A 72,089-nucleotide genomic window follows, 5' to 3' on the forward strand; every position below is an offset into this window, starting at 1 on the left:
ATAACTGATTAAATTAATAAAACAATTTCGCAATTGAATCGATTAAGTTAATCGTACGAGCATTGTTTTCATATCGACTGATGTAATATTCATAATAATGGATTTGTATAAGTTATGTTGATAAAACATTGGGTGTGTATCAAGAATTCTACCGCGTATTTAGACGCTTTTCTATAAGTCTAATGTAAGCTTATAAAGCAATTCTATTAGCGGAAATGGTTACAGGAAGAAAGACAGCTGCTGTTATTTGTTGACACTTTAGACCTAAGCTACTTGTTTCCTGTCACGTGTTGATGATATATTTTATTACATAAGTATATTTTGTTTAGAAAAATTAAACTTAATCCCAAACAAGTATATTTATATTCTAAACGATAATTTAAAAAGTTGTTTTATAAAAGAATTAAGCTTAGAGCGATAATGTCTACCTTGTATTTTATATTACCAATTGAAACTATAAAACAGTAAATCTGCATATTATTGTACAAAGAGTAAAGAAAAAATTATTCATCAAATATAGTAAAAATGTCTTCAGAGAAAATGAAAAATGTATTTGTGAAGAAAACTTTTACAAAAAAATCTGCCTGTTTATGCAAACACTAAATTATTCTGCGTAAGATATATATCATATATGTATATTTGGTACCTTCTAAAATATTACAATTCACATTCAAATTTTTATACAACTTTAATATATAATCTGCATCATCTGATCATTTATCAATGAAAGTCACGTAATTTTAACTGGTTGCACGAATACGGTTGCAAATTCTTGCTCGTGAGAAATTTTCCATCTTATAAGAATCAACAATACAAGAATTTTTAATTCAAGTTTAGGATTTAAAAGAAATATATGAACTTTTAAGAATAAAAACATATAAAAAGAAATTGCACTGAAAAACTTCTTTTTAATTATAAAATTGCTATTTCTAGATGCTCGATATAACGAACGATATCCTAGAAGACACAATTCATAATTCTATGTTGATTCGAATTAATTTTGAAATTCTAGAATTTTTGGATAAAGGCCAGTGTGATATTGATTTAACGTCGGAGAAATTATTTAAAAATTAAATTTTCTTAATATTAAAATGTTTTATAATACGGATAAATAAATTTGATAGGCTACATTAATCATTATTTTAAATTATTTTACAGTATTTAAATTTATAATACATATCAAACTGAAAGTCTAGATTTCCAAATATTTTAGGAGCTAACCTTGATAAATATTTGTATTTAAAATACATCATATGGGTTAATAATCAACAATGATAATAAAATTCTGCTACAAAGAAAAATAAAAACTATAAACTTTTTCAGATTTTTCAATCACTTATTGCTACGGTCAATATATTAAAATATCAAATAAATCACTATCATTCTTTATTCAACAGACTATTCAGTAAATCAACAGAACACAATAGCTAGACCAATACTATTCATATCAGAAACTCCCGTAGCGAAGTAAGAGTATACAATAATAAATAAAAACTTACGTACAAAATATTCATATTTGCTATTTACAATATATTAAATACGTTTATTAGCACATTATACATTGTAAGAATTTTTAATTATTATTATTTTTTAAAAGTTGTAGATTATCCTCAATGATGTAATTTTAATCATTTAATATCTTACTCGTTGATTACGATAACAAATTAATTCATTATTTGAAAATTACACCAATTAAATTTAGAATAAATTTATTTAAAAGTTATAGTCAACATGTTGCCAAATATAATCTATAGTTCTTGAATAACAAACAGCGTTCATATTATGCCATTTATATATAAGTTAATAATATATGTATTAATAGATTCAACTTATAGAAAATTACGTAGCTTAAAAATTTATATGTAGACTTGATTAATAAAATCTCAGTTTATAGAATATATTTATATCTGAAATAAAATAATTTAAAAAATAATAGACACATTATTTAAATTTCGTATTGATTACAATGCATTTAAATGTTTTTAAGTTAAAATTTTTGATAAGCTTTTTTTCTGTTATTAAACTTTAAGTTTAAAAATCTGTATTCCAAAAGTAAATAAATAAATAATGTTCACTGTAAATAGAAAAAAAAAATCAAAGCAATATTTATAAAAAGAAAAATATAAGTTTATATATATGTATAAATGGAAAATTCCAGTTACTCTGGAGGAATAAATCGAAGATTATTGAATGCTTTCGATTAATCGACAACTCTTTACGGTTAAATCTTGGGAAATTTGAGAAGTTTCTTAAAGCGTAGTGGTATCAAACTACAATGCCAATCATTGATTTTCTTGCTTTTAACCTTTCCAAGGTCGAAGAGAGGTATACGCCCATACCATTTTACCACGTGATCGGGGTTACTATCCTATTGACCAATCGATTGTCGCGAATGAAATGATGCAATATACATCACGTGATGCAAAGGTCGAATGAAAAGAAAGAAAGGTTTGTTACATAATTCTTTTAAAAACCTGTTTGTTCGAATGGTCCTTAAGATTTGTAAAATACTTCAAAAATTCAAACTTTCAAGGATGTAGGAATTTTTTTTTATACTGATTATAAAACAAAAATTATTTTCCTGCATTTTTATGAGATAAAAATATCTTGGATAGATCATTATAAATGACCTATTCGTAAATTTCCAAATGACATTTGTATCTGAAAAACTACACACAAAAATCGCTTTAATTAATGAAATTTACATGACATTTAGTAAGAGTTAATCATTAACCTACTTCATTAAAATAAAAGTGAATTCAAAAGAATAAACATTTCAAATGACATTCGTTATTCAATCGATTAGAATGTACAAGAATTTTAATTACAATTTGTAGGATCTATCGCTCTTGGAATACGTAGACCTATTATGTATAACAATATAGATGTTATTAGCCAGCACTTTATTATTATATATTGAGTAATTAATGTAATCGTAATCATTTTAGAAACCTTAGAATTATAATTTTCGATTAAATATCTGCTGAAGTTAGTGCAAAATGATTTTGGTCTACACTGATTATAATTCTCTATTATATGTATATATTGTGTGTATGTATATAATAAATATTGATATTATAATGGGAAACAATTGTTAATAATTCATAACTTAATAAAGGATGATTTTGATTTTTTGTTATTCTTATAAAATATTTAATTGAAGTTTCGCATTCAAACAATGTAAGTTTAAGTGATTTTTTTTCATTATCATGATAATTTGTATTCTTCATTAGTACAATATACTAATATATATTTCAGTAACTTGCATATACCATTTATGTAAGTTAATAAGATATGTATTAATACATTCAAGTAATGCTAATACCTCTCTTCAGTTGTAGCTATCAAAAACTTTAACTGAATACAATTAGAGATTAAAAATACGTAAATACTTGAAAGTGTTGTATTAAAATTGAAATAGTTTCTATTTTCGTAAATAATATTCTTCAGTTAAATTTAATTTATGAAAATGTAATAATTATATAATAAAATTGTAAAGAATAATTAGCTCTAAATGGCAAAAAAAAAGTTATTAATTTTTTCACGACTTTGCTATAACTTTTGTAAAAATTTATTAGCAAAAACAAATTATTTTTAAATACCTCAATCTAATTGGCTATTTAATGATTTAAATTAAAAACTTTTAAAATAATGAAAATTTAATTATTTAAACTACTAACTAGATTATTACTTCTAAAATTTCTAACAATTTCTTTCATATTACTTTAAAATTTTTCCTAATTTTTTTTTCTTTGAAACTATTAAAAGTTGTTATAAAATTATTTCAATTAAATTCGTTTAAAATCTCAATTTAAATAAATTCATATTTAAAGAATCACCCTATATAATTTTATTATACTGTTTATGTCGTTTCATAAATTAAATTTTATTGGAAAATATTATTTCTAAAAAGAATAACTTTGCTGTTTTAATAAGCACTTTGAAGCAAATGTATACTTTTTATGTATAAATATACTTAACACAGAAACCAAATATTCACAGTTCTATTATTTATAAGATATAACTGAAGGTCTGTTAGCCATGTTGCTCAAACTTTATATTGTATATTACCATTGAATTTGTAAAACAATTATTCTAATAAAACACAATTAAACTTATACTGTTTGAAAGTAAATTCTTAATTTCATATTTTACAGTTGTAATGAAAATATTTTGAAACCGTATTTCTTTTACAAAACGATAAAAGGATGCTTGCAATTTATTCACCAGATAATTGATGATAATTATTTTGAACTAAACAAAATTTTAAATTTACAAGTGTAATTATACCTGATATAAACTAACATACATCAAATTAAATTTTAGTTCGAACTATTATATACATTTTATTGATTAATTCGATGATTTCGAGCCCTTTCGAAACTACATTATAGTTAATTAGATGTTTATAAACCTTGGAAGTCGCACCCTGCCGTTCAGAAACGTTACCTTAACCTACTATAAGTCATTTTATGCTTTTATTTAATGGAAATAAGTACATCTAGTTAGTGACATACATAAAAACAAATACCGACTAAGACTTAAAAATAGACCATCTAAGGAACTTCTATTATAAATTCCCTTAATTACTTTATTATTAATATTTTTAATTTAAAAATTTATTTAAAACAATTCATATCGGACGTTTCTGAGTGACATTCGAACTCAATTTATAAAGTGATAATTATGTGATGGTTAACAACCGATAATGTTTTAGACAAAGGAGGTTCATGAACTGTATATATAGTATCTACTATACATATACAGTAACGCCATAACTACTAAATTGCAGTTTTTTTAACAATAAAAAGTAATTTATAAATTTTTTATAATGCAATTTATTTTCATAAAGAATTGTAAATATTAAATATTGTCTAGTTTGTGTTTACTTAAAATTTAATAGAAAAAAATAAATGTACAGAGGATTAAGGGTTAAAATGTAAATTAATATAATAGAATTCAATGCTGTGTTTTTCTATAATAATATTTTATCAGTTAACAATGATGCAATATAATACTGATGCATGAATTTAAATAGGTAATAATAATAATCACAAGCTAAACAAATTTTTAAATTGTAAAAATAATTTAAAACTACAGTATAAAGAAACAATGCCGTTGGCAAACACAGAATATTGTACAAATATATAATAAAATATTTATTTTTCATTTAATTAGATATAATTTTTCGTAGAAAAACAACTAGCATTTACAAATACATATTATATGTAAGAAATTTTTCAACTTAAAAATAAAGATTTATCAGAATATTCATACGATAGTTTCCTATTTAACTTTAATTTTACTGTTTAACAAAATAAATTTTTTTTTATAAAATTACATTTTTTTTTGTATGCGTAGATAAATATATTTATGTACAAAGAATATAAAACAATCTATGAAGTAATTTTTATAAATGTTCTCATTATAACAATTATAACAATTTGTTCGTTGTTATAAATTTAAAATTTATACCCAAAGAAACAAACGTTTTTAGAAAGAATATTAAAAGAAATTATATATCACTGATATGAAAAACAGATTATTTAAATAATTCAAAGCCTAACTTTGACTAAATAAAACTATATATATATATATATATATATATATACAGCCTATATACACATACATATAAAATAAATCAAAAAATAAATTACAATCCAGAACTTAAATTATGGACATACATATAGTTTATAATTTAATTTTTGTATTGCAATTTATTTTTAAAGTTAAATAAAATTAAAGTAAATATACTGTTTAAAATCTAATTTTTTTAAAGTATAAGATTTTGACTTTAAAATTTATTGGATATTAATGATTTTTCTTTTATTATAAATAATATATTTACAAAGAATTCCATTTAAAATTTTACTTAAAAATATAATGGTTTAATTTATATTTTAAATTATATTTTATATAAATTAAGTCAATATATTTTCAAGTAAAATTTTAATAATTATTTAATAGTTAATAAAAATAAGTTTTAATAATAACTTCTTACTAATATAAATAGTTAATTAATTTATCATATAGTATAATTGATGTATTTTAAAATTAATTAATAACTAATAATTTCTGTAAAGTACTGAAATTATATTTTTAAAAGAATATGTTTTACGTAGTTTCTATCTGTAAAATAAATGTACTGAACTTTGAAAATCGTCATAAATTGGCAACTTACTTTCTTGAGTTGTATCGTTTTCTAAACTGTCTGGTAGAAATAAATATTGGAACCAGTACAATTTTTTAAATACAGAAGCTCAAGTACAGTTAAACTAATAAACCTTCTAAATATATTATTTGGTAAACTTAAAAACTCCAATATTTCTCACATTTTATTAATTTATATTTCGATCTCAATACATCATCACAGTTTTATATTAAATATTAAAAGATAAATAGTAAAAGAAATAACCATGATTTTACATAATATTATATAAAGTAAATTAATTTTTGATTTATTTAAGCTTGATGTATATATATTTTAAGTATTTATTTAATCAAAGTTAAGTTTTCGAATTGTTTTAAATAATTATTTATATCAACATTAATTTTTAAAATGTCTTTTATAAGTTTTGCTTCTTCAGTGTTATAAATTTTTAATTTATAACAATGTTTAAGTTGTTACAATAAGAAAATTTATAGAGATTATTTCATAGATCATTGTATTTCATAACATTATTGATAGCTTGATTTTATTAATCAAAATATTATTAATTTTCATTTATTTGCACTAAAATTATTAGTTAATTTTCTACATGTATGGTTAACATTTCTCAATAAATATGGTATTTATTATTCATACTTTCTTATTCACCCTATCTGCTTAGTACCCTACGGTATCTTCTCTTTTCTTTCTTATCCTTTTACACATCCTCTTATTATCTTCCTTTCCTCAACCCTCAAGTAGGCTCTATCCCCTAATAATAATATATTTAATTTAGAATAGGCATTGCTGTTCTTTATAACATTGCAATTTCACTACGTTCTGTTTAGCAAGTGTTAAATTTTTATGACATCTTAACACATAGTAAGTGTACAGTCGGATGTATCTAAACTCACACCTTTGGGACTAAAATTTTTGAAGTATGACTTTAGAAAAAGTGAGAGTAGAAAGAAACGAAAATATTTTAATTCAAATACAATTAGTAATAATTAAATAACATTCAATAAATATTAAATTAAAGAAAAATAAATTTAATTAAAAAAAAACAAATTAAACAGAAGCTGTTTACTGCAAAAACTTCTTACAGAGGCTTGCTTTAAAGAGCAAATGCGATTATTTTGAATTATGTCTTTGATTTTATATAAAAATAACACTTGCTGATGAAATAATTAATCTTTCTTGAGATTTAATTTCCTCAAAATTATAAACATCTTCATGATAGTAACTTGAAATTTTTTCAGACAAGTTTTGTATTTCCTCATGATTATTTTTTTATAAAAATAGATGATAATTTTCCATACATGTTGCTTAAAACTATGAAGACATAAGAGAAAATGCTATGTTTTTGAACATTCAACTTTTTGGCAAGTTCTTTTCTCTTCTCAATGATCATCAAGCCACTAATTGCTATCAAAGTTTCATGTTCCTGAAACAATTCAAGCTATTGATAATCTGATTATTGAAATGCACGCTGTTTGTTTCTTTCAAATTTGCTTATTTTTGAATCATCAATAGATTGCTTCAAAATTTTGTATATTGTGGAACGAGAGATATAAGTGCGAGATTAAATTCTTTTGTTGCAAATGCTGCAAATTCTTCATGATTGAGATGCGGTTCAGATATATCTATCTGCTAAAGTAATCTTGTTTAGTCATAATATAACAATATAGCTTCTTACCTTTTCTTTCCCATATCTGAACTACGCCAGCGTAGTAATATATTAGCTATAAAGACTGTTTTATAATCAAAATAAGCTTAAAATTTATTTATAGTCACACTAAAACAATATTTATGGTCTTAAAAACGAAACAAAAGTAATATATATGACGTTGACTGGTGGCACCAAGTGTGACTTAATATAACATGGTATAAAATAGGAGATTAACAAATGACTGTAGACTTTCAGTGGTATGATAAAATTATAGTACTGAAAAGTTTTAAATGAATCCTATACAAATCAATAATACTTTTTATATTCAAACTTGAATCAACCAATTTGAGTGGCTTAATAGAGGATGTAACATTAGATAAATTTAACTCTACTGTATATTTCAATTAAAGAACGAAAACAAACTTAAATTATAGTTTAATTACTCTATTAAGTTATTTGTGTGTAGAAAATGTAACTGTAAAATTTATATTTAATATTAAGTTTTAATCTCCAAATAAATAGTGATACAAATAAAATATACGTCTTGTATTACCTCAGATCAAATCTGATTTTAATTAAACATGTTAGGAAAAATATATAACGAAAATCAATAGAAGTCGATCCCCATTTGTTATCGAATAAACTATAGAAAAATTTAAAGCTATAATGCTTAAATTTTTAGTTTTTACATAGATAAAAGATATAATTTAAAGATTAGTTATGAAAATTTTAGCGCTGTGGGAATAAAATGAATGTTTAAAAATTTTATACATAAACTTATCGATAAGGGCTTACTTCTAATAAAAAAATAAACCACATATAGATAGCCTATACGTTTCTTTATCATAAATTTGTTCGTGGGCTCAGTTAAATCACATGATTAAGAATTCATTAATTCAAAAATTTAGCCTGCGATGTAATGCTTACTAAAAATTCAATGTATGTATTTACTGAATGTTTTTTCTTAATATAAATTTATGTAGAGTTTAAATTAGTGTTTTTTTATTATAAAAATTGGAATATTCTATTTATTTTTATTTTTTAAATTTATATAGAAAAAATTAAAATATCTCTCGTTTCCTTTGTTGATGTTCATTTTTTAAAATAGTTTATTTTATTTTTTAAAAGAATAAATTAATATTTTACTTTTATATAATTTAGAAAATAAATAGACTTAAATGTAAAATCAATTTCACTCTAATGATTATTATTTTTTGTATTATAAGGAAACAAAGAAAATAAACGTGTCCATGTTTTATCGGAACTAGAAATGAATAGGGCCTTTATAAAAAGAAAAATCGTTATAAATTAGAAATTTAGCAGATGTGATTTTAAATCTAAACAAATAGTCCAGTTAAAAAGAAAAAAAAACGAATAAAATAAGTAAGCCATATTTTAACTGAATCTGTTGAATAAGGCCTTACTTATCAAACCCTTAACTGTATAATAAGTACCAGGCGTCTCTATAAATAATTTATATCAAAGGTATGTTGAAAACTGCTATTTAAATTCGGTTGGTTGATGAAATAGCTTCAGGAAGTCTCTGCTTTTTCTCTTCTAATAAAGAATTAAATTGAATTCTTTTTCAATAAAAAATAATACCCCAATATATTTTTTAAATATTGTATATGACCGTGTACAACTGTGTTAAATGCTGTAATTAATTATAAATCATTTATATAATAGTGTTATATATATAACCATAATATAACATTAAATAAAATGAATGGAATTTTAAATATGAACGTAATGCCATTTTTTATTTACTATTTATTTTGTTTTAAATTAAGTTTACACAGCAATTTATATTGACTGTGATTACAGCAATATAAATTAGAAAAATTACATTTAAATTGGAACTGAAATATTTCAGTCAGAATTTAATTGTGACAATACAATAAAAAAAATTTTTAAATCGAATATATTTAAAATATTTTAATATTTTTTCTTAATCTATAATGGGCTTAAAATAAACTATTCCCTTTACTTATAACAAAAATATTGTATCAAGCTATTTTATTATCTTATCTGAAATTTAAATTTGTAATAAATATTAAATTTATTATTAATGTTTTCTTAAAGACTAAGCGATATCTGTAAATAAATAAACAAAATTGATTGTTAAAAATTAAATTATTTTACATAAATTCTTTGCATTATTCATTATAAATAAAATTTATATTATTTTTCGCTCTAAATATATGCAAATGACGATTTCCGTCATTGCTCAGAACGTTTAAAATATTTATAAATTTTTGATAAATTAGTAAAATATATTGTTTTACTTCAGGATTCGGTTTCGACATGAATATAAAGAAACAATTTATAATAAATTATTTATGTCTCTAATAATTAGACATTTATTGATATTGTAATTTTATTTTGAATGTTTTAATATCGTTCGCCTTAATCTCGTCATAATTATATTAATTAGTCTCCTTATCTTTTTCTCAATTATAATAATTCATATATTGATGTATTAAGTGTGTTAGCTACATCCTAACTTCTAATTTCTAAAGCACTTTAAAAAATTAATAAAAGTGGAACTGGAATGTTAATAACTTAAAAGTTTACAAAAACCAAACAATTACAAAAAAAAAGATACTGATGAGAAAAATGTTGTTTAATTAATGTGTGATATAAATAACGTGCAAAAAAATAATGCTTAACAAACAGTGTTCAAAAAGTATGAAAGTTTTTATTCATATTGTATCTTAATTAAAAGAATTTTGAGATTAAAAATTAAATAATTATTTCAAGAGGCAAATTTGTTTTTCAGTACAACACTTATTTAAAATTTAAAAAATAAAACAAAATTATAAAAAGGGTCACGTTATAATCGTTATAGAAACAGGCAAATAACGCGTGTGACAATTTATGATAAAAATACAAAAACAAAAACTTTTTGAAGAATTGTTATTCTATTAAAATTGTAAACAAAAATAGTACGTACAATTATTTAATAGTTTATTTTATTTCAAGAAATGATATATTAAGTAATTCATGAAGAAAAAATTTCATAATTCAGCAAAAACCTGTAGTAAACTTATTAAATAATTGCAAGTGACCCGCTGTCTGATCTCTTCTTTTACAGTCTGAGTGTTTATGAGAAAAGTCCAATGTTATCAATTAAAGGATAAAAACATAATCAATAGTTATCAAATGTTCCTTTATGAAGCTCAATTTCTGTTTTCGTCTGAAAATGATAAACAGTTGGTGTTGTTTGACTTACGAATGTCATCGCAAAACAAGTTTAATATCGGTAGGTAACTTACGCAGAAACATTACATTATTGACTATAAAATATCAAAAAAATAAGGTGTTGACCGAAACAAAGTCGTGTCGGTCACCATAGTAACAAGGAAATGTTTAAGAGACAAATACAATATTTAGTCTGTATTTAACATAGGTTATCGCTGATGGATATCAAGTAATAAAGCGTGTTGGCCTAACTCATTTTAATGCATTTTTCGGAAAAAAAACTGCTTATATATTTTAGTTTTTGATCATAAGTCCCTGAATAGTTTTTAAAAGTTAAAGTAAGTAGAATTCAAAATGTATGGTCTTACAAAACTTTCAGCAATTTTTTCCCTTGGGTAAGTTCAGAGAGGAAAGACTCTAAACAACTTTTAAAGGCCAGAATAATATAGAATTTCTTAAAATGAAATGTGCCAACTTATTTCAAACATATTTTAAATAAAAATCTAATAAATACCGTATACACAAATTTTTAACGTGTAAAAATTATACGGTACTGTATTTATTTAATCAGTTACAAGTTCAAGTTTAAATGTAAGAACATTTAAATTTGATTTATATTTACATTTTTTAAACTAAAATTATATAGCTTTTATGTTTAAATTGAAAAGTTCTTCTAACTTTAAGAATTCAGTAGTAAAGAAAGAGTAATGTAATTCCGTAATATTGATGACCGATAATCAAAGTGTTGATTCAGAATCTCGATTGTGATGAAAGATATCTTGCTGTTAAGGTTTTTTTCATTCAATAGTAATAACAATCTGCTTTCAAATATATTTATTCGAGTAAGAAATTATAAAAATAATAATAAAACAAATTTATATCAGTTCATGACATTTATTTTTAAATTTTCATCATTTTAACTGAACTTTTGTACTTTGATTTTTACAGAATGTACTCTGAGTTCGGGGTACTTTAATGACAAAAAATAATTTTTGTTTTTATATATTTAATGATAATCTTATAAGTTTTATAGGGAAGCAAATATATATATATATACTAAAATATAGCATATATATTTTCTGAGAATATTCTTCTTTATTTTTAATAATTAAGAAATGGAATAAAAATTCCAAACATTTCAAAGATCATTTTTCAACTATTGTTAATTATTTGTGATTTTAAATCATAAATATTAATATAATAACAATAAGAGAATGCATGATTTAATTTAAAATTTAAAATATTTAATAAATAAAATTCTATCCCATTTGAAAATTGCAAATTTTATTATAAAAATAAATTATAAATTTAATTGAATTTAAATTATGACGCATTTATATAATTAAAATCAAATTAAATTTAATTAAAAGCTTTACTGACAGACTAATTTAATAAATTAAAATATAAAAATTTTTCTTTAACGTAATTTTTATTTTTAATAAATTAATATCAGAATTAAGAAACTTCCATGGAAGAGAACTTTTCCTTTATTGGTTCAATATGAACTTTAATTTATTGAACTTAGTAAACTGAGATTATTTTTAAGATAAATTTTTTTTTACCTTCTTTTTTTGTATAGGAAAATTTCTTTTGTATTGTATTTACATGCTAATAAATTAATCATATTCTGTAAGTTTTTAACTTAAATTTGCTGCAAAAATATTTCTTTGTGGTATATATTTCTTGCAAATTTATTTAGTTTTAATATAATAATAACTCAGGACATTATAATACGTTTTCATTAATTTTATTTTGAATCAAATTAAATAATGAATTTTTTCTATTTATCGTCATAAACAGATGATTAAATTTTAAACTGTGAAATTTTGAAGGTTTTTTAAAATAAATTATTAATTAATATTAAAAAATAAATTTGGAAATAAGAATTAGTTATAATGACTTACAATAACATTGCATAATGATCAACAGAGTGTAGATGTTTGTAAACCATAACCTTCATAGATAAAACCATGTTGCAAAATTTATAAATGTATAGGGTCTATTTAAAACCAGACATATTGTTTTGACTTTTTTATCGTTTAGATAAGAATTTTTTATAAACAAGGTGTTATTTTTAAAATTTAGTAAAAAAGAATTAACTCAACTCCTCCTGACTGGAACTTTCCATTAATGAAAAGATATTAACAATGATGTTTAAATTATTTTAAAAATGAATATTTAAATGAAAAATTATCATTTAAATAATAATAAATAAAATTTAAATATCTAAATTTGTTTTAGAAACAAAGTTTTTTATGTAAAGAATATAATATAATTTGATAATTAATTTTTAAGTATTTTGATTAGAAAATAACACGATCAAATAATTTTTAAAGCTTTTTTTTATAATTATGAATCATGTTTTAAGTTTTCTATATTTTATGATTTTAATTATTTTTACTCAAATATAAAAAAGTAAATTTTTTTTAAAAAGTTTACCTAAAAATTATTCAACAAACTATTGTTCATTGTTGTCTGTTAATGCAACGAGTTCCCGCAATAGTTTAGTCTACCTGAAGTGGTATGTTAATGATAACTGACAGCTTCTAGGAAAATTAATTTGATTTTATATCTTTATCAATCTATTGTTAACTTGTATCTCCGTAATATTTTTCAGAAGTGACATGAATGTTCTTTAAATAAAAAATGCTACAAATATCTCCAATTGGTGAATATACAAACTTGTTTTTACATAAAATGAAAATCAAAATAAGCATATAATTTACATTACACAATGTTCTAGAGAAGAGTTAAAGTTTTGTTTGCTTTTTAGTCTGTCGAAATTTTCTAGAAAGTTAAATGGTTATAAAATATTAGTTTATTATTATTTTATATTAATTTGCATATTTTAAAGTAAACGTTGGCAATAGACTAATAATTTTACAATAAATAGAAGTGAATAAAACTTATTTTCCTATGAATATTTATTCATTATTTAATGAATTATAAATTAAAGAACTTATTAACATTGCTTTTAAAAAGTATGCATAATTAAGTTAAACTGTATTAGTACAGGTTCATTCATTAGGCTTTCAGTTAATTAGATGGTTAATATCTCTCAACAAGTTACTTTAACTGAATAAAGTCAATATATAAAATGAATAATGTTTTTGAATAAAGGTAATTTATAATTATAATGTTCTTTTAAGTTAAATTATTTATCTATTATTATACAAATTACTTCTAATTAAATTCTGTAAGCTTATTTTACCGTTTGTTTTAACAGAACAATATTATTTTAACTTTTGTTTAACTAATAAATACTTTCTTAAAGATTGTTTTTTTTTTTTTTTTTAATTTTAAAAGCTATATTTACAGTTTTATATACAGTCGAACCTCCAATAACGGCCACCTCTAAACAGAGGTCACTTTTTATATTTTCGTTACTGGCCTTTGTTTAGAGGTTTTACTGTATTAATTTTGAAAATAGATATTTTTAAATAGTATCGGTTATATTATATACCGTTATGTAAGCTGGCGTTTGATTGGAATTTTATTTATCTACAAAATATTCCATGAATAACTTATTTTTATTTTTAGTATTTTTTTTCTTTTTTTACTTTAAATCATAACAGAGCAAAGTTTAGTAAATGGAGTACTCAAAACAAAACAAAAAAAAATAATAATAATAAAAAAATGTATTCAGAATTTATTTAATGGACATTTTCTATTATTTTCAATATTATAAATTCATAACTGCGCTTAATATTTTGAGTTTGTAATATAGCAGAATAGTTATCAATTTTATTTGTAATAATGCAGTGAATACTTATTTCTGTATTTTTAAAAAATACAGAAATAAGTATTCGTAAAAATGAACGTATTAAATCTACGTATTTCTACCGATAATTTATTATCAAAATAAATAAATATAAAATGTCACAATAATACTTGTTTGGGGAAATTTATTATTAGATTTTTCTGCATATTTTCAATTTGAAGAAAACAACGATAAAATGTTCTTTCCTTTTAAAAGAATTTGATGAAATATGCTTATTTATAAATTATATAGGCTAACGGATATATCCTTTTAAATATTCAAAAATATTGATTTGTTGGTTAATATAATTATATTGTGATATTGTGATTTAACTTGATCACAGGCTCTACATATAGTTAATTAAAATGACTTTGTTTTAGGACTTACATCATTTTTATCAGATTTTAGAAGCGATTTCTGTATTTTATGTTTACATTACGAGTATGTACACTTTTTAAGAACAAGTGGAATGAATTAAAGGTAATGAAATAATTAGGATTTATATTGATTATAACAAGAAAGAAAATTACAACTTGATATTTAAGCAGGGGTGGATCTAGGATTTTCGGGGCCTAGGGCTTATTTGAAGTCCAATGGGGCCCATTTTTTGTTAGATTAAGAATCTTTAAATTGGAGTTTAAAATTTATTTTTAATAACATCAAAATCAGAGTTATATATTTATTTATGAAATGGTGTTCAATGACAATGGTTATATAAAAAAACATAAGAAATAAAGAAATATTTATATTGATTAATTACGTTACATTGATTACAATAAAACATAATACTATAAATTATCATTATTATTATATTATTAATATTAACTATTTTTCACTATACGATAAGTGCTTATTGTTAATGAAAAAGTATTAAAAATTTATGATGATAATTTAATTTTTGTGAGCCCGTGGCTTAAACCCTATTAGTTTCTATGTAGATCCGTCCGTGTATTTAAGGATACAAAATTCTTTACGTCATAATAAGAAAAAATATCTAGTTGATAAATTGAGAAAATTAGATTTTCGATTATCAGTTAATATTTGTAAACATTTAATTTTAATTTATAAAGAAAATAAATGGTAAGAAAAATTTTTAGCCTTAACTTTTATAAGTATATTGAACCAGTATCAAATGTTTATTAATATTTAAACAATACAATTTTCGAAATTAAAATCGATCAGTATGTTTCGAATAAAAGAATTAGAATAAGTTTCCTGGAGATTCCCGAATGGTTCGGTATTAACCCATTAAGGGTCTATGATCGCTAAAACTTTGATAATATAAAAAAATTTATTTAAAAAATATTAAAATTTTACATTTTTTTTTCTTTTTGCTCTCAAATAAATTTAGAAAGATGCCTTTTAAAATTATGTAGAAGGGCAACAGCCCTGTTACATAATATTGAAGTGAATCGTTAGAAAAAATTTTTTCTTGAAAGGAATAGATACATGAAAAAGGTTGGGATGCTGTGTTATACGATTAATGTTATTTATTTTGTTAACTACTTATTTAATGCGAAGAAAAAAAAGTAAAAGTAATTTATTCTTCAAATGTCAATTGTTATACTTTTTAATTAATTATATGGAAATTAAATTATGTGTGTGTTAAAATTTCTTATTTTCTTAAGGTTCTTTCATTGTTATTATATAAAACATTTTCTTTTCTTTCTTTTTAATTGTAATTTTCGTAAAATTCTAAATCAAGAATATAACTTTTGAGTAGAAGAGATCATCACAATTTTCAGCAACAAAATCCAATTATTTTTGTCTTTATTGCTTGGATTTTTATCAAAATTTTACGTTTTATTTTCTTGTATTAAAACTATTTACATAATTAGTAATTTTAATTCATAATTTAATCAAAAACAATATTTTTGAAATAAGATTTTTTAATTTAATTCGTGTTTATTATTTTTAAGCTCATGATATTATTGTTAACTGATTATTTTTGTACATCCATCCGCTCTAAAATATCTCTTCCTGGATTTGTTTTGTTGTAGTAAGGATTTTTTAGACCTAATTAACGTTATCATCTTAATATAAAAACAAAAATTCGATGTAAGCTTCTAAAATATTAAGTACTTTTAGCATGTTTTATAAGTTTCTTTCTAATATTTTCTAAAATTTCATTGTTTTTATCTAATTTCATTACCGATGTTATCTCTTGACGTTTTATTAATTCAGTAGTTATTCTACTTAATTAAACTCTTCTATTTATAACAAGGTTATGTCAGAGATTTATTTTAAAATAATATAATAACTATGGTGTCAAGAAGTAGAAAAATTTATCTTTTTTTTGAAGGATTGACATCTTACATTCATTGATAAGAAAGATGGCTTAACTGTTGCTGGCAGTTAAGAAGATGGAAAAAAAGATAGGGGGTCAAAGCCAAAAAGCTATTGAAGAAGACTGACCTACTAATCCTAAGAAACTGGTGAGGGAACAGATGGCCACTCTAAGATATTAGAGTAAAAATAAATAAAAATGAAGATTGAACTAATAGAAAATTGAATTTAAGATAAATGAAGACAAAATTCTTCGAATTAATTTAAAAATTCATAAAGATCCAAATTTTTTCCATAACTTTTAAGTTCTTTTAACGGTTTAGAGATATTTATTAATAATTTTTTTTATATTTTTTTATTATTTCTAGATTTTTATTTCAGATTGTTATTACAGTACTTATCTTTGCATGAAAGACTGAAGAGTAGAAAATTTGATATTAGGACTACATAATAAATTTATTTTACTTCGATTCAAGATTTCAGCTTAGAAATTACTGTTGACAGATTAAAATTCAGAAATGAAAAATATAATAGCATATAAAAATTGAGATTTGACACAAAAATATCAAGAAAAATCTTATTATACCGTCGACGTATATGCTGAATATTTGTATCTTCTAAATTCAAATATTAAATTCGTACGTTATTAACTCATGAAAGTAAAACGTTTTACATTAACGAATGCTTTACTCGAAATCCAGTTATAATAAATTGATATGGTAATAAAGAATTCAGAATTAAAAAAATTCATTTAATGTGATTGACTAGATTAATAAATTTTATTACGAACAACTAAGATCATTATGTAGATAAAATGTATTAAGACATGAATTAAAAAAATCAATGGACTAAGAGACTTATAATAAAGACATAGATTTATTTGAATATCAGATTAAAGATCTGCAGCATATTCACTGTTTAAAAGAATACTTTTCTTGTAATAATACGATAACGGTAAAATTCTCTAATATTATTTATAAACATTAAACAGAATTTTCTAAAAACAATAAATAAATCAATTAATAGATGCCAATATTTTATTTTTTTAAATCTTTTGTTCTAATTTAATATTTGATTATAAATATAATTCGACGTATTTGATATAAAAAATATTTTGATCCATTTCAATTTTATTCCATACGACTGTGTACTTCGCTCTAATATTCTTGAATATTGATATTTAAAATATTATTTAACATTTTGAAATGTAAGAAAGAATGAAACAGACAAACAATTCACGTCAAAAAATCGATTCTGTAATTTATTTCATTTTTGACACTTAGTGTGCACAACATAGTCTGATCAAGACAATGTGGGCTTAGCAGGTACTGTATTTTTATCGAAACTTTTTTACATGTGTATTTCTGTTGTCAGGTCACGGAATATAATCCCAATATAACAGGAGAATTTCTATAAAGAAAGACAGAAAGCAAAGCGAATCCCCGTTCTTTCTCTTTCTACAAAAAACGTGCTTAGCAATATAGGTTTCCTCTTCGAGTTTTAACACAGAAAAACTCTCCATCATCACAGGTACTTTTTTAATATACGTTGATATAAATCTCTCACTACATTATTAAACACTATTTTCTATTCTAAATCCCTGATGGCAAGATCACTTATCCATTATTTTGATATTTATACATACATACATATATATATATTTACATGTATATATATGTATACATATATGATTTTATTATATATTTCTTAAAAATCTATTTAAAATCTTTCCCGTGACAAAATTTGATTTGCAAAAACATCACCACATAATATCACTGCCAATAGGAATCACATGTATCGATAATTTCATCGGAACATTTATCAATCCGTGCCAATAACATATTTAACTTATATTACCCAAAACTAATCAGAAGATTATCTAAATGTCATGTGATTAAGCCTTCTCTCCAAGAACTTAACTAGGCCTACTAGCAAACCTTTACGAATACCAACAGGGCAGTACGGAAACAATTTCAAATTACAACTTTTTCTTTAACTCATAAAGGCAATAAACCAACGCATTCATGACTCTCGCGCGTTTTTAGTATTCTTTATGATAGATAGATCAGAGGCGTATGTATCTTTTTCAGAATGTAGGCACAAAAATCAAATTACAAGCAATATTCTTTCTCGGAAAACAACAATGTAATATCGAACACGAACAACAGTTTTTCTTGAATCACAACACCACGTGACATTATTGAAGCACGTGACAAATACAGTATCTTAACTGATTCATGATGAGCTCATTGTATTTTAAATGACGAATAAAGGAAGTTTTTGGTGAATCATGTAAAATATGGCAACCCAGTTTATATGTACTAATATAGTTGTTATATAGATATATATATCTTATTATATATATATATTTATATATTTCTTTATATAATAATTAATTTTGGGTGTGCTGATGAAGGCGAGCATCGTCTTTAATGATGATGCTATTCTTATGTAACAAGTGAATAAACGTCTTTAGAGATCTTCGAGAGCATTTAATTTCAAGTTTCTTCGATATATTTACACCAATAATGAAACTTGTGATCTAGATTATTTCGATTTGATGGGGCACCACAATCATAAAGCCAAATTGGCTCATTATGAAGTGGATAATGCGAAAGCGAATCGCATAGTGGCACACATGAATAACAAGAGAGTAATTTGAAACACGGAGAAAAATTAAAGATGGATCTAAATTATGTAATCTAATGAACCCAAGGACGGTTTGATGCTGTTAAAGTTGTGGGTGGCATGGATGAGTTCATGGGATCGAAATTGAAATCCAGGTTCCATCAACACTTAATTCGTGATGTATAACTTGGTCCACGTCACAGTCTAGATCTTGCAAATTATCAAAGTTCAAATCCAGGTCATTGGGCAATGGGTTATTGAGCGATAAAAGATGACCCATCACTTGATTGGCTGTACTGCTGAGAGATGTAGATAAGGATGTGTTTGACTGACTTCCTATATTCTGCGCTTCTTTATGACTCAAACTTTGCTGCCTCATTATTGTTCCCGCAGTTTGTGATTCTAAACAAGCTCTTTGTTGAAGAGAAGTAAATGAAGACGGTAAAGGTCTTGCCTGGGGAGGTCGATTATAGGCACTAGTTAATTCCAGATTATGATTTGGAGAGTTGGCACCTTGAAGATTTGTCAAGGTATACGAATTGTCTAAAAGTGGCTGGGGGAACTTTGTTGCCTTTCGAAGAGGCGTTGTGCCCAATGTGAAAGCGTGGCACTATCTGTGGCAGAAGATTGAAATGACCTGTATTCTTGTCCATTTCCATTATTCCTATAATGAGATCCAAATGGCACCATGTTGCTGTAACCGGTACCGACAATGGGTTGAGGTACGACGGGGGATAATTGACCAGTAGGACTAGTTTTGATCTGCCCACAGTCTGGAGGAATAAAAGTCGGATCACTAGTTGTGCCTATTTTCATACTTTCTTCCAGACTGTTTACCAATTGTTCTGTACCGTAATGATCCATGGCACCCGCTGGTCCGTAGACAGACCCGGTATTATTACAATCAGAATTCCAATTAATGGGTGATAATGGAGGTACTTGGCTGTCGTGCATGTCAGTTTCTACAGCCGGGATGGGCGAGAGACGTCCACAAGAGCTAGCATTGGATGAAGCTCTAGGTCGGAAGTCGGGACTCAACTGGAAATTATGATGAATGGGAGATTCGGGAAACATATCTAAACCTTCTGATACTGAAGAACTCGGACTCGGCGTGGCATCCAATCCATTTCGAAGAGCTTCAACCTTCTTTTTAACCCGTCCACGTTTCTTTTCGTACTTTTGTGTTTCCATGCTGGTGGCACGCCTTCTCGCCGCTTTTCCAGGTTTCGCTTCAGGATTGATAAGCCACCAAGAACTCTTCCCAGTCCCTTCGTTTTGTACTCTCATAAATCGGCTATGAAGAGATAAATTATGCCGGATCGAATTCTGCAAAGAAAAAAGAAGCCAGAATTATCATCAATATTCTGAATAAAAAAATATCTTAACTCTAGAGAGAATATCAAGGAACTTTCAATTCATTTGGCCAGATGTCAAGTTGGCGTCTGGGATACTACGTCGTCTAGATCATTCATTGCTCTTTTACAGAGTATATTAAGACAGTCAAGTATTGAATTCCTTTTGATCAATGAAGCTCAATAAAACTACATTTATAATATACCGATGACCTTTAACCTTAAAAAAATGAGGGTCAACGAAAACACTTTAAAAGTCAAGCATACAAAACTCGAATGGGTCAACTGAAATGTTCGAGATAAGACAATTTTTTACATTACCGCTAAACTGCCATTGAAAATATTGGCAGTAGATTAAACAATATACACGAGGAAAGTATTACTTATATGAAATTTAAATACATTTTATAAATTAATTTATATAATATCTGCAATAAATAAATAATGAGGCATCTATAATGAAATCAAAGTGAGCAGAGCAGAATCATAACTGAAGAATTTACCGATTAATGATGAAATAGCGTGCGTGTGACGTCATCCGGGTGGATAATAGTATGAGAGGAAAGACACCTGCTACATTCCATTTGCTATTCTAACTCCCACAAGATTCGGTTTTTTATTCTTCGCCAAGTTAAAACACGCGATTCGGGATTAATGCCCAGTTAGGATATAAATCAAATGAAACGAAAACTAAATAGCGCTATAGTTGTATTATTATTGTATAAAACTATATTAACACATCTAAAAGACAAAAATTTTGCTTTTTCTTGTATGAATTAACGTAATTCTTTTAACTCAATTTCTACACGCTCCGAAATTCAAAAATAAATTACGAAAAAGTAGAATAATAGCATCAATTGGAAATTTTCGGTATTTGGAACGCTAATAAGGAACAAGGAATATCACAAACGATGGTATTCACTTCTCTATTCTATATTGAGTCATTAGATTTAAAAAAAAAATACCGTCAAATCCTTCGAATAGTTTGAATTGGCAGGTTTCAAGCGTTTACTAACCAAGACGGCAAAGGTTTGCCAGAATTGTTGTGATGAACGGGTACGTATGCAGAAGTTTCAAGTCCAGCTGATTCTATGTTTAGCATTAACGTTCTCTATTTTCCCCAACCGGGACAGCAGTAGCGTAATTCGCATTCCTACCATAAGAGGGCAACAGTGAAGCGTTAACCTTCTATAGGGACGAGGTCAAACGGTTTGTATGACAAAATTGCGCATTTGGTCGTGTTTCATGAACTTGAATTAGTAACTTTTTTATAGAATGGTACGGCTCTATCGAACTGCGTAATTCCGTCTTGATTTATAGTTGAAACGTTTCGAATCAGATTTGTTTGGCAACAAGATACCATTTTTATGCTTTTTTTCTTGCTAGCAAATAAATTTATTTCGGTTGGGAATTAATCTTGATCGCACGACGAATACTAAATACGAAATCTGGAGTAAGGTTGTCTTGTCTGTAGAAAAGGTTAAGCACATATATTTAATATTTTAATCAGGAATAACATTTTGACCGGAAATGCGTCTTATGTATATTTTCATGCTTAAATTTCACTACTTAAGCAAAAATAGATGTATTGTAAACTCCCGTATCTTCTTCCCCGTTGAAGATTCTCATTCCTACAGATAAGAAATTATCAAGAAAGATTCTTAAGCAATTTAGAGGTCGCTGATATGTATTCCACTTGTTTACAAAACTACCTTTTTGACTCGTCTTTCTTGTTAAAGACAATTTTTATTGCTAACGCACACGAATGATATTTAATAAATAGAAATGTGATATTACTTTTTAAAACTTTTTTCTGTACCAATTATGCGTTCGTATCGCGTATAAGTATACATTGTAAATAACCGAACTACAGAAATGAAATACTCACACTTATATTTGAAAAATTCATACGTCATTAACAAATATACCTTTATTTATATATAATAATTGTACAATAAATTTCTCGAGAATTCGAAAATCGTATTCTTTCTCTTTCCTAGTTTAACTCACTAAAAAAAGCCATCGTATGGCAGATTTCCAGTAAAGCCCTGGCGCTAAAACAAAAGAAAACTTCCCAGTTGTAAACACGGATATTAAACTAACACATGGAGATTGAGTACGTTATTTAGTAGAAAACAAATAATTTATAACAATGTTACATTATAATTTTTCTATCTTACAATACAAAATATGCATAAAATACATTTAAAATGCAGTTTAATGTTTTCTTTTAAAAATTAACAGTGGAATTAATAGTTAAATTGTACTTCAGAAATGACTATCGCATAGATTAACAATTTATACAAGTAACTCAGCAGACTATTAGACTAAACAAACTATAACCAAACTCAGAAAACCAAACTTGATATCGAAGATCAAATGTCAATTTTGCATAAATATTGTTATAATATGAAAAGTTATGGGATGGTATAACGATTTAAAATAGATCGATCATAGCAATATTAAATATTTAATTTATTCGAATATCTGAGCGCTTCTTTATTTTATATTTTGTTCGAGTCAATGCGTAAACTCTTTCATCCAATTGGGAATGCTTCTTACAATGTTATAGTGTCACCTGATACCATAGATCACGTGTCCAGCCCTTAGAAATCAGTGCAAAAGAAAGCCGAGCTAGTTTCGCTCGGGAATTCCCCCTACTGCTTATCCTATAGGAAAAGGAAAATACGAATGCAGATCACATCTGGAGATGGATGAAGTGCATCATGATTCAAGAAAACTTTTTCTTTGCTCTAACCAAAAAGAGTTCCATCCATCAGTGCTATCTCTCCAAAAATATTATCAAAATTTGTTTTAATATCAAAGTTTCGCTTCAACATTGCAAAATAAAATTGAAGTTTCTCTTTATTCAAATAATCATTATTGAAACACAAATTGTCTATAGAATTTGAAAATCATTATTTTCAAGGAAGACCTATAAAGTAGGAGGAAAACTGAAACAATATTAATTATTTCCATAAAAGGCATTAGCAGAAAGCAGTTAAGTAGTCTTTCGTTTTCCTTAGCGTACTTTACCGGATTCACAGATAATTTGGCTGATCTAAAGATGGTTTGTTTTATCTTCAGTATCTCCCACTTGCCGAAGAGGGTGGGTATTTGGGTCAGTGATTTCTAGTGCTACCTCCTTTCCCGCCTTTCTAGAGTGGTAAAGGAGGGTCAATAAACCTCTCTAGACATAGGGTTCGTCCCATGGCGCGCGCACGCGAAAAAACGTTTTCCAAGAGTAGAGTTCATATACAGAACTAGATCATTAACCTCTTAAGATCATTTAGTTTGAGTTAGAAGGTCGTCAGAAATGATTAGGCTAGCAGACGTGTCATTTTTGTCATTGGCATAACTAAATCTAATATCATGCAGATACCTGCTTTCACCAAACCAGACCAGATTATACATAACTAGACTGTAACCATTAATGATTTACTACTATATGATTATCATTATTATTCTTAGAAATCTATATTTTGTGTCTCCTTAATCTTCCGTATTTTGAACGAAGATCACAAAGGCGATCTAGATTCTTTATATTTTTTCTCAATAGAAATACATTTTTATGGTTAATGAACAAATTATTAAACTATTCCACGTCATAAATCATATTGGATTATAATAATTTGAAGAAAAGTAGAGCCAGTCATGATAAAGAAAGAATCTTAACAACATTCCTTATAAAATATGGGTAAGATATAACAAAATTTATGGTTAATGTAAATCTTTGCTGAGCATTCAGGGTTCTACTTATGACATTTTGCGATAGGCGTGTCCATTTAATTAAGATAATTGATAATTATAACTATCTGATTTCATAAGTGTTTACGTTAGAAAGAAGTATCCAAGTCTATTCTATTACGGCTGTTTAGCGTAATATATTTTAAGATTTTAATCGAAGTTAAATAATTCTTAAGCATAAAGAAATTTCATCTATCACGTTTCTGAGATACATTTAGGATATACTCAGATTTCCGTTCACCTGAGATCGTTATTATTTTAGAAATCTCGAGCCTCACGCAAATTTTAAAATATCTTTATAACAGTAACCTCATAACTTACTAAAGATTCCATTCATTCAAAGGAAATTCGACTCGTCTATCAGTCGAAGCGCGATTGCATCAAGCGTAAAATCTAACACTTAACATAATTAAGCATGTAATAGAGAGATTAATGCTATTACAAGTTTGCAAAACTCAATTAAAATCGAATCCTTAGCGTTGAAATACTAAAAAAGTAATAATTAGCTAACAAACTAGACCTATTTCGTCTATTACAGTGTTTATCTTAAACGTTCGCAAATACAACGGTGAAGGTGCGAATGAACTTAAAATCGTGGTAAACATAGCAATTAGTTATAATTTTGCAAATGGAAAATTGTTCCTTACGATAAACACATTTTCGTCAACAGAATGGTATTGCTGATGTCGATAATTAGGGCATCATCTTACAATGGGATAAACGAATTTGCGAAGAAATCGAGATTACTTATTTAATTAAATAATATCTGCACACAAACGATGTAATAATTAATAAATACCTATTGAAAGCAGACAGATTATAGTTTCAGCTTTAAGTGGCGTCGTTTTACTGTGTTGGCGAAAGATGTTTGTTTATTTACGAATGAATTATGATGGAGAATATTTATTTTGCTACCATATAAACACATCCTGATAATATTATGCAACATGTAACACGTTTATAGACTAAAAGTTACTTTAAGTATTGCGCAAAAAGACCATGTTTCTCGTATCGTTTCTCGGAATGAATTTCTTGAATTGTTTCGTGTATTATTTACAAGAGAAAAATCGTTCTGAAATTAAAATTTAAATAACATAAATAGGAACTACTGCTTGGAAATGGATCTGGTTTCTTAAATGATTATTTTTAACGATAATTTTTTTAATAAAGTTTCGATAAAATTTTAAACAATGAATTGAACTTAATTTAAACGAAAAGGAAGGTGATCATTTGCAACACCAGCAGATATCATTATCGAGATTACTATTTACCCATTTGTCTCCATGCCACCTGTGATATTTTGAAATAGAAGAAAGTTTTCTTTCCTTTTCCTCGCGGCAAGATTTTTCTGGGAATTATCTTGGGAGAGAAACTGAGTGACCCCGAGGGCAATAACGAGTTCGTCTCCACCTCTTACAGACAGCCTCTCCTCTCTTTCAGTACAGTGACCGATGACCAAGGTCTTGAACTCAACCGTCTAACATTCTCGACCTTCACTATAAATACCGAAAATATGACCCCCTACTAATTTTCTTAAGTTTAAACTCAGACGTAGGAAATCTAAAATCGCCTAAGAGCGGAAACGTTTTCAATTTTTTCCCCATTGAAGTAAGTCGATCGATAAGGAATAGCTTAATAGGCGAATTTCTCATTTTGAAAGTGAAGGATTAAACTAAAGTAGTTGACAAGTAGAAATTCTAAACCGTTACATTTGGTTTCTCGGTGGGTATCTAATATTTCTCTTTTCATACTTTTTTCAATTCTCTGCGGGGAGGTAACACATTTATCATTGCCAAGCTTTTGTATATTAAATACAATGAAGAAACAGTTAATTGGTTAACGTTTCGCTAACGGTCGAAAAAATATGGAGAATTTCGTGATTCAATAATACTAGCGTAGAGAAAGTCACGCGATAAGAAGCCCCCTGGGTAGGGCGAAGTCACGAGACTATGACAGAGGAGAATGAACTGACCTAGTTAAGAGATAATCGATATATTAAGTCGAATCATCACCGTTTCATGCAATATCGGCTAAAAATTAACTGTAATCGATATAGAATAATATCGATTTTTTTCAGATTGATACCCAAAGAATATTTTATATATTAATTTCTGGTTAAGAAGTACGAAGTTTTTTATTACTTAAATTCTAAATCTATCTCTCATAGGAAGTGATTTTCCTATTTATAACGACGGCAAATTTCCAACTCTTCTTTATAGTCCATGGCTATGTTATATCTCCGAAGGTCGTCGACCTCCTGGACAGTCCATGGGATAGGTTCCTTTAAGTGTTTCAATTTACACAGCCTTAGGAAATTTAGGCAGGCAGAATACAAGTAACAGGAAGGGTGATTCGGAGGAACGGTGCTGAAAGGGCTCGACCCACATTTTCCTTACTATAATATTTTAAAATTTTAAAGTTTTAGAATCTCATTATTCTATAAAATCTTTCTCAAATAATATCATTGTATATCGCGCTGTTTAACACGTGATTCTACATCTTCGGTACTAATTAAACCTAAAAGTTTCAGTCACCTAATACAAATTAATTGAGAAAAGGATGCTATTTCTAAACTATTTGAATTTAATCCGAAGAAACTTGAGTTAAAGCCTATCCCATACTTTAACCGTTGGTTTTAACAATTTCGTCTTGCAAATGAGAAGTGTTGTAAAAGTACTTCGTTTGCAACTTTGAGACTATTTCAATAACATTCTATACAAGTGTCTGGTCCTAATTGAGGAGCTTGTTTGTTAATTCCGATTCAAAACTAAAATATTTAATATTTACGATTCACCACAAAAATAGTTTATTTTCAACACAGGACATTTTAACGATTATTTAAGATAATATATTATTATTCTTGGTACAAAACAGTTAACCGACGAAAAACCTTCATCGTTGCTGTGGAAACGAATCAAACAAACTTTCGCTTAAAAATATGTGATCAAATTATTTATTAAAAATTGAAAGTGAAGACAGATCACAGCAAAGAGATAGAGAGAAAAAGTAATCTTCGGAACAAGCCATTTTCGAAACTGACGTCACAAAAATGACGTCGAGTCTGAATATCTCGAGGGAACGATTAAACAAAGTCTGAAATTTCTCAGCCATCGAAGATTCGAAATGTACAGTTTATAAAACGGTTTTAATGTTAATACAAGTAATTTAATATCAGTTATTCAAACAAATCGTGATCTCTAGAACATTGCAAATCAGGACAATCTTCGATCAGGTCTGTCGTCTCCAGTAGCAACAGCAGTCTCTCCTTCAACACAGACAAATGTGCTGAGGCGTAAATATTACAAAATTGATATTTTCGCACAAGGGTTCTGTGGCCCCGAAGCATGTGTGCTTTAGCAAGCCCAGTAAACATTAGCACCAACTTGGTTAAATATTTTGCATGTCGTGATATTTACCTACTGCTCCAGATATCTGTATTTTATCGGTTCCTATATAAACATCAAAGTATTCTCAGTGCATTTATGTTAAAAGTATTGAGTTTCTTCAAACTTTTAATTTATAAACACGTATATATGGTCAGATTGTACAGTAAGTTATCCAGCTTTTCTACCCCAAGTTGGGATATTGTTTCCACAAACCTAACTCCGACACTTAACCTTTACTAATCGAAGGTTCGAAATTAAATTAAAATATATATATATATATATATAACAAGACCTTGTACCTGTCCTTTACTTTAATCTCGCCTACCTTGAATTAGACAAAGACAAATAGTTTATTGTAAATCGTATTTAATTTTTTAAATTTTGATAGAGTATACACAATAGTCAATGTATCAAAAGTAATTATATTTATGAGCTTAGTGACATCTATCTATTTAAACTTAAATTGAAAGATTGCTGCTGTCTCCATTTAAAAAGTAAATTATCGAGAAAATAATACATTAACGAAAGTAATGAGATGTGAGCATCTTTCTTTATATCCTTAATGCGAAGAAAATCGAGGAAAGTTTCAAAAACGCAAAAAACAATGTCCCGAATACTAGACATTTTATGTGATTTACTGATTTTGTCGTCAATCTACTTTCGAAACTCTTCCATGATTGCTATGGTAAAAAATTGAATAAAAATATAAAGGAAGTAAAAAATTCAAGACATTTCGAACAGTAAACAATGATGAAAACTGATTCTTTAAACATTCTATTATTATTATTTCTTTTTCCTCTTCAAAATCGGGCCAATTTGAACTTTGAAGAGTTAAAAAAAAGCTGTTAAAATTGGAAAAAAGAAACCCAAGTTTTATTACTTAGATACGGGTAAATGATTTGTGATGAACTACTTAAGAATGACGTCATTTTAACAAAAAAAAGGTAGCAGTTTGCTTTCATTGCCCTATTATTTAAGAATCGTTATCGGCTAGTCCCTTTTAAAGTGTTTTAAAAAGAGAGGAAAAAAATTAATTCTTTAGTAACAGCCCTTCAGGTGAAACCTCAAACATTTATTGGAAAGTAACAATTTCCTAAAGTTAAGTTTTAAATAATAATAGCAAAAAAAAAAAAAAAAACACTACATCTGATACAACATAAAAGTGCTCGTTTTATTATTAATAATCGATTGATATACGCTAATTAATAATCGAGGAGAATAGCTTTTAAAGCTGTAGAGAGTTTTAAAACTTTATTCCGGCATGAGATAGTGAATATTCAGCCAAGAACCTCCTCTGATAGTCATCCAAGGACTCTGGACTCGGTCCAGTTAAACAATTTTGGATAAACACTTCATTAATAGTCACCGAACGGTGCATAAAAATGGTGTCAACTAACAATGTAGACTTTTTTAAATTCAATTTTTGTACATAAACTGTTAAAAAATTTGTAACTCATAACAAGTTTAATTCGTTACGTTATAAACATTAACTCCATTTCAAAGACTTATCAATCGAAGCTAATCGGGTTATGGGAAATAGCTGCCAACCCGGATCTACACCCTTCAGACCTTTCACCCTTGCAGATCATATCAGCCCACTTATTAAACACCTCGCAGTTAAAGTTTAAATATTTTACACTTTTAATTACGTATCGATGACGTAATTGGTGCGGCACAACACTCGGAAAAGTTAAACGTAGCGCTCTGTATAGCGCCCACTGGTGTCGTTTAACGGAAGTAGGCTGGATGACCTTGACATGGCGACGACAAGACGGGATGAAAGAAGTCCTACGTTTTTTTCCTCCCGAACGAAAAAAGTTGATAGCTGAGAGGATAGGGTTGAAGCCTAAAAAAGTTGCCGTTTGATCTCGTTTTTTTCGGATCTGAGTTAACCGAATTCGATTGTGCTTGGTTCCCAGTGAAAGGGCATTTTAGTCCCGATGGTGTCGAAATGATGTAAATATTTTCGCGACGATTGTCGGGTGATGAAATTTCGAATATTTTAACTTTCGGGCACTTAAAATTCATTCCTTAAAAAGAACTCTTCTTGAGTTCATTTATATTTTAAACATTTATAAGGCGACACAGTTTATTTTTGTAAATAAAAAATCTTTCCCGAAAAAACTTCCAAAAATAAGTGTGTTTAAACCAATGTCGGAATGTGTGCAGAGTTATTTTCAATTCAAACATGGCTGGCATTCTTCGAAAGCTTGCGTTTAATCTTCAACTTCGTTCAACTTTCCAAGAATTAATTTGTTACATAACTGCCTTCTCTTTTCGATGACACGGATTTCCTGCTTTTAAAAATGATATTTCCGCTCTGATCGCATCGCCCTCTATTGCTTAGTCCGATAACTAATTTCGATACGAGTCCTCAAATATGAGGGAATTCGCTATTTCCTCGCACTTCCTCTCTCCTTCGTCGATGGCCGAAGTCCAGATTGGTTGGAGCGTATAAAAAATCAAAAAATCGTATAATTAAACGATTGTAATGTACTCAATTGAAATGTATTCAAGGACGGGATTATATTGCAGACAGCGGAAGGGAATTCGTCCCAATTTTATTACATTCTCCACCCTCAACCTTTGACCCGTTACGCACCATGCCCCGAGCAAAGTGTCCCGGCAAGAGATGTGTCCCAGTTATCGATGGACAGCTTAGTTTTAAATAGAGTTTAACCTATTTGCGCTGTACATTTATGGAGTATTTACGAAAAAAGTATGAGAACGGAATGTATATGTTGTCGCGCTGCCAGTTTCTTTCGCCCAAAAGCGCGACCCATCTCGTAGAGGCAAACTCGTTCACATTTCATTATCTCGTGCTGTAATATATACATCTCATACTCATCCTCGGACTTGACCAGTTCAACGTACTCTGCCATCGTCCATTCACTCGAAAGATGACGAAAAACTGGTAACACTTCATTAGCGAGCAACTCGACTTTTGCTAGAGGCACGACAGTCAGGCTACAGAGGGTGCAAGGTACTCCCAGGTACGCGATTGTCGGACTTGTCCCCTTGACATGAGTGATGTTTTTTTATAATTCAATAAATCTTTATATATATATATTGAATAAATTAATTAAATTTTCGATGTTTTAATCTATTTTAAATGTTATGTAGATGTATAATCAAACGTTTGTGTTTAAGTTGACAATTTTTTCTTTATTTTTTGTTAACGTTAACCAAACCGGATTTTGTCGTATTATTAATTGTGCTTACGACGACTGAGTCCAGATACATGTAACTCATAGTATAACATAATACATATTTAAATTATATATAATTAATTAATATCGATCGAAGGCAATTCATTAAAGTACGCAATTGGAAGTCGTCTCCACCTGTGATTGTCAAAAGTTCAGTCACAATTTCTCAAACTTGCCAAATAATAACGACAAAATCTGACCTCCAACTGACCCTTCCCAGACGGGAACTAGTCGTGTTTTTCCAAGTTTTGTGCCAGAAGGGACTGATATCCTTTCGACTATCGGAATCTACAATTCCATTGTTCTCAATGCCCCACTCCCGGCAGGGATGGAGGAACCTTATACATACGGGAAGAAAAAAATCCAGCCAGCTGTGTGTATAAATTCCCCCCTCCCTGGTCAAGAGAAAGGGACAGACGTCTGCTGCCCTTCATCTACTCTTTCCCCCGTGTCCAGGCAATGGGACCGATGGGAGAATGGGTGGTTACCATGGAAACAGACACGCCGTTCGCTTCTAAAGAAATCAACCTTTTTGATGGGTAAAAGTGAAGACTCGTGTGAAAGTTAAGACATATCGGAGAAAAATAAAATTTACAATCCGTTTCAGGGATGCTATTGCTATGCAAGAATCACTTGCACAACGTTATCCAACTCTGAAGCAACAACTAAAATTGCAGGGATCCATTACAAAGCATTTTTAATTAAAACTAAAATAAGGTTATTTACCAACACTTTATTATTCTTAACACGAATTTCTAGTTTGTTATATAAAAATCTGTAACAAAACTGGATCTAGCATAGTTAGCAGTCTCTAAATTAACTTATTACTGATTTTAAATATTATTTTTTCCGTTGATATAAGTGAGAAACATGCTAATTTTAAACGTTTGCAACCATGAAATTGCAATTCCTTGTATCAAACAATAATTTATTTAATAACTATTTATGGAATACAATAGAAAATTCATAAACAGTCATTTGTAATACGTCTTATAATTTATATTATTTATGCGCCAATTAAGGATTCAAACAGATGATATTATTTTATTAAAAACGAAACAATAACAAGTCTACAACATTTTTTTAAGAGCTATTTTCGCTTGAAGAAGTTTAATAGAAAAATTTGCTTTGATACAGATGATAAAGAATATAATATAAATAATATAAAAAAAACAAAAATTTAATTATAAATTAATTTTGAATCGATTTCAGATTTTCAGAAGTACAAGAGCAAATTTTCAAAAGCACTCATATTGAAGATTTAATATTACTATAAAAAATTTAGGCCTTACACCACGTACTCAATCTAAACATTAAATTATAAAGATACTACAATAAATGTCAGGTAAAGATCAATGTTGCATGACCTATCGGAGTATCTGATTATTATTCTTTTACATTAGAATAATTCTTACTAAAGTTTTATAATTGTGAATAAAAGTTTATAGTTATTGATATTGTATTTGAATTTTCAAAATAATTTCCCATTGTATTGTTATTAAAATTTATAAAATGTGCGAAAACACCTTTCTCTAACATTCACATAAATTTCAAAGATAATCTTGATTTATTACCGTGAATGAAGGTTTATCCATATCGAACACGAACAAACATCTTCCTTCCTCTACAATTCGACGATAAAAAGGAAAGGAAATGTCCTCCATCACGTGATTTAACGAAACCTCACAAAAATCTGTGTGCGAGCGATTGATCGACAATAGAAGAACGTAATCGTAGCGACAACAGAGAGAAGGGAGTGGAGTCTGAAAAAAATACGTTGGGGATACTTTTTCCCAGGGGTTAGGCACCCCAATCCCCCAAGGGTGAACTAACAAAAACTCTCTCACTATCCCCAACCCCACAAAACCCGGCTTTTCCGATACCGGACGGTCAAGTAGGACCAGGTGCGCGACCTAATACTGTCTGGCTATCTATGACCCTACAAGACAGCTGTCCAAAATGTGAGATGGTTTACCATCATGGAGCAGTCAAGCCTTTGACGACCGGACAGATTTATGTCCAGTGGGGGAAAAGGAACAAGCCTTTGGTGCCAAGAAACGTTTCCACTCATTGTAACAGGTTTATGACCACTACAACTTTCAAGATTTATTGGTGAAAATTGGAGACGCCAGAGGTCTGACAAACGCACCTGTAAGGCGCCGACTATTTTTAAATATTTAAAACCCGAAATTTCACGAATTTCATTCGCATGAATATTAATAATTGGATTTCAAGATGTTATTACACTATCGTTTATTTCAAGAAAAAAAGCATTACTTTATGCAAAATTCGATTCAAATTCAATATTAATATATGCAGATACAATCAATTTTATTCAAGAATGTAGTTAATTATTTTATAATTTTGTTAAAATTAATCTAACGAAACAATTTCCGAACAGAACAACCACTTCGACATTATATTAATTAGGGATACTTAACTCGAAAGACTTATTGATATCTTGCAATTTTTCAAAATATGTATTGAATTCTCTAGTTCGTTGATTAAAGAAAATATATTAGAAAGGATGAAGTCATATCATTTTACAATAGCATACGAAATCAGAATTATATTCAACATGCTAATTAGGAAAACCAATCTTTTCTCATTATCTTTACAAAGATTAATCATTTTTGTAATTTATAATTTTTATTGTTTGATTATTCTTTGTTTTTTTAAGAATTTAATAAGACATATGTAGAAGTTTTTTTTAATAAAATAGAACATGAAAGGTCACGCTAATGACAGTTGAGTTTCCAGATATAAATTAACTTGAAGATAATAACTGCAAGATCTACAAGATATGAAATATTTTCGTAAACGCAAAATCTTCATAAAAATCTGCAATCTTTTTAAACCTGGAGGGCATTCATAAGTTCCGCGATCTACTTATAACTGTAAATAAATAAATAAATATATATATATATATATAATAGAAATTATTAAAGATTTAGAAAAATTTTAAATCTCGGGATTTTCTCAAGAATATGCAAATCTATTTTATATCATACGACTTTTAATGTTCCAACTCGACTTCTTTCTTTAGCGTAGAACAAGTCGTGGGAAGGAAGACAACAGCTGCCGTCAAGCGGGTAGGTCATATTAAACCGCACGTGGAGAATCGCACCAGCAAACGGACCACGGAATTCGTCCAGTTCGCTGACCTCTCACACACGTGGAGGAGTTTTTTTCTTTTTATTCTAGCAAGTTTTTCTATCATTAATCTAAAATTTTCTCAACTAGTAAAATGAGTGAATTTATTGAATTGTGAATAGGAATAGCTTATATGTAGAAATGTTTCGTGGTTTATGGAGAAGAAAAAACTGATTTTTCTACAAATCAAGCCAAGATATGCCAGATTGTTCTTTCTCACACACGAAGTGTTCTTTCTCAATGGAACCGAGCCAAATTCTTTGTTCTGTATGCGGATAGATTGTTCACAAATTTCCAAAATTTTAGATGATTGATTTATGCTAATTCTTGGAATGATAGCATCTAACTTAATTAGTTCGATAGTTAGAAATTCTGTACATACTACAACGGAAAGTAATAAAATTAAAATTAATATTATCTGTTAGAAAAAATAAAAATTTGTCACATAAAAAATTTGGTATGGAAAGAAAATGGCACATTCTAAGTCTAACTGTCTTGACCCCATCTTTAAGAACACTGGGACAACGACCCTGATGTCAAAATTCATAGGAACTCTGTGACCACCAAGAATTGATTTATCTACCCCATTTGAAATCTTATCTGACCTTTCATGCATTAGGGTCATTGTTTTACTGATAAGAATAAAGAAACCATAGTGAATAGGCCACATGGGGGTAACTTATACATCCCATTTTACGTTTTCATGACAATAATTTGAGGATGATGAATCACGGACCCATATGACTATGAAAATCACGTGACGCGATAATAATCTCATTCCGGAATTACTTAGGACATTTCAGCCTGTCAATTGAAAATGGCAGTTACCTAGGCGACGCCAATCCCAAACATTACGTCACGACACGAAAGTGAAACATTTAACTAAGAAATCGAATCTCTTGTAGCAAAATCTTCAACATGTAAATCCAAAGCAATGCACAGTTCAATAAAAATAAAATTACTTATGAAATTAGGAGTTCCAAACTGGCAATGTACCTCACTCAACGATTCCAACTCTGCTTTATATCAGGGTTAAATGGTTTGAAACAGTCGTAGGTATACTGTCTTCTAGCTGCTTCAGCCTGCACAATTGGCAAATAAGCGACAAAAATTTTAATAATACAGAAAACATTAAAGAAATTTTCCTATACTGTTTGACTGCTAGGTAGCCGAATTCTAATCGATAAACATCCCAAGAGAGTGGTTTAATTATTGAAAATATTAATTAATCAAGAAATAACGATGCAAATTTGCTTGTTCATATATTTTAATAAGAATTTGACCTTAAATCCTTAAAAATATAAGGCTGCTGTTACCTTGACCGATGATGCAGACCGGTTCTCGAATGCTAACCGAGAAAAACGACGACCCACTAACGACGTTTCTACTTCCGCATAGAGACAAACCACGTGTTGGATGATACTTCCGGTCTCGTTTTATCGATCACCACCCCCATTTCCGGTATTAAAATTATCCTCCATTTAACGATCTATTTTGTAATAATAATCCGTAGTTGATCTTTGCAATCACTTTTGTCTTATTGTTTCGGGGTGATTCTGATGAATATACTTCTTAAATAATGCATGTAAACGCCCTTAAACGGATAAAATAATAATTTTTCTACAATAAGAGGTGTATCGAAACGATAAAAGTACTTTTTTAACGTTTGTTAATCATATCTCGTTGATACAGGAAGTTTGTTATGCATTGAAAAAGACGCATTATCATAATTCCAGTTAATCGTCCTGTTAAACGAAATGAACTGATTTTGCGGTTGGGGTCTGTGCTAAAATTCCCATTTTCCTATAAATAATTGTTTTATAACACATGTTTATGTTTCTACGCTTAATTGTCGAAAGCTTTTTAACACCTTCTGCTTTTTTGAACTCAATAGTTAATTTTTATTTATAAAAAAAGTCGAAATAAATTATAATTAAAGTTTTCATGATAAAGTTTACAACTTGATTTTCACGTTAGTAATAGAAGGAAATGCGATAGATTACGTAATTAACAGAAAACGTATATTATTCCAAACCTGTTTTTTAATACGAAAAATTATCGACTGATATAATATTAGTCACGAATGTGAATTATGGAGTAAGAAATGCAAATATTTCGTACATGTGTTGTTTGAAAAGTACAACGGTCTTTCGCTCTAGGAGGTGTGTCCTTGCTGATGTCACGGTTATGCTTTAAAAGCCCTCCTGTCGCCACTCTGTATATGGCATCTACTAACGACTCTTATAAGAAGGAAAAAAATCCTGCATAGTTCCAGTTTAAACAGCAAAATTTTTAATTTCGAAAGTAATAAGTGGGATTTTCCCACCTTATTGCTTAAATTGCATATTCCTAGTGTAAAAATCTAACTAGAAATTTAACCTTGATCAAAATCCGAAATTATATAGTTACAGTTAATTATTTAATTTTGAAAAATCTCTTAAAATTTAACTTATTCTGACCTCAACACCGGTTAATCAGGCAGATGCTTAATGCAGTTCAATATAATTTGACCTGATTAAAATGACATTTAGTGACCTCGGTTTCCTTCTTCCGAAGATAGATGTTGGTACCTGTACGGGCCGAATATGATTTAATATATAATTAAAACTGCATCAAAAATATATCAGAATGATTTAAGATTCATTAGACATTTGTTACAGATGCAGAATCACATCTGCCCATCAAAAAACAGTACTAAATGTAGAAAACAGGTGCTATTGTAAGTGTTGCAGACATTCAGTCGTCGAGAACTTCACTTCATCCACTTTCGAAAGTGTGAGGATGGACGTGTGATTGATTGGCATGTGGGACTTCCTTTCTACCCTAGCAACCTAATGAGTTCAAAAAGATTCCAAGTAGACGAGAGAACTGAGTGTTATCCGGTTACTGACGTACCACTATTTCGAAAGATGAAGCGGGGAGAGTATATAAAAAAGAATTGTTGTAGTTTTACAGTGAGGTTATGGTGTCAGCAGAATATCATAATTAATTGACCACAGAAAGAATTTCAAGAAACGTTATTAAAAAACATTCTCGTTACATAATCTCATTTGGGAGTGATATTTCAGCTAGAAATAAACATGGGAAAAAACTGCTTTTAAAGTGAACGAAATCTACGATGTTTATATATCATTAAGCATTACAGGATGAATATAAATATTAATTATAGGCTAAACATGTCGTTAAAAAATAAGTTACACTAACGAAAAACTTTAAAATAGCATCTTAAAGAAATAAATCTTAATAAAACTATAACATAAGTTATCTATAAAAGAAAGTAAATATTAGCTATGTAATTTAAGAAAATAGTAGCATAAATTAAAGCCATATTGCTTATGTAAAAAGCATATTTTCCTACATTAATTTTTATTCACATCTTAAGCGTAAGTACACGCTAATGATAAATTGTAAAAATAATACTTCCAGATAGAAAAAGCGGGTGGCACTTTAATGCATCCATCACAAAATTAAAAGATAAATGCAACTAATTACATTATGTCAAAATTTATAATGGTGTTAATGGATTGAAATGGAGTGTTGGCATTTTGCATGATCAGAGATCCAAGTCCAAAGATTATTTACTAACAAATTCGCTCAACAGTTTCCTCGTTGATAAACCAATGTTCGATTAAAAACTGTTTTAAAGTCATTCTTTTAAATCTTTGAAAAGTGGTCACGTTACATTCTAACAATTTAGTGAGTTTTTGGTAAATTATACATTTTATCGTACAATCTTTAAATTTTGCAATGCGAAAATACAATAAGCAGCTTTTCCCATTTTCTGATAACAAAAGTGAATGTACCGCGTTTCCGATAAGTTTGATTTTCGAAGAATTAGAAATAGGACTTTCGAACTTCCTACCGAATATTATCTCATAATAATGATTAATTTCCTGCCACCACCAATGACTGATGCCATTTTCTTGTTATCGCAATCTAATACATGGTGAGATACTAAAATTCTGATTTTGTTTAACAATAAATGTTCGGTAGCAGAGTAAGTGCCACGGTGCCATTTTTAATGCGACATGACGTCACGAAGAGTTCTGGACAATAAAAACGATCATAAAACACAACTTTTATATACGGTAAAGTCCCGTTGTAGTGAAAGCCTTTCAAGGTCATTTAACCGAGGTAATTTTACTGTTCTTTAAATCTAGGTCATATATTTTAGCTGCTTCTCTTACGAAGCGTTAAAATCAAGGTAAAGTTGACGACGAAACGACTCGAAAAACTCAGGCCCTTTCATCCCATTTGCTAGCTGGAGAATGATTAATATGCAACCCCGCAATTTAACTGGTGAGCAATAATTGTTGTCTGCACTTAATCGAGAGATGGTTACTGTCTATTGTCTAAAAGGGACATTTGTATCGATTGTAAGGGAAAGGAAGAACTGCGAGCCTATTGTCCCGACGATTGAACTTTGATTTGGAACTCAATGCGTGGTCCATAACACGTGTCGCCTGTTACACGAATTATCCTCTTCTATTATGTTAACACCTGTGTTCCCCACGAATAACCACTTTTAACTCTATCTCGTCTATTCACGTTTTGAACACCGATACAATTGAAATTAACATTATAAATTTAAAACCATTTTTTCCTACAAAATTTGGTGTTATTACATTTGAAATATAAGAATTACTATTATTTCTTTTTAAGACTAAACATGTAACTTCATTAAAAAATAAAAAGGCATATTTTAAGTTATTCGATTCTACTAAATAATCTATTATTCTATGACTGCCAGTTTAGTATTAAACCTTTATTTTGTTTAATACGATCATATCACTTGCATTTATATATTTATTTTCCCACTTCTTAATTAATATCCCGTGCAATGTTTAATGACGAAAACGGAACGGTTCATTCACCAGCAACTTTTTCAATATTCAAAGATTAATATTTATTAATTTCTTACCCCGAATAGGCGGAAGTCACGTGAGAAATTTCGTCAAGCATCAAGGACATCTGGCAGCGTATGACGCAATCATCCCGGTGGTGACCGGTTCTTATCATAACGCGTGCAAGTGGCAGAATGTTCTACCTTTACTTGAGCCTTAGAACTTCTCTAATGGCATCAGCTCAATGGTGAATGAATTTTTCTACATGCAAATCGCAACACCGATTAAAATTCTGCGATGAAAATACCAATACAACATCCAATTTCTTATCTTTTACGTCTAATAACAAGAATTAATTTTACTAATTAGTAATACTGTCTAAATAAAAAGAACTATTGAAAATTACATTAAATGATTAATTCCAATTATTACATAATTTATGTACCAACAGCGCATTCTTAAAACACATGACTTTCGAGCGATTAATCGTATTAACATCTACAATATGACTTCCTGTCTCCGTTGGAAACATCACTTTTTTACGTCACTTCCTTTATAGGCTGCTCCAGAGCGGGTGAGGTCGCGCACGCGCAGCACAATCACTTCCGCGTGGTTGCTTCTTAACTTCACCCCTCGTCACGTGTTCGAGATGGCATCAGTATTTGCAATCGAGTCAGGCAACCCGTCGACTACCTGACAAAAGCTGTGTAAATACCTTATATCTTATTTGCAGCACTTTAATGCCAATCGACGTGCGTTTTTAATTGGTTGATTAAATCTAGCGAACGATGCCACTGCGTGCAACGTGACAATGTCACGAGAGCGTCACGAACTCGCTACCTAACCCAGTTATAGAATAGTGGTGTCACATATTGGAACTTTGCCAAGAGCCCTAATGCTGCTGTCGGTACCTGACCTTGAAGCGAACATCCCATCCCGTCCTTTAACTGGATCGCCCTATTCGTATTGGACTCGCCTGACTTGAAGAGACCACAAAACTACTATACCGACGAATAGTGTGGATAGGATATTTTTTCATTTTCTCTCCCATTTTAAATCAAATACCATATTTATAATTTGAAAATTTTTTAAAATATATTTATTATTTTATATCTTCTAACCGATTTTATCCTATCAGTTAAAAACTTTATTTATTTAAAATCTAGAAATATTTACAACTGTTTACTTAGAACCACATGCTATTACTTACGTCATATAAATATTCATTTTAAATTATTCTAGGATATATATACTTTATATTTTAGTAAAATACAATTTTTATCAAGAAAGAATCTTATAAAAATAATTACTTTATCAACAATTTCGTTTCTATATACAAAATTAAGCCTATATTTATATAGGATCTATATTTTAATTACGTAATTTTTATAATAGAAATAATTACTTTATAATAATATGTTAAACATATGAATAAGCAAGCCATAACAATGAAAAAATATAATTAAAACAAAGATGAATTATGAACAATTCCACCTTGAAATAAAACTCCAATATAAAATAAGATCTGCTTTTTTTTTTGTTATAAATGCAGGTGTTTATAAAACAAAGTTTCAAAAACAATTCCTAGTATAACTCCAAATACTAAATTTGAGTGCAAGGTTCTCTTGGACATTCGGTATACACCAATATTTAATTTAACGTAAACAGTTCGCATTACTAAAACAAAATAAAAATACATCGAATTTATTCATTTTTAATACAGGAATTAATTATATATAAGAAACAAAACACTTCTAAACCGCTTAGTAAAGTTAGATATATTCGAAATGTGTTAGAGACAGTGTGGCATATGAGAATCTTAGTGTGGTATGACTGTGACCACACTTACCACTGGAAGCTTTAAGTGGGGTCATGACTGGTTACCAAATATAATCACCCGTTTTTACATTGGTATATCATTACATGTGTTTAATTCATAACCAATTCTTTTTTTTTTTTAAAGTTTGCCTTGTTATTAGTGATTTAATTAATAGTCAAAAATTGTGGAATTCGAATAGCTCAGATTTATATAACAAAATATTTTAGATAAAATAATATATAAACTGAAATTCAATATTCTTTTTTATAATGGTAATACAAATACCTAACATAACAAAATTTAAAAATTGCAAATTAAAATATATATTTTTTAATTGTTAGATGATATCAGAAGCAAAGATAAAGATGTGTATCTTATTTTCATTAACGATAGCAACTCAAATTTCACGAAATCAATACGTTCATTATAAGGCACTTATAGTCTTGTTAGCATTTAGCCGATATAATATGTATATATTTATTCAATATATTATAGTGATTTTATTCAAAGTGAAGAAACTCGATTTGATCTCATATAAGAGTAGATTTTAAACATAATCTTATATTACTAATGTTAAAAATTTTTTTAAATGAATTCTATAAAATTATTGTTTGAAAATTATATAAGTAATCAGTAAGTTTACCTCACTGTCCTGCTATTTCAAGGTAAACATAGTCATTCCAGACACCTGCCAGACGGATTTTATACATAATGTTACTAAAGGAATACCATAGGTATTTGCTATCACGAAACTTACAGAGTGGAACAGGTTAATGACTTTCCCTATTTTCCTACTTCATTTTTTTTTATCCTTTCCAAGGCCGATATAGCAATAAGGGGAGGGAACTGCTCTTGTTTCCTTATAAATGTTTTATCAGCTGATATACTAAACATACCCATTTCCTATATACTGTAATGTTGGCTATTTTAACTAATAACGATATTGTAAAATTTCAGATTTCAACATTCCACAAATCATACTTTATATTTAGAGAATGATAAAGAATAGCTACATCATCATTTAATAAACAGCCCGTTTGAACAAAATGAAAAATGGAAGAGATTTAACTTGAGATTCTAACTCAAATTTGATTTCTAAAATGAAGAATATTCAGTTATTAATTTCGAATATGTCTAAGGAAAGAAAGCAGGTGAGATTTTTAAGTACAATTCGGCAAGGAAACTTCTTCTTCCATTTTCAAATCGAAGGGGGCGAGAGACAGTTATTATGAGTAGAGAAAGTATAATTGATTAAAAGAAAAAGTAGCGAAAGTGGAGCGAAACGGGGGGCTTGCAGAAGAGAAAGAAGGCGGGTGCCAGTGGGTCGCCAGGCTGCTAGGTCAACGTTCCTTGATGACTGGCAAATGTCGGAAGTCCCGTCATTTCCGGCAGTCCCGCACTTTAATTTCCCCGCGGGGAACTACTAACCAGGTTAAGCAGTAAAAACCCAAGAACAGGGAATCCGACAAAGTTAAAAAGAAGAACGTCTTTGTTTAGCATAAATGTACTCTCAATTAATATTTTACAGTATATGAATTCCAATAGAACCACTAAAGAGCCATTTCAGAAACTAACATTTCTTACAAGAATATTGTAAAATTGATTTGTGATCATTTGCTCGCATCAATCGTATCTCTTTCTTTGATTGAAAAAAATACATTTTCAAATTTTTAAATGACGATATTCAGTTAATTCGCTGGAAGATAGATGAAGTGAAAATGTCCAAAGGCTACTCCCGTGGATAGACCAGAGGTTAGGTAAGCTAAATTAGTTGAACACGAACGGTTCTGGTCCATCCACCCAACAACCTTGACCTCAATTCTTTGGTCTGAGTGCTATGTAGACAGTTTTCATAGAAATTCAACATGTGGCAAATAAAGTTCCAAGTCGACGTCGATGTTTCCTGGAGTAGTTATGTAATTTTTTCATATTTAATAATTGTTACATAATAATGCATAGGGCTATAATTTATCGATTGATTCTGTTAATACGAAAGTAAAAATAATTTATTTGCATACTAAAAACGAGGTCAGTAATCGTTGGGGTGCCGATTTGGGAATATATGATCTTGGCATACTGACATAGTAATCTGATTTCAAAATTTTTTGATAAGAAACCTTTATGAAAAGTTTGCAAAATTTCGAATCTTCCACCTAGGGGATGATTAAAGTTTTCATTTCTGTTTAACATTTTATGCAAATATTCTATTTTCATATTATAATTTAAAACGTTCTTCGGCATTTCCACGCCAAAAAAACCTGTTTTTGTCATAAAAACTCCTTATTAACTAGTATCAATCTTAAAAGTTTCAATAAAGAAGATACATTTTAAATCTAGTTATATATATTTTTAAAATAAATTATCGTTAATCATTAATGGAGTGATGGATTATCCATCATTTACCCATTTTGAAATGTCTGCTAGCATAAATAAATATTGAAAAATATTTAGAAACGGGTTTTTTTTGTTTTTATCAATATTATGTCAATAAGGTCACGTAAAAATTTTATAACGAGAGTTTTTTGAAAAAAAAGTTTCCTAATTAGAATAACAAATAACTCTGGCACATTTACATGATTTCTATTGTTTCATTTGTTAAAATATAAATATTTAGAAATTATACATTTACAACATTATTAACATCATTTATAAAGTTTTACTGCTTCTTCTATGTCCAGATAAATTTATTGAAACTATAAATAAGAAAAATAATATTATTTGTGATTCTTTTAGCGATTATAGCAGTTTTTCAAAAGTACAGTATGTCTAGTTATACAACCAAAACCAATGGTCAGAAGATAAATCACTTGGTAAAGCCACAAATCTTGCGTTTATCAGGCACTTTTTGCGATTTATACAGAAAACCAACACGACAAAAGAAAATATAATGGAAGTTAATTCAAACGAAAGAAAAATTAGAAAATTATATTATTATCGGTAAGGAATTTACAATCAAATATTTACTTGATTTATTGTCTTTTATATTATATTGACTTAAGATATTTTAAAGTATATTGCGATATAAACGTATTTAAATGAATACAATCTTTACTTTTGCCAATCAACAGTACATTACACAGTAAAGAATCTTAGCCTTGTTTAAATTTCTTTAATGTATCTCAGTCAAGTTTCCAGAAAGATAAATATTTTGATTATTAATAATCAAAGAGATAAAATAGTCTTCAAATTATAATTAAAATAGCCACAAAATCTTTTAACTCGTCTTTCAATTAGCAAAATTGAATATATTCGAGATCAAAAGATCCAGTTTTAACAATAGACGACAAATCAGTTAAATATGTTTTGAAAAGATATGCAAATTTATCTGGAGACTCCTTCGATCATTCTAAACGTTTGACGAAATTCGTTTATACTGAATAAGATATCTTTAGAATATTTCATCCATAAAATTTGTTTTAAATTATACACGCGCACATTTTTATTTTACATTTAATTGAAGCGATATGAATATATAGTAGCAACACTTAAAAATTTTCATATCTAATACAAATATATAAAAGTAAAAACCAGAGATAAGTATTTATACTCATTTTATCAAATTTAATTTATCATTACTTAATATGAATGAATATGTACTGTATCTGGCCAATTTTTCTGTTTACAAAATTCTATAGTTCGGAGCTATTTGTATAGCGACCATATACCACTTATTCCTAATTGAACTCTTTATTTTTATTGGTACAATAAATTTTGTTTAACTCTTTCCACTAAGGAAGGATTCCTGCTTTAATGTTTATAACTGTGGTGGTCCTGTCGTGTACAAACCAGTCGGTGAGTGAAAGGGTGCAGAAGTTGTCTGTCCTCTTGCCAGTGATTTTAGCTTTTATCGTTTTCGTGTCAACCAACGGCGTAAAATTACTCGTTAAATTATCTTAATTTAGTTTCTATCCATCACAAAATGGCAGTTTCGCGTTATACTTATACTAATAGAATACCTAAATCTTTATTTTATTTTATCACCATCAACTGTGCTTGTTTTAAATACATTTTTCAACAATAGTAATTCTTTTAAAAAATATTTTTACTTTTATATGCTTAGTTAACTGTTTCTTTATAAAATTTAAAAAGAAATTATTGAGGTTACCAGACTAGAAAAGAAATCAATTTTCAAACGCCAACAAGATCTTATTCATCCATGTCAGAATTATCGCAGTATGTTGTTAATGACATCTGTTACGTTTTCTATCTTGATAAAATATAATTTTAATTTTTGATAGGATACACCCATGATCTCAGGTCATTAGTTGGTAGCATATATCTAACTATAAACGCCCATTACCAGATTACAAGAGAACGAGGGATGTTCATAAAAATTACAGATGTTAATTATTTTATGCCTTTTAACTAGACTTTTTTTTTATAATTGTGTATATTTACTTAAAAACATTAGTAGATAAATAAATAAATGAATAATATAGAGTAATAATTTATAGAAATGCTAGCAATCAATTAAAAAGTGGTAGATACTTTTAAAAATAAGTTCACTTTGTGCACTGTCATTACAAATTTGAAATTATTAATAAAAAAAGGAAAAACTGCCACTAATGTCCCCTATATTCTAGCAAATCTTTCTGAAAATTTTTGACCTGAAAATTTATCATGCTACACTGGACAATGTAACACGTAAATTAAATGAAAGAAAACGGCAGCCTGATCTCGAAATAACTCTATTATTCTCATTTTAAAATAGAACCAGGTCTTTTCCATTTTCGTACTAAAAGTTGCTTAGAGTGAAGCGGAGATAAGGTCAAAACCGTATGTCACCCACAAAAACTGGCGACGTGTCTGAACGATGGGGTTAGCAATACCTCAGGCACTTTATAACCCGAGTTACTTGAAAAACTTCAACTCTTGGCTAAAATTGAGCCATAAATATAACAAACAGTTTAATTAAATCTTGAAAAAGACGAAAAGATAAGCTATCGAGTTAAATATATCGTAATTCTATTCTAAAATTATAGAAGCAATGAACAATATTAGATTTTTAAAACACACTCGAGAGATTTCGTAATTGAGAGTAGGGGAAACTGATGGCAACCTTCCAAGGACAATTGCATAGTTCGCAATAAGTTATCAATGATGAATACCAACTTTCTGGCTATTTGCTTTGGCGGCTAATACAAACGCCTTCTTGCCAGTCACATGATCTAAACAAACACAACAACACGTGACCAAATTATTTTTACGACTAAAATAGATATACACAATACTCACTTTCCATCCGGCGGAGCTATTACTGTCTCCTTTATCCTTGAAATAAGGAACATTTTGTACCATCCAATCATATATTTGTGACAACGTTAATCTCTGTTCCGGTGAACTCTGTATCGCTTGTGTTATAAGTTCAGCGTAAGACATATTACCCCAAGCGTTTCGACGAGACGAGTTTTTTTTAGGAGGTTGGCCACATTGATCAACTCCACTCGAATTATGATCTTGAACCATAGTCGATTTGTCGTCGTCTTTATCGGCCACATTTTCTGGTCGGGGCAAAGGCCAAGTATTGGATCTGGCACGTGTCTGTGGTTCAAAATTCGGATCGATGTCTGACATATCCATATTTCGAACAGCGGCACACAAAAATCCTACAACAAACTACAGAAAGAGGAGAGAGATATGACGAGCGCCAGTCAATGCGCAGTCAGCAAGTAGTGGTAGAATGATCAACAGGTTATACTACTGTACGTAAAAAGGCGACACTATCAGACTTCATATGGCCATTCTTCCAGTTCATATTGATCAAGTCAACTAATTACAGTACGCTGGACATCGCTGCTCGAAAATCGTATCATCTTCGAGAACTCGAAGCTCACAGAAAAACGTGAAAAGCAAACACACTTGTTGAAATAACTAGTAACAATTCGTAAGGGTATACTGTAATAGGAAATAATAATACAGTCTGCTTCTAGCAGGAGTTTTCAAGTTTCCTCGGAATAGCAGTCAGAACGAACATCCTAACACCAGCGAGTCTGACTGTGTTCTGCCTCTCTCGCTTTCTGCTGGGCCTTCCCACGCAGCGTCGCTGACGTCAGTACAAACGTCATCGCTCTTCTTGACGATCTGATTGCTCGGTTTGTCCGCGAGATGGCGCTTTTCTCTATGCTATCGGGAAAAACGCTGCTACTTAATGAACTTAATGATTGAATTTGTGGCCTTATGAATTCATTAATCGTATTTTCTTCTCAAGATTAACGGTAATAAAATATCACCGGCCAAGTTTTCACTCTACATTTATTGAATTATAACTTTTTTAATACCATACGATGGCAAATATTAGTGCAACTTACGTGCGATTACAGATAGCCACAAATAGATTAGAAACTTATATTTAAAGCTTTATATCATTTTTAAGCATGTTTTTACAGAAAAAAGTCTGTTTAAAATATTCATTTCGTTAATTATGTGTTTAGCCGTTTAAATAATGGCATTTTTACACTTTATACTCGAACATTTATGCAAGTCGCAAAATGCATTAACGCCTTTACTTCGCTAGGATTTTTTATTGTAAAAGATACAAAGTAATTTTACGTTCATATACATATATAAAAAAAAAGCTGTATTTATGTAGTATAACGTTCAATTTGAATCGTCAATAAACGATGAATCAAATAAATAACTTATCATTATAAACCATTGTATAAAATACTCGATTATAAAGTATCTTAGAAAGAATAGATAAAACTAGATACACGATATACGAGCGCATTGTAATTTGTTAAAATAATAATTATATACTAGAAAATTTCCAATAATTGCTAATAAAGCAATACTATAATAAATTATATTATAATTACATATTTAACAATAATGGGAGAGTATTATTATATACAGTTTAATGATGATTTATGTCTCGATTAAAAGAATACCGTATTCAAAAGTCCAGAAGATTTTAAGAGGAATGCCCGATAATAGTTTCTATAGCCTACACTCTTGACTCACAAGTTTCTGACTAAATAGTTATGAGTAAATACAGTAGTTTTGATATTTTAAACTGATAAACTATTAATAAAATAAGATAAAAGTTTATTAATGAAATAAGATTATACGGGATTAAATTAAGTATCGAAAAGAACTTTTTATTTCTTGTTTTTTTAAACATAATTAAGCTTACTTCTCTTCAAATAATTTTATCTTATTCATCTTTTTAAAAATTTCAGTTAATTAAAATTCTATAAAATAAAATTTAGTTTTTCTTGGAGCAACAGTTGATGCGGTTTAATTGGCTTAAGAAATATTACAGATTTTTGATAAAATTTCTCTACAACAATTTTATTGAGATTATGGATATAATGTACTGTAGATCTAATTAATTTTTTTCATCTCACAAATTAAACGATAATCATATATGCGTGCAGAATATGATCACAGATTAAAGAGTCTTGACAAGAGAGGACAAAGGTTAAACTTCATTTTGATAGTAAAATATCACATTTTTTTATTTAGTTCAACACTTGGAAATTTTATCAGAAAACTTCAATGCAATTTCAACGGGAATAAGTTTACATATGTACTGCAACTTAAGCGGATGGCTTATTGAAGCATAGAATAGGGAGACCGGTTTGGTCGAATTTCTAAATTTAAACAAGGAAGACCACCTCTTGTTCTGTTATAAAAGACTTTTAAATCCCCAAACAAGTTCAATTGTAAGAAAATATTAAACAATGTAAATGATAATATTTAAAAAATAAATAATTGTTATAGTTATTAGATTCTTCATACTGGGTTTATGTTATATAAACATAGTAATAAGCAATTGGACAATTGAGCAACACTACATTTGAGAGCTTTATTTGGATTTCAGCAAAAGAATTAAATTATCAAAAGTAAGGGTAATACAGCATTTAAGTAGCTGAATCTTTATTTATAATAAAGTAACATTTAAAAAATATAGACCGGTGATTTGACTTATGCAATATTATTACGAATCCAGACAATGAAAAAATAGTCTATACACAGTAATTGCGGTCTTAAATCAAATGACGTAAATAAAAATCATTATTCGATTATTGAACAGAATAAGTTCAGACATCATCAACAAGTATTTTATATCCAACACTTGGAAATTAAGAAACTGTAAACTATTCATTTTGGAAAAGTTTTCCGAGAGTTTCCACTCAAATTTAAAAGTAATCACAATTCAAACGAATCGAAATTGAATATTCTTCTAGAAAATATAATTCTATAAAAGAAGTCAGCTTATTTAATACAATAACATTGTAATCTATTAAGGGAAGTAGCTAATCCAATGCTATTACTTCAGACAATGATATTGTATCAACTCGTATACAGTATTGCAAAAACTTTTGAAGGAAACGTATATATTTGTTAGATTGCATGATAAAGTTGCATTAGACTGTCTGGAATTTAAGTTGTCTGCTACTAAAGGAAATGGTCGACTATTCAGAGAAGAGTCACAGATCTAGTTAATTAATGAAATTTATTTTTATTTCTTATTTTTAAAAATTGGTGTGGTAATAAACGTTGAGATGAACTACAGTATCCAGTTTTTATCATAGAATACAAACAAGTCCATTAGGAGTACAATAAGAATTACATAGGTGCGCCTTTATTTATGTTGATTTTATTTGTTAAGGGCATTTCTTATTTTGTAATCTCGCTTAACCATCTTTAAATTATCCAATAATATAATAAAAAGTACAAAAACTTGGCATGTCAAAATCTTTTGATTAATAATATTATTTAAACACGAAGAATATTAAAGTATAAAACTGTAGTCGAAGTATTTTAGCAGTGTGAAAGCATCAAATCTTTTACAAGTGAAAGTCATAGACTCATATAATCAATAGATAAATATTACACTTAAGTTACTTTGTACTAACGGGTCTGAATTTGTTAGATTGTTTAATGATTAAAAACGATTGATTATTGACTAATCAATTAAATAATAAGAAATAATCAATCTCTAATCTTATTAAGCAGTTTTGGAGACAAAAATTAATTCACTTTAAACAGCTTTTAAAACCATAATATTTAATATAAATTTCCTTGAAGATAAAATATCAATTGATTATCAGAAAAGAAATTTATATTATTAATTTTTATGCTTTCAAATCATGAAGTAAAAAGTTTATATATCTAACATTCAACTATTTTGTGACTTAAACTGCAAATTTATAAAAACTGAATACTTCATTTCCAGATGATAACTAAATAATCCATAAAAAGTTCTATTAGTTACAATAATAGTAAGTTGTTTTCCTTTCAGAAAATCAATTAGATTTTGAAATTCAAATAAAATATTACCAGATATATTGCATGCTGCTGTACATATTTCGCAAAACAACATCTGTAATGAAATTCACAATTTGATAATTAGTGCCAAGCAATCTCACGATATTTTTTCGAAAATTTAATATGTTAAAAATGATTAAGATACAAAAATTTCGTATTATATTTTAAAATATTTCTTTGGAAATAAAAGCTAAATCTAAAGGATAATCTTACATGTAATCAATAGATGAAATGTCACATCTTTTGTTTTATTTATTTTTAATATTGTAATATTTAGATCTTTGACCGTATATGTTTATTTATAATTTTTTGGCACTCGAGTAAAATCATTTTAACTTTATATAGAGCATAAATATAAATTTATAAACAAAAATTTGATTTTGTCATAACTTAAGTTTATAAAATACATTGTCAAATAAACATTATCGAATTTTATAAATTTCACGCTTATCACACATGAGCAGAAGGTTAATTTACTTCTTAGTTTATCATCCTAATAGGTCAACATTTTATTATCTTAAATCGATAAATATCCTCGAGTTTGCATATTTGAAACGGAAAAAAAAATGGTCGCTTTCTAACGCTTTTCACCAACTAGCGCCATCTTCTGCTAGAAAATAGAATTTATATTAGTTTTATTTATGCATTTAAATAATTACGAATTTGACAAAATAAATTTGGTTATTTGTTAAAAGTAAATATTAAATAGATTAAAAAACATTTAAATATTTCGAAAATTTAATAACATTACGCCGTTAATTCTTCTAAATATCGTGATGTAATGATAAATATTTCGAAACAAATTATTTCACGGTATAAATACAAATACTACAATCGAACCTGTGATAATGGCCACTTTTTCAGGAGCATATGTGGTTTTATTTATTTATTTTTTGGGGGGGAGGAACAAAAATACGTACAAAATAAACTTCAAATAACGGCCATTATTATGTTCTCATCATTGATCGTTGTTAAGAGGTTTGACTGTACATACCTAAAAACTAATTATTCTTATAAATTAATATGACTAATAATCAAGCTGATTACTAATGACAAGAATACCTTATTACCAAAAATTTTTTAGTCATAAAATACTTATTTACATTATTATTTTCCTAAAAATATATGTAAAAGAACTTGATTTATAAATATGTTCATAAATTAAAGATTGAATTATAGTAAAAAAATTTTACTTAAAAATAGATTATTTTAAGTAATAACAGCTTTTAAAGTTATATGTTTTCTTTAGTTATTAAAATGAAATTATAGAAACGTATGATTTTCTTATACAATTGCTGTGCCATAAAGAAATATTAAAAAAAAGGGAAAAAAATTTGCATAAATTATAAATTTATCAGATTTATATTATTAAAGAAAAAGAGAGAAAAAACTTTGTAGAGTTTTTACTATCTATTCAATTTCGCATAATTTATCAGGTAAAAAAAGTTTACATAGCATTTTATATTATGAAAATTCAATAAAGGTTGATTTTTTTACTTTTCATCTTAAATTTTTTACATTAAAATCAATAATTTTGCCTTGCTATGATAAATAAGAAAAAGGACGATTTTAGATTGAATGTCAGAAACGACGAATTGCAATTTTGAATCAGTAACTAAGAATGCTTTTTTTTTACTTGTGTGATTTTTTGTGTGTGAAATTGGAGAATTTAAGAAATGTTCAATTGTAAAAGAATTCCACGTGATTAAACGTGCAAACGAATATTTCATGAAAAAGAATTTAATAAGATTTTTTTGTTTTTGGTTTCAATTTTTAACAAGAAAAATTAAAAAAAAGAAACTTTTAACAATTAGTCAAACGACATTAAAATTGAGGATAACTTAAAGTCCATAAAATAATTTCTTTGTAAATATGTTTTAAATGTAAATATCTTATTAAAATGTATAAATTCTTAAATAATTAAACCATGTATTATATAAATTTTATTGTAGTTTGATTGGTATTTTTCTACGAAACTAGCGATTTTGTAATTTTTCTAATAAATTCAATGCTGTAATTTTAGAAATAATAAACTCGTAGACCTACTTAAATAGCATTAGCAGCGGCATTATATGAAAACTGATCACATTTATTATGATAGAGACTAATATTACTTTATCTTATTAATAAGTTATAAAATATTCAGATTGAGTAAGATAGAATGTAACAAACTTGCAAATTAATATTGTTAAAATCACGAAAACATTTTTCTTAAATACTTCAATTTAATAAAAATGTAACTAAGACAAAGAATTTGTACTTATTTAATTATATTTAGATAAAATTCTCAAAATAAGAACACAGCAATAAAATACACTGGATTATTTTGAAAATATTACTATGGAAACTAATTCATTTATATAACTGGAAGCTATTTTAAATAAAATATATTTTAAAACAAAGTTTTAAGACAAATTAATCACCTATAACTTATTAATATAGTCCATTACGTAATAGTTAAAGACACAAAATCAGCAAGTTTTTAAATCTTATTTATAAGAAAAAATAATGCCTTTAGAAAGAAAAATGATAAATGATCCATTAAAAATAATTTTTATATTTCTATGATTAAACTATATATAAAACATTCTCTTGAATTTTTCTCCTCTAGAAACCCATTTTGAAATTATTACATTAAATAAGATGTGATTTTGGAAAGTTAATATGTTCACGCTATGCAATGACAAATGTATATCTGGAGAAAAATGTAACCCACAAAACATATTTTGTCATCTCACCTCATTTTCCAGAGAATTTATTTAATAATGAAATCGGAGCTTTCAAATAGTTTATGAAGTATAAAATTACAAGAGTTAACCATGTCAGTTCATAGAACTTTGAAACATTTTAAAGAATAATGAAATGAAAGAAACGTATCTATTTACTATTAACACAATTCATCTTTAATCACAAAGTGATCTACATTTCTGAACGTGGATAAAACATTGAAAGTGTTGTTTACCTTGATCTATATTAATCAATTAAAATTGATTAATGTATTTTTTTCTAAAATATATAAACAAACACACTTTCAATCATTATTTCTAAGAAATATTATTGTTATTGATGTAATTGTAATTCAGTTATATAACTGTATATTATTTAGTTTTATGATCTAATATTAATTGTGAAAATAGTTAGTTGAATGTTACATAAACCAATAATAACTATTTCAAACTAACTATATCACAATTTATCGCAAATCCCTGTTGATTCAAATAAATTTAATTTAATTTCGCGAATAGATCAATATTTCCATTTCTGACTTAACATTTTAGAAAGACTTTATACCGATTAGAGAAATGAAATATATAATAAAATTAAACTTAATAAATGTATAATTTAAACATAATTTTAAGTAATAACATAATTAAATTAATTTCAATTGTAAATAAAGTTTATTGGTCTTTGTTTTAGGAGAATAAAACACTTTAAGTTGTTTAAGAATATTTTTTAATTACAAAAGATTATTTTGAAGTATCGTTAATTTATTCAAATTCTATCACAATTTGAAACTTTTCGAATATTATTGCTCATGTATTCATTCTTTAATGTATTATTTCCGTGCTTTCACGAATGATTTACTGTCACGTAATCTTTCGTTGATATCATTCGTTTTGTTTCTTATGCTGAATGCCTACAAAAAGTGACATGATAACATTTTTCGTAATCTTTGATGTATATATAATGAACAAGGCAATTCTATCAGCGAGTGAAACGAGTTGCTTCGCTAATTAAAGGTAAAGATGCCTAATTAAATAAGCGGGACAAATATAATTCAAAAAACTCAATTTACTCCATTGACATTAAATAGTCCTTCAGTGTTTTTGTAATGAACGTGATATTGCTTATAACAATATATCAAATAGATTAATAATTTTTCTTCAGTAAATTCGCGAAAAATAAGAATTATAATTAACAAATCAGAATTAAACTTCAAATGGACAATTAAAAACTATAAATATTTATTTAATTCTAAAATAAATTAATTTTATTTTCAATAATTCTCCAAGGAAAAACAAAAAACAGAGAGTGACTCTATAAAACATCGCCAAGTTCATGACAGAAAACACTTAACATTAAACTTGTTTAGTAAGCAATTTAATTAAAATTTAATATCCTGCTAAATAAGGTTAATATTAATTATTTTTAATCACTTAATAAATGGATTAAATTCTAATTTAACTTGCTTATTAAGTGATTAAAAATAAGAATATATTAAAAAATAATTTATAGTTTAATCTTTATTAAATTAATAGTTTATTCCATACGCTTAAATAAAAAATAATACATGAAATATTTAAAATCTGTGAAAAAAGTCTAAGAATTAATGCATGAGTTCAGTTTATTTGCTTTAGGGTAATTTACACATCACTTTTAGTATATTACAATAAAATTATTATGATATTTCGTAATTCCTCTTATTTTTTTAATAATAAGAGGAATTACGAATTAAGTTAATAAATAAAAAACATAGTAATCATGATTTAATTATTTAAAAATTATTATAATTAACTTGTCATAAGGAAACAACGATTTAAATTGTATTATATAGCAACAATTTAAATAGAAAAATATATGAATGTATTATTTCAATAAAATGATAGATCTACTGTGATATTGTTAAAATAAAATTCTTGTCTATGACGATAAAAATTTATTATTAACTCAATATAAGAATCATATTAATAACACATTTTATAAATAAATGGATAAAAATTTTATTATAAATTTAATACTTTTGGAATTTAGCGTAGGATGTATTTTATACTTTTCAATCTTTCAAAATTTAATTTTCGAGATATTTATAAAAATAAAAAAACATTATAATAAACTATAAATAAATATTATAATAAATTTAAAAAGCGCGTTAATTCGTAACGCAGTCGAATCTCCAAAAACGGCCACCTCACAATCTAAACAGCGGCCATTTTTTCAGGATTTTTTTTTGTTTTGAACGAAAATACATACAAAATAACCACCAAACAATTTCATTTTTTAATGTTTTCATCAGTGGCCGTTGTTCAGAGATTTGTTTAATATGATTTATATATTTTGTTCAAGCTTAAACTGGTGTACTACTTTGTAGCAATTATAATTTATTCATGCATCTCTGGAGCTTATGCTAATGTTATAAAAAATTATAAAATATTATACTAATACTTTATAAATTTATATAAAATCCTCAAATTATTATTGTTTTACATAAATATATCGAATTTTTCTTTGAATTTTCAAAATAAATGCTTTAAGAATGAAAAAACCTCAGGAAATTTACCAAAATAACCTCCATACAGCGGCCATTTTTTACGTTTTCTTTAGTGGCCGCTGTTCAGAAGTTTGACTGTACTTCTTTTGACTAAACTTATTAAATTAATATTTAAAAATGAGATTTTCCAAGTTATATTTAATTTTTAAAATAAATTTTACCAATTTTTATACATGTATTTGAGTCTAAATAGTTTACATCGTAATATTTTGTATTTGATATAATTGACGTATTTTTAAAACTAATTTTATAATAGAAAATGAAAGTCGAACAATTAACTTTCTTTAACGAATAAATAATATAAAAAATAAATTCGATAAAATAAAAACAAAAATAAAAAATTCTCAAAGCAACAGTGTGATTAAATGCAATATTTTTTAAACATAATTTAGGAAACAGAAACTTAAATATTTTTTTTAAAAATCGCGCAACTAAAATGCTTGCGTGATTAAATACATTTAAAAGTAACTAACTTATCATGCAATAAATTAAATACTAGCGAAATGAAGTATATTTTCCATTCTATAATATGATGATGTAATGTATGTGTAACAATTTATTTTTACTCTTAGACAAAAATTATAAGAAAATATAAAATGAGGGCTAAATAATCTTTACAGAAATCCAGCAACAAGTTGTATAGCTTTTCTGGCAATAAATGTAATATTGTGTGTGACGCCATCTGTTATGAGGGTTTTTAAATACACTTTTTAAATTATTAATTATTATAAAATTGCAAAAAGCTTAATTTTGAGGGTAGAGATGAGTTTTATAAAATAAAAGAAATATTGTAAATTCTAATAAAGAGTAAAATCTTCATTAAATCCGACCCCGTCTCGAGTGGGTTCGAATTTAATGAAGATATGACACATGATTCCTCTATTTCTCCACCCCGATCTTTAATCACCAAAATATAATAGCATCAATCCTCCCAATACAAAAACCTCCCTGCAAATTTTCAGAAATTTTCGACAAAACGCACAGGATTTATTATACTTCAAGGAGGGTGAACAAAATCGTGCCACCCCCACACACATTAACACCCATACATACAGAAAAACCCCTCAACATATTTTTGCATTTCTCTACATTTCAAGGTTCCCGAGTTCAAAAATGTAGTCTTGGGGGAGTCATTTTTAGATCGATCGCCATCCTTTCCCTCTGTTATACAGTATGTTTCTTTTATTGTTGAAAGATTTGTACATTATTGAACGAAAAGTACGGCAAAGGATAACTAGAATTGAAAAATATGATAAATTATATTTTTGATAAGTATATCTCATATTGAAATATATCTCGCAGGTAAAAATGGAATCATATGACAGAGATGTGTTATATAAGAGATAAAAACAGTAGACTGGAGGTTATCCAAGATATATGTGCTTTTAGATAACACCTGTAAGCTTTCTTATGAGGAACAAAGAGGATGCATAAGTACGATAATAATAGTTTTACTATATATTATTTATACTTTATTTACAAAAATTATTGAAAGATATAAATTTAATATAATTTTTAACTAAACTTATATTATTTCCATCAAGATAACAAGATTTACCTTTATTATAATAAAAAGATTAGTGATTTAGTAATTAACCCTGCGAAAACTCATACATTTCATTATTTATTAAGGCTTGAATAAGATCATTTTCTTACAATCTACCCCCTTAAATTTTTTAAAGGGCTTTCTTATATTTAAACAGTAAAACTGTCTCCGATAAAAATACTATTAATTGAATTTGGGATATAATATTAAAACTGTAACCAAGTTCATCTTTTAGATTTAATAACTTTCATTCTATAAAAAGATGAGACAAAATACAGATTTAATTTCAGAAATTAAATAGACTTATTAATTTAAAGTTAATTTTTTATTTATTAATCAGAATTTTAATTGATCATTAATTTAATGAATGAATTTAATTAACGAATACGTAAAAATCTAATTATTTAGAACATTCATATTTCAAAAATGGAAAGTTTTTTCGTAATTGAACTTGTAAATAATTTAATTACTGTCAAAATGCAAACATATATACATAAATTTATATATCTTGTTACTTTATAAAAATATTATTACAGTTGTAATGGCAGAATTTGTTCATTTACAAGTTAGTGAACTTAACTAGGAGTAACAATAAACTAACGGTGTAACGACCCAAAAACTATGACTCAGATACTGAAAACGCGGAAAAAATGATGAAAGATAATCAACGATGGTCTTGATGTATTTTTAAATAAAAGTAATTTTTTTCAAGCTTCAATTGATTTAGAAGAATGGTTTTAAAATGTTTCATCTATTGAAGCACTTTTTACGAACGTAGAATAGAAATTCTTTGGCATTATTAATGATTTAATGAAAATATTTGTTTCCGCATAAACATCTTTTACAATATAAAATTGAAAAATTGAGTCGAAGTTGTACGGAAGAAAATTTACTACGATTTATCAAATTCTATAATGTTCGGTAAATATATTCAACTGGATTTAACACAGATTCGAGTTACTATTCAACTTTTTAAATTTATAAAAAGAAAATAATATATTATTCAAAATTCAAGTTATGTAAATCTGTTCTGAAAAGATTTAGTCAAGCACATGTAAATTCTGATTTTTCATTTTGAAATTTCGACTAACGTAATATATTGAATTAGATAAAGTTCGCTTCGATATAGATTAGACTTGTGTTTGTTGCTGTATTACTAGATCAGTAGCAAATGCATAAAAGACGTACACTACAACGTGATCTACAACAGAATTTGATAAGTAAAAAGCATATGACTAATTGTTTCTTTAATTGGGTTGGCTATCAGTTCGGGTCAGGTTCAAATTTTTGAAATTCTTAAGAAAAGATGATCAATATCTAATTCTATAAATTAATTTTGATATTGTTAAGTCAATACTTATATCACGATTAATACACAAGAAATGTTGATGAAACAAACTTACAAAAAGTAGAATTTAAGCTTTACTTGTTCTTTAAATAGGAAAAATTGGGAAAAAATAAAGAGAAAATTAGGAAACTTAATTCAGTGAATGACTAAATTCACTTCATGAATGACACGAGAATAATAATGATGTTGTGTTAGATTACTGCTCAATGATCTATTGTTTCGGTATCAATTTCTCTATGCATTAAACTAAATTTTCTGTAGTCCATTGATACTATTCTATCGTCATTAATTTTCATATTAATACTTCTAATAATGCTTTATATAATATCAGAGAAGCAAAAGATAAAACGTACCAGGAGCTAAATACAAAAGTATTTAAAATATCAACTGTCTTCTTGATGAATAAATGAATAAATATGGCTTAAATTTAAACATTTTCGTGCACAGTTATGGGATATATTTATTATCTTGTTTATTTTCAAAATTAAATCATTGTTTCAAAATTTCTGACTTTAGATTGTATTTAAAAGTTTATTGATCTGTATTTTAAAATGTTGCGTTTTAATGTAACATATTTATGCTTATGAATAATACACGATTATACATCTGTAAGTGTATGTACATACGTTTTATTATCGATATATACACATTTAAATAGTTACGAAATGAACATAGCTTCATCGAATAAAGAACAGTTTAATAAATCAATTGAATAAACGTTTCTAATAATACGATTGTTAAACATATTCAAAAATTATGAAAATTATTCATGGCCTATGAAATCAGAAAAGTTGGAAAATTATTATTATATAATCTACATGTTAATTTATATTTTGTTAGAAGTTGCATGATTTTTGGAAATTTACTTTCGTAATTTCTTAAGGATAGTATGAATATGTTGCAGTCACCTCAATATAAATCCATTAGATTATTTCTGAAATTAATAAATATATATTGCATCTTTTTTTCCGGATTATAAATAAAATTAGGCCTAATTATATATTTCAGAATCTAATTTTAATATAAGAAAAGTAATTTATTTTACTGTTCGTTAATTATATACGTCCATCTAATCATATAAATGAAAAAAATAAATTTTTTTTATTTATAAATTAAACTTTTAGATCTGTATTATATGAATTTTCAGTAATTTTTACACATTGTTTTATTACAATACTGTTCAACGTGTTTAGTTAATTATAATTTATACATATTAAGTATTTAAACATCTCTAAACTGTTTAATTTTTATATAAATTTAATTTTTGTAAGTTTAATAAGAAACAATTTGATTATTTAGTAATTTATAATGAAACTTAAAATATGTTATTAACATTCCGAAATATATAATTATTTTTATAAAATACTCATCGAAATTAAGAATTTCTTAAGTAAAGAGCACGTAGTCTTATTTCACAATAATATAGAAAAATTTTTAAATTCTGATGTTTTATACTTAAAAAATAATTATTATCCCTTTATTAAACAGAATTTATTTTCAGTATTTAGCAAATAGTATATTAAACTAAAAATGATATATTGATATATTTTATCTAGTCTTCAAGCATACATAATAACTTCATACCAAATGTTTTAGTGATTAAAAACATTACTATTTAATAATAAACCCATAATAAATATGTAAAGTTATACAGTCCCTGTGTAAGTCGGAATGAGCTCTGTACGGAATTATTTTTTTTCCGTTTAGGCAGTTTTTTGTTTTAGACAGGTTTTACTGTATATTCTTTTACCATTTTTCTTTATCCATTATTACATAATTTCTGAAAACTGAAATACTTTCATTGAATTACAACCTTTTGTATCGCTTTCTAATTAAGTCTATTTACAGACAATTTATGACAATTATACAGATTTTCTTATCAAACTATTATGAAATAATTATTATAAATTAATTCTCTTTATAAGTTATATAAAACTAATACAATAAACATTGACTGAGTTATAGGTATAATTCTATAGAATTAGTTGTTTATGTGGATCTTAACTGGTTCTTGATATAAACGATTTTATTTCAATAACTTAAGTAAGTAACTTTTTTTTTATATCATTAATATGTCATTCTTTCCGGTTAAACGTCCTTGAAGCTACGTAAACATGACGTCAGAAAGATCGGTGCTCTCAGATGTTTATTTCTCTATACCCATGCATTTGGATCAAATACATCGAATTCGACAATAATAGGTGCATAAGATTTTTTTATAAGCTAAAATAAATTCAACCTATCCTACTTATGTCTTAATCTGAAAAGTATCTGCTGTAGTTAGCACATACAATATGATATTATGGCCTTATTAAGGTTTATTCAAGATTAATTTGTTAGTTAAAGAACTAATTGCCATTAGTCGCTAGGAATAAGCAATAATAGATCTGTTCGATTTACAGATTGTATGAAACAAAAATAATTTATGACATTACAAGGGCAAAAAATATTATTACATTCTCTTTTTAATGATTATTGCTTTTGTTTTAATGTGCTGATTAATTATATACTAAATATTATAAATAATATATTTTTAGAACGTTTGTATAATTGAGTTTTCATTTGTTTTTTTACAAAATGTATATATATTTTTCTTGTTTACTTAAATTAATACAGCATAAGGTTAATTACACTCTGCGAATTTACGTAAATATCTTCTTAACTCATCTCAGTTGTTTATATTTCAATAGAAATACAGAATATTGATACTGTAAAAGTCCCAAAGATAATTAAATGCCATAACAAATATATGTATATATTTTATATTCCCATCTGTCCCATAACATGTTTGTTCTACAATAATATTTACTTCTCCATATGTTCTATCAGTATATTAAATAATCTACATACGAGGGTTTTGTAATTATATTTTGGATTAAACTCGGTTTTAAAAGGAAAACATTATTATTTGTATTCATTATTTTAATACTTCGCGGATATTTATGACAAGTAAAAATTCTGATTGACAGCTCTATATTTTAACAATTTTCTGAGATCAAAACAAGCAATAAATCGTTCAGTTGTTTTCTCTGTAAATCCTTAGAGTAGTTGACATGTCTCGATACTAGTACACAAACTGGGTTTGACGCCCTGTAGATAGGTACCCAGGGTAACGGACTAGGGGTACGATCCAGCTATCAACCAATCAATAGTCTGAGAAGTGGACAAACACACGTCTGTCGATGGCAAAGTCGAGGATTGGATGTGAAAATCCGACATCAGTTTAAGGAGTTAGAGAAATGTAATAAAGAGAGAAAAACAGTCTATTCTACTTAATGAAATGAAAGGGACAATGTCCCTAAGTGGGTATTATTGCCGTCATCCAAATTGCCAATTTCTTGATGAGACTTTCACGGCAATTGATACCACACAGAAACTTACATCTTCAATTACTTTATAAAAAGTTTCTAATTGATTTACTACTCATTTTTGTACACTTTCAGATAAGTACTGTTAAAGCTCGATACTTTTACTTTGCGAGAAGTGTGGAATTGTTTCTTTACTAATTGCATATTTGAATTTTAAACTGGTAGATGGCGCTACATGATGGTGACATATGGAAAGATCCACGTTAACACGTATGAGACCAGTGACTTTATAAAGTAACTATAGCCCTTAACATCACGCAGTGTCACTGTTTACCAAGCCACTGTAGTAAAAGATTCATTGCTATATATAGAGCATCTCTAGTAATAGATGTAGTGACTTTCTAATGCCACCATATAGAAAGAAATGAAAGTATTCCATTTATTTACATACTTGTTTTATTTTTAGAAATGTTTATATCACCATTATAGTAAAATTTAATGTTATTTTGTAATTTTCACTTGTGAAATAATCTCAATTTTGCAATTCATTATAATTAAAGTGTTATTATTCGCTTATAATATTCCAAATTGTCTATTTCATTTATTAATTAAAAAGCAAAATTTTAATATATGATTATTATATTTTTTATAATTCGTTGTTTTTAACACATTTAAAAATAATTATTTTTAAAATTAAAAATAAATAAATAAATATATAGGCTATATATTATTTTTCATTATAAATAATTTAGATTCATTTTATCTAAATAAATCAATATATAATTTTAAATATTTACTTGCAATTTTTTAATATCGGATAAAAGTTATTTACATATTAAAAGGGCATAATCATTTTTTAAAAATTATATAATATAAAATGTAAATTTTGTCTGATTAATAAATTTCATTAAATATAAACTTTAAAAATATCATATTATATTTTTGAATTTAATCATAAAATACAACTTTTTTATAATTTAATTTTGCTTAGGAAAAAAATAATAACAAAATAAAATAAATTTAACAGAAAAGATGAGAGATCAAATTTCAGTATCTGTTAAGATTTTATTACATTTAAATTTAAATTAAATTAATGTCTCTTATATCGTGAATATATTTATTGTGGAAGTAATAAAGTAATTTGATGAATATCAGTTTCAAAGTTCTTTTCGATAAGCCAAGGTAAAAGTCCAGAATATTTAACTGATAAAAAATATTCTGAATGATAGATAGAGGTTTTATTTATTTTTAATGACCATTAGCACGTTTCGTTTAATAATAATAATAATAATTCCAGAATTTATAATGAATATTTTAAAATCGACATTTTATGTTAATACAACGAATTTATAATACAATATACTAGATAAATTTTGTTTTAGAAACATGTTTCACAATCGCCATAATTATATTTTACGATAAAAAGAACAACAATGCCGAATATATACAGTATTTTTAAAATATGGTTACATTACATCGAACTTTTAAAAGATTAAAAATATATGAAAATAAAATTATTAACTTTGCAAATAAAATCATAAATTTTTAAAATAATTTATAAAAATTTCAATATTAAAATATTGCTTGTTGATTTTATAAAAAGAAATTTATGCAAATTATATTTTATATTTTATATTGGTAATAAAAATTAAATTATTTCCTGCAGTTTGTCTTTTCCTATAACTATTTTAATCGTGAAAGAAAAGCAATATAAAGGCATAAATATTATAATATCGATTAATGCATTTTGCATAAATGCTAAATAAAAATAATTCATAGAGAATTTACCATAAGTTAGTTTATTTATATAAAAACTTTAATATAAATGAAAGTTAAAATATTATTTTATCTTCCCGAACTTAACAATTTTATAATAAATAGAGAATTTTAAGTAAAAATATTTTATATGGATAGATAGAAATACAAATATTGCTACTTTAAAATAAAGATACGATACGCTAAATCTTATCAATATTTTAGTGCGGGATTGTTTTTTATTCTATATATATATATATATATATATATATATATATATAAAATATTGGTTTTTTCGAAAAGAATAAAAATACTGCTCGAATTTTTCAATATTTTGTTTTTATGAATTTTTAAGCATCTATTTATATTTCATCAGTTACTTAATTCCCCAAGTGAGATATTCATATATATTTATACATATAAAATTTGACAGATGATATCGAAACGAAAGTTGAATTTTATCAAGAATATTCTTACCAACTTCACTCAGGGATAAAAAAATAATAAAAAAAAGTATATTTTACTCAATGCAAGAATAATATAAAAAATTCGATACTAGAATAACATTACATTATACATATACTTATTGCATTTTTACATCATTCTTATATATAAGTTTATTTATAAATATTTATTTTTTATATAAAAAATATAATTAAATATTATTTTAAGTAAGGAAGAAAGCAAGTCATAATCATATTAAATATCATTTATCACATTAACTTGCTCGATTTTTTTAAAAAATATTAATAAATTTTCGTCATGATAATTTTTTAAAAAATATTACACAAAATTTGACTTTTAATAACTTTTTTTAGTAATTATTTTGTTAAAATAGATCAGTTATAACGCTTTTTTGGTGATAATGATTGTCGCTGCTTTTTTTTAAATCGTTAGAATTAATGATTGTATTTAAATATATATATATATATATAAAAAATTGGTGATTTTTAAAACAGTATTTATTGGTGCAAAATGTTTTGATTAGTCGCATAGAGTGCAATCCATGTCCAAGGTCGTCTGAGTTGCAAACAACCCTGTCCTAAATCCCCGTTCTTTCTCTCTCTCTCGCTGCTACATCATCACAACCATGACGGAAAGGTCACGTGTTTTTCAGTCCTTGGTCGCTATAGTTACGTGGCAAAGTTGGAGAGAAATTCTACACATTTTAAAATGACAAATCTAAATTTTAAATTAAAAAAATATATAATAATTTTTCAAAAATAACATTGATTTTTTTCCAATAAAAACCGTAGATTAGATAAAATTAAATACTTCCTATTTGACTTAGTACTTATAAGCTCTATAATAAGCTTACGAGTACTATTTAAAGAAATCACTTTATTAATATTTTTAAATGTTTCATTTTAAATGTAAAGTATGCTTTAATATATAAATAGATACTATGTATTATTTAAAGTTATTATGAAATTATCTAGTTAAAATTTTAAATAATTTTTACATTATAAAATGTATAATTTACACATTCATACAGAAATAATATCTTACATTCCTTCGACATTCACAGTTCCTTATTCTGTACATTTTTAATAAAAGACTGGATTAGGGAAAAAATTAGAATTGCGTTTTTATGTTGAAAATTATCTGTTGTACAGGAAAAGTATCCAGATTTATCTCTCTGACGTCATAGTGGAAAATTTTCGGCAGAGGATATGTCAATTCTTACACTTCTTAATTTCTAAGAACATACAAAACAGTTCAGGGTCAAGAAATTTGACGTCATACCGACTTAACACGTGCGAATATTTTTAACGATTTAAAAATTAATAGCTATTTATACTTTATAGCTAAATTTGTTGGTTTAGCTAAAAATATTCAAAATTTTAAATTGCATTCATCTATAAGATATTTTAATAAGCTTACTCTTTAAGATGTAATAAACGTTGTAAGAAAAATTAATTTATTAATGTAATTTATAAGAAATTAATGAAATTAAAATGATGCTCTCTGTCAGGAGTTTTAATATAAAATAAACTACTAAAAAATTTCTAAAGTAAATATAGATAAGATTCAATAGAAAGGAAATTCATCTCTAAAAAGGGAAGACGAAGAAAGGAATTGAAAATGCGGTAAATCACACGTGACCTACTTACAAGCTTTTCTTTAGTATAAGAAAACTCAATGTCTAAAGTATCGATTGCAATCGTCTGTATGTCTAGTCAATTGACTGTTTTTCTTTATAATTCAAAAAAGGGAAAATTAATAAAAAAAAAGGTTTTTCATTAAATTGCATAAATTATTTTTTAGTTGGAAAAAAAAAATACGTTTTCTCAAGATGCATTTGTGCTCGATATTTTGTATCGCATAACATCGTGTTGCTTGTATACAAATACATTTTACACAACGTCGCATTTTATGCATTAGTTTTACATCAATGTCCGTTTGCTTCCTGTGAAGATCTGCTAAAATAGAACTCAACTTAATGATGTCTGCAATATCAGATAAATACAATTCATATTAAGTATATAATATATTCAAGACTAAAGAACAAATATAAATAGTTTTTACATTACTTTTATCCAAATTTTAACTAATTAATGCAGGATTTAGTTTAAAAATCTTGCATTAAGTTTGAATAATTTAATTGTATAGGCCTATATATATATATACACTGCCATCTGTTATCAATATATAAAATTAAAATATGTTTGTGATTAAAAATGAATATAAAACTTTAAGTTTATTTGCAAGTATTTAATTACAAAATTTTATAAAACACAGATATGTACACTCATATAATTATTTTATAAAAACATATATAAACATATTTATAAAGAAAAATTTGCGTTTATCAGTTTGTAAAATTTCTTTATAAACAAAAATATTTAACTCATATTTTATATTACATGAACTATTCACTGTTAATTTTTATTTAAAATAAACTCTCTATTTATCTAATTTAAATTTGTTTCATATTTTTCAACAATTTTAAATTATATAAATATTAAATTAATTTTATATATAAAAAATAAATTATTTTCTTATCTTAAAAACTTTAAAAGCATTTCATAACGAAATAAAAAATTGTATTTATATATGAATATTTAGAAATTATTTAACATATTAATCGCGAGATGGCGCCAGGAGAATCTTTTAAAAAATTTTTAAATGACATTTTATATCCTTATTACTGTGTTTAAAAACTACAGTTAAAAATATTTATTTATATAATTTTAATACTGATCGAAAGATTAGGTTATACAGAATGATATTAAACAAAATGCTTTAAAAAAACTCATAATTTCTTAAAAAACATCAAAAAGTCTAGTTTCAGTCCAGCAAACGTGATATATCCCAGTCGCCCAATTTAGTTCTTATTATGTATTGTTATAATAAAAAGACTATTAAGAAAGATAATCTCTAGATATCTTTATAAAATATAAATATATAAACTTTACGTTATAATTCAAAATATGTAATTAAGATTTATAACTAGAGGGCTGGGCAAAATGGATGTACTGTACAGTACAAGACAAAACAGATCACGCGCGTTAATTTCTAACAACGTTGTTATGCGAGAGCCGGCAGCATTGTGATTAAATGCGACAGGACCTACGATATGCCGAAAGGTTTTTATCGGTTAAAATGAGGTAAATTGAAGTTTTATTTTCGCTGTTTTGAAAAAAAAAAAAAAAAAAAAAAATACATTTTACCGAATCATTCTTAAACAATGGAAACGACAGATTATTTTTAGATTCTAAAATAACGAGTATTTATCTCTAGGACACGTGTTGTCAGTGTTTACCTTAAGGTTTTATACGCGTCATCTCATTTCGAAATACGAAGGCCGGACCAGGGCCCGCTCTAGGGGCGGACAACCCGGACATTTGTCCCGGGCGGCAAATCTAAACGGCGGCATTTTGGTTGTGAATGTGACAAAATATTTATAAGTGAAATACTTAATTAATCGAAATTTATATTTGTCGATTTTTTGCTATGGCTAAAATTACCACGCAATTTACATTTCGTATTTATTTTGTCTAAAAGCTTTTAGACAAAATACATACGAAATGTAAATTGCGTGGTAATTTTTGCATGTCTTAATTCTCCTCGTTAGAGTTTAGGAGCAAAGTGAGGTCAAAGGGCGAAGGTCATGCGGTGGCGCACTCTGCCCTACACGTCAAATTTAAAGAAAATATTTGCATGTCTTAATTCTGAAGAAAACAACTATAAAAGGGGGTTTTTGGGCAAAAAGGAAAGCATAAGCAACAACGTTAAATTTTGTCCCAAACCCAGCGCCGGATATAGGGGCGGGCAAGCCGGGCGACTGCCCGGGCGCCAAATTTTGAGGGGCGCCGATATAAAAATAAAATATTTTTTTACATTCATTATTTTTTTAGATTTTATAAATTAAAATTGATAATTTTTCATGAGACATCGATTTTTTTAGCAAGCAATAAATTGTTTTTTCTTTAATAATACCAAATAAAGGTCACAACGCTAATTATTTCATTATTGTCAACATATATAAATAATATTACAATTATTCAAAGAAAACTATTTGTATAGTCAGAATTCATAATAACTAAAAAAAAAAAAAGATTAATAGACAAAAACAAAAATTTACTAATTAAAATAATGAAACCTAAGAATTTTTATGGCTTTTATCAACAACATTGATGCAGACAAATGGTTTTTAATCTCTAAAAAGTTTATTTTTATTTATTTTCAAAAGATAATTTGTAATCAGTATCACGTATCACAACAATCTACTCAAAAAATGGACGAAATCAAATTTATAAATTACAAATATCAACAAAATTATGAATAGTCAAAGTGATACTGGACCCTGTCATACGCTTTAATGGTTAAATAACTATGTCTTTCTGTAAACTTTGCATTAACAACACTTGCCGTGCTTTAAATAAATAAATTTTTTACACAGTTCTTTATTGGGTAATTTGGATTTTTTGCCGTTTTTTACTTTTTTTTTAATTTGCAGTAAACTTGTATCTTCTTGTATGAAAGAGCGCCAAATTTTGTTTTGTCCGGGGCGCTCAAAACCCTAAAACCGGCCCTGCCCAAACCTTAGTGTCATTAAGAATACTGCCGATCCTACCAATAACTGTAGCTAGTGGGAGAAAGGAGTTTCTCTAAATAAAAATTAATTAAAAACTTTTTACGTTCCATTACCACGCAAAATCATCTTAATAGTTTGGCCGTTTTGGCGATTGGGCATTAAACTGCCGATCAAGTAAACTTAAAAGAGTTAATAAAAAAGTTTGCAGAACTAAAATTGAGAAAAAAGTTTCTTTTGATTTTAGTATAGTTGATGTACTTTTGTTTAGTTTTTATAGGATATAAGTTTTTTGTTTGATTGTACAATAATACATTTTTGTAATATCATTTAAAACGCATCTAGTTAACAATTTGTATCTAGGTAAAAATATATTTTAATTTTTACTGTTCTGCACTACTTGATTGTTAATTTTATATTACGTTTCTCTCTAAATAAATTTAAGGGGCGGCAATTTGTCTTTTTGTCCGGGGCGACATAAATGCTTGAGCAGGCTCTGGCCAGCATGGGCAAGATGGATCGTGATCCACTTCGCCAGCCTGTACAATTTTCAAAATCTACAAATGAATTCTCGAAAATGATGTGCAAACTCTGATATTAACTTGTTAATTTTCATTTCAGACGGTGTATAAATATAAAAACGAAGCCTGGTCCGAATAAAACATAAAACTAGCCATAAATCATCAAGCAAAATGGACTATATTTTCTGCATTGCTGCACTTCAGAATCTCTTTTGGTAAGCTTAAATTGCATAGTTATTTGAGGTCAAACAGTGCTGAAAAACTAAAGCAGTGAAACTAGTGCATAGAGCAATGCCATTCATTCTGAAGAAGTAAAAACAAAGTTATTGAGTATTTAGGGCTTTCATAAAGGTAAATCTCTTTACCCTCAGCAATGATCCACATTACCAATGTAGTAGGGTATCGTTCGCAATGTCCGAGATTAATCTTATTTATTTCTTGTATTATTGACAAGACTATGGTCTTGTTTATAAAATCGTACTGCCGGTTAATGTTACCAGCTTATAGGTATGAAGGAGTGCTTGTCAAGAGTTGATATTTGGCTGAGAGTATTAGGTGCCCAAATCATTTGCGAATAAAAAAATCCAGACTTGTAGGTTGTCAGGGGACCGAGAACCGAGTCAAAATAAAATACAAAATGGCGACCCTCTTCTACAAACAGGCAAAACAGGCGCCTCACCCCACCGAAGTCAGGTGGGGAGAGTACATCCACAGTCATTCTAAGAAGTGAACTCTGACCTTTTTTTTTTTTTCCTTTTTTAACTCTTTCCGCCCTGTGGGCACTAAGAGGGCCTCTTTTAGTAGGCCCATTATGGGTTCGGCCAGGCCCACAATGGGGCGACCGGGTGGTGAGGGACGGGGCCCAACATATCCGAACGGACCACCCCCCGAAAAATTCCTGGGGATTATTCGACACGTTCGGATTCGATCCCGGGTCCCCCAGAGCAGTAGGCTGCCACCTTTACCGCTCGGCCATCCGGCCGAACTCTGACCTTAGGACAGAACACGTAGTATCTTCTATGTTAAATAAAATTTGTAATCTAATTTTTTAAATTTGGGAGTGCTTCAAATATGACGTTAAAACAGGATTGTATGTCGTTACAAGTAGGTTTTTTTTTTCTTTCTTTTAAACATTATCTGGTATAGTAAATTCGTGGCATCGATAAAAATTTGACGTGTAGGGCAGAGGGCGCCACCGCATGACCTTCGCCCTTTGACCTCACTTTGCTCCTAAACTCTAACGAGGAGATACATCTTTTTATTTCATTTAGTTAACTTTTCGATTCGATTTTATTTTGATCTTGGATTTATATTATATCTTGACACTATTGTAAATATCACGTAGCCGATCCAAATTAAGTAAATTATCAGTTTCTCAGTTAATTTTTTACCGGCAGAACAAAAGACGCAGAACACATGGTTGAAGTCAACAGACAAGGTAGGACGCAACCCAGTATTGTTTGTGCAAAATAAAAAATTAATTTTTGACGATACAATAGCCACGATTATTTTTTTCAAAAAATTTTCGGTTAGACTGAAGCGAAAGGTATCCAGCTAAAGAAAGGTCTTAAATTTAATATTAACGAATAGACATAGTTTTATCTAGATGTAATTTGACACGCTGAATCGATTGTATTAAAAACAATTACTTACGATCAAGCGTTTAAAAGTTACGAACGATTTTTTATTTCCGTCTATTTGCTTCGTTTAAGAACAATTTTATTAAGAAACACGCAGGCACTCATCGACATTAACAAAATGAATTACTTTAATTCACCATAATGCATTCCATCTACGAGAAAAAGTGACATTAAAAATGCTAAAAGGGTGTCGTTAGCCCGCGAACGCGCGTACCCACGACAAGAGTGTAGGGACAACTGACGCAGGGAAATTTTCCCTGACCGATGGGGAACATGTCGAGCGTGACGTCACTTCCACAATTCCCTACACACACGTGTGCGGTATGAGAAATACTTGACACGAAAATACAATTATTATATATTATTTAAAACAAAAGTAAAAATTTACTAACAAATTTAGTTTTCCACATGTTACTTTGTAACAACATTAACATCTTTAGCTCTTTATCCCCAGATATAGGCTGCTCTGTACTACCAACATTAAAAAGAAGTGACAATTGTAAAATACAAAAATAGTATTACGTTATGTATGGATGATTTTGTAATAATTTTATAGAATTCGTAAAATTTATTATGAGGAATGTAGTAAACTTAGGTTAATAATTTAACCGCGGTTCAGAAAAATTTCATTGCAGAGACAGCGTTTCGAGCTTACCACAATGTAGACAGCGATTAGAAACAAGTTATTTGACCTACTTTCTAGACTCACTCGACAGCAGGTTTAGAGGGCTTTATAATTCGCATTTTTCACCGGATGCTCGCCCTCTGGTGTTTAAAAACAAAACTATTCTATCTGGGTCGTTTGATTAATTCTTGTGTATTATCAGCAGTAAATATGAATAACAATAGAAAAAGCAAAGCTTTCTGTTGCGTTACAAATTACAATTTCAAAGATTTACGGGAGCCTAATATAAGTTTTCGTCTATTCTCACACGAAAAAAAGATGATTATTCGGAAATCGGTCGGTTATATTTATGAGCTTCTCCGAATTGTGAAAGAGTGAATTAGACTTAAGAATTGGCAGTTTCCCGATTGTCCAACTTTACACGAACAAGTTATGCTGTCAATTTTAAAAGATATTTTCTTAAAGTTAAAATGCCAGTTATTTTGTGTGGGACACAGGGTCGGATTTAAGCATTTCGAAGCCCTAAGCTGAATGTAAGTCCCCTTACCAACCCTTCACAATTTT

General features: G+C 27.5%; 1 protein-coding gene across 1 annotated transcript; it reads right to left on the reverse strand.

The window, feature by feature from the left end:
* Positions 1 to 18,298: 18,298 nt before the first annotated feature.
* Positions 18,299 to 47,217, reverse strand: LOC136988838 (forkhead box protein O-like). The gene is given in 4 exon segments (XM_067286814.1): positions 18,299 to 19,852; positions 19,855 to 20,278; positions 20,281 to 21,018; positions 46,438 to 47,217. Coding segments are annotated over 4 exon segments (1,593 nt in total). The 5' UTR covers positions 46,783 to 47,217; the 3' UTR covers positions 18,299 to 19,766.
* Positions 47,218 to 72,089: the final 24,872 nt, after the last annotated feature.

This window comes from Centruroides vittatus, unplaced genomic scaffold (genome assembly GCF_030686945.1).
Source record: "Centruroides vittatus isolate TY-2023 unplaced genomic scaffold, ASM3068694v2 scaffold_386, whole genome shotgun sequence".
Classification (NCBI taxonomy): domain Eukaryota; kingdom Metazoa; phylum Arthropoda; class Arachnida; order Scorpiones; family Buthidae; genus Centruroides; species Centruroides vittatus.